Genomic DNA, 72,089 nt, shown 5'->3' on the forward strand with positions numbered 1-72,089 from the left:
TCTTCTAGGCTCGGTCCACTAGGGTCCTTAAGATTCGGTCCGGGTCTTAGGAGGGTCTGGTTGGGTTGGTTAAGGGCTAGGGCCAAAGGGTGCAAGGTTAGTCAAGCTAGGGTTTGGAAATATAAGTGCAGAAAAATTCAGTAGCTTCCTAGGCTTGTGCAAAGGTCTTGATTGGCTTTATTTGGGTTGAATATGGTTTATTTAGGGTTTATTAAGCTTTGGTGCAAATTTGGTAAAGTTTGGGAAAATTACGAGTCAATATGAGTCAAAATCGGGATGTACTTTTAAGTTTAAAAACGAGTCGAGGAATCCATTGAAAACCTAAATTTTAAGCCTAAGGAATATTTAAGGTAGTGTTTTAAGGTAATAGGTTAAGTTTGGAATGATTTAGGACGTCGTTTCAAGGTCTAAGAATAATTATGAGAAGTTATGCTTCTAGGGATAAAACAGTTATTTTACACCTGAAAAATAGTAGACGTCCTGGTAGTCCGATGAATTCTGTAAAATATGTTAAAATGTTTATCTTAAATGTTTATGAAATTATATGATGAAACGTTAATGCTAAAAGACATATTTCATGCTTGGTTTAAAAGAAAAATGATTTATATGTGAATTTTTATAAGTGATGAAAATATGAAAAGTTGAAGGAGGTGAAGTGATTGTGACTTATACGATGATACAATTATATGATTGGAGATATCGTGAGGGAAAAAGCCCCATAGGGAGCCCTGTAACGGGAGAAGGCACCAGAGGGAGCCCGCCGATTGTATTTCCATCGACATGATATGATGATATGTAAGGCCAAGACTCAGTTGACGGGTGAGAGTGTTGCTAATGTCCCTGCCGCCTAGTACTGTGGTTACATGTAGATGGATCCATCGACCTTCAGCTGATACGGAAGTGACAATTCATGATCCGAATTCAATAAAAGGAAATTGTATACGTGTTTGATGAAAAGGAAAATGTATATAATGAAATGAAAAATGTTTAATCTATGCATGTTCATCAAAGGCCATTTTAAGTAAAACTTTTTTCACGGCTGCATGTGATTGTATATATTTACTGGTTATCATGGTTAAGGTTAAAGGGGATTGGTTACGGTGCCCAGAAACGCAACGGAAGTTTCAAAAATCATATTTTCAAGTAAGAAAACCGAGCACCCCACTAATTGTGTAGCAAATAACAAATAAAAACACAACACATACATAAAGTGTTTTTAGACATTTATCTATCAATCACAAAGAATGATGATGACTCCAACTAAGTTGTTAAACAACTTAGCTATTGAATGGTAGACAAATCTACAAGCCCCCTTTGAGCACTCCTTGCTCAAAATCAAGATCACCACCAAAAACTAGAACCACCTTACATTTGCACTAGAAAATGTAAGGCATTTTCATTGAAAAGTTTGTTTACTATTCAAGAGATGAAGAAGCAAATTTTTTTTTTAAGAAAATGGGAAGGAGTTTCGGCCAAGTGTGTGAGAACCCGGAATTACCGAAGCAAATCATGTAAGAAATAAAAACTCAAAACTAAGCTTAAAATAAGCTCAAAACTTTCATTCTAACTATAAAACTCAAATATGAACTTAAATTTTCAGCTAACTTAACTCGAGGAAGTAGCTCCGAAGCTTGGGGATTAGCTCAACAGGAAGTTATGCTATAGGAAATCGCATCAATCGAAGAATCTTCATTGGAGAAGTAAAACCCCAGCTCAAGGACTCAAACTTTCAGCTCAATGAAGCTCAACCATGATTATCCTAAAAGGACCAAAAAGGGAGCTAAAGGATAAGCTAAGAGTTTGGACGAATTAAATATGTAATGTGTAACGCCCTAGATTCGACGACTGTCCTCACTACACCAATACGAGTCTTTCCAGTGTGCTTATGTCCTCACTCATACGCACCCTATGAAACTTCCCAGGAGGTCACCATCCCAGATTTGCCTCAAGTCAAGCACGCTTAACTTTGGAGTTCTTATTGATTGAGCTACCGAAAAAAAAAGATGCACCTTCTTCATATGAGTAGTACATATAAAATCTTTTAAGTCATCTTCAACTGTACAGTCCATTACATTGAACAGTCTCAGAATCCCTCTCATTCCGGTGTGGGATCGGTTCATTCATGTTCTCTCCACCTAGAAGCCTGTCAGAAGCCGATTATTGTCCGTGCAACCTCATGGCACCAGTGATCACCCACCGCCCTCTTTGGCCCCGGGCCTCACATATGGAATGTCCCTTGAGTTGATTCAAATGACCTTTGGTGCTTGAGTTAACCTTGACCACATTGATGGCTTGCATTGGCTTAAAGAATTCGGCCAAGGGGGCAAAGGAAAAGCCACATTTTCATCTATAAATAGCACTTCATGGCTGATGGAAAAACACACCCAAAATGCCTTTGAAAATCCGGCTACTACCCTCCACAAATCCTCTAAATTTCGGCCAAGGCAAGGAAGGGAGCTTCGTGCAGTCCGAGTGCTCAGGAGATACGTCGAAGTGTTTCTGGATTGAAGACATAATCTGCTAAAGTTTTACGTCGAAGTGCTGTCCAAATTTCGAGAGGAAACTTCGTTTTAGAATCTGCAAATTTCGAAGCTTACCTTTAAAATTCGATAAGTGGGTTTTTGTTATATATTTGTTTTAAATTTTAAACTTGGATATATATATATATATATCATGACATGCATGTATTTGTGTCTCCATGTTCGAAAATATGATGTATGTCTGTTTAAAATTTCGATCGATGTTATGTTCTTCCGATTTTTGATATTCTTTGGTTCCGCTACATTCGTTTGAAATTCTGATTATAAGTTTTGTTCGATAAAAATCTTAATTCTGTGATGCACTGTTAAAACTCGATTTGAAATGAGACGAGAATTTTAGTTCTGTCTGGCTCCCATGGGTGGGTATAAAACCATGTTCTGTCTGGCCCCCATCGGTGGGTATAAAACCGTGTTCTGGCCTCACCCTTTAGAGGACTAACATATTGGGGACAATTTGACCATAGAAATGAGATGAATAACGGTGTTGTGTTAGTTCTGAATTATTTTGATTTGTTTTCTGAACTTCTCTTATTCATCTGATAACTTTTGTCTCATATTTGATTCGATTATGTTATGATAAGTTAAAAGTAATAATTTTTGAAAGTCTGTTAAAAATATGTTTTAAGAAAATTAAGTTCTATATGTATCTTTGGAAATCGATCACCCTCACTTGCTGAGTGTTTCCCATAACACTCATCCCTTACAAATTTCTAATAAAAATGAAGAGCAACTGAATGAGGAGGAACAAGAAGCTTTCTATGGATGGTGAATCGATGAACAAGATCAAGAATCAAGATTTTTACTTTCCTTTTGTTTAGTTTCCGCTTCCGCAACTCTGATATAATTTTCATTTCATTGTCATTGTAAAGACAATATTTATTTATGAAAAAGACTGGTTTGTTTTGATACGAGGCTTATTGTTTTCAAGTAATTGCTAAACAATTCCGGATGTCACCAACGCTTCTGTCTCCAGGCGTGACATTTAAGTACTATCAGAGCCGCCAAGTTCATAATCCCGATGGGATTTTGACAGACAAAATTTGACGAAGGCAAAGGCCTAGTGCATTTTGACGAACCTTCATCCTTTTCTCTAAAATTTTCTTCCGAGACCGAATTCTATCTCCTTCAACCACTCCGTAAAATGTCCACGACAACTTTGTTTCTATTTTTGTGCCTTTCTATCCTTTGTAACTGTTCAACTATTCCACCTCGATTTATGTCAGGAAATGGCTGCTCTGCGCACTCGTGCTCAGGCTGCCCTTCATATGCACTAGCTCACAATAGACAATCAAGTTAGGGAAATTGCAACTTTGAAGGCGCAACTTGCCAGGGAGAAGTTAGAGAAGCGGGATCTTAGAGAGATGAAGAATATACTTGAGACAGACATACAGCGGCTCACTCACCATCTGGACTTTGCTGAGAGCCAACTTCTTCAGATACCTACTGATTCAGCTCACATTGCGCGTCTGGCTTCACAGAGTAGGGATTTACTAGAGAGAGTAGAGACAGAGAGAGGACGTGCTACCCGGGCTCGTCAGCGTCAAGAAGAGTTCAACACCAAGCAAGAACGGTACATTTACAAGCTCCACAGCACCATGGATAGACTTCAGGATCAGAATAACTACTTGCATCTAGTGATAGAAAACATGGAAGAAGATGAGGAAGCAGTGATGGAAGTGGTCGGCGACGACAACAATGGCGATGATGGAGAGATGATAGACTAGACTAGATTGATATTAAGATTGTAAGAAAAATATGATTGGAAAAGTATTAAGTGTATCAACTTATTTCTAAATAAAAAATTCTATTATCTTTAAATTATTGCATATTTTGAATTGGACGAGTATCTTATCAATATAAGTTTTTTTAACTTTATAGGAAACAAACATGGATCTTCAAAGCATTATAACTGAACTTCAAAAAAAGCTCCAGGAAAAGAATGCAGGGATTAAAACATTGAAAGATAAAAAAGAAAAACTCGAGAGGGATAAATTACAGTTAGATGGAAATAACGTATGATGGAGGATCTTCGTGAGGCCATAAAGAAGAGAAAAAACTGTGCGATGACGTCAGATGCTATGCTGCTTATCACCTAGAGTGGGAACAACAGCATGAGATCATAAAGCGAGAGTTGAACAAAGTGCAAGATAGGATTTTGAAGCTCCAAATCCAGAATGATAGCCTTCTCATAACACGATGCCTTGAAGAACGAATTAAAAAGCATGAAATCAATGAAGCAGTAAACCGATCAACAATACAAGAGTTTCAAGATCAAGTGAAAAACTGTAAGGCTCGAGAATTATCGATACTATTGATGTTGGAATTGTAGAGATAAGAATGCACAATTATGAGATTTTGAGCAGCAGGGCCGAAGCCACACCGCACCCGCGGTGCTAAGACTACCGCACCCGCGGTGTAGGTGACAGAAATTGGGGAATTTGTGCGAACAGACACCGCACCCGCGGTATTAGTGCAACCGCACCCGCGGTGTGAGACCGCACCCGCGGTCATGTAAGGACCGCACCCGCGGTCATTGAATTTCAGGAAATTAAATGTCGCCGTGAGCATAGCGCACCCGCGCTCTTGAGACACCGCATCTGCGGTCTGCATGCGAGATTGCCACTTTTGAATTTCGTGATGACACATGGCATGCTATATAAATACCTTGTATTGACACTTCATTTCATCAGTTTCAGAAAGCAAGAACCGAGAGCTTCCCTTTAAATTCCTCAAGTTATTCATGGCTTTAAATTAAGCTTGTGCAAGAATTGCTCATCCGATTTTAATTCCGAGTGTAGATTTATGCTCCTTGTATCGTTGGCTACGAAAGGACGTAAGTTTCGTACATTTCCAGCATGTTTCGAAAATTATGTGTTGGGGAAATTCAGATTGGAGTTAGAATATGTGTTCTTGGTATGTTGAGCTTGGTTTATTCGTTACCGGAATGATTTTCAGATATCGTATGAGCTTGTTTCGATTTTCAGCATGTGTTAAGTTACGGTTGTTCAGATTTCAGCCTATGTATTGAGGTGTGATGAGATTATGAGTTGATTATGATCGAGTATGATATTCTTGAGTTATCGGTATCGAAGAATTATGCCGTTACGCCGTCGAATTGCATTGAAACCGATGTTAGCTTTGCATATTGATTTATTTGAGATGTATATGATTGAAGTGCACATTGTTTATGCCATTTCAGATTTGTATTGGCTATTGTGAACTCGAGACTTCGACTACGACACCGACGATTCGACAAGAAAGGTATAATTCATGTGGTCTTGGGATTGCACAACTCGATTCAGATTTGATACGAGTTTCCCTAAATCACATACTAGATTGTTATTACATTGATTATGTAATGTTTTGTTTATTGATTTATATTCGAGTCCTGAGATAGAAGAGATTGGCAGACTTGCCAAAACTAGACGTTTCGGTGTATCGTCGCATAGGAGCAGATTTGCTATATGTGTAGACCCTCGATACAGAGTTGACCGAAGTCTAGGAATAAGACGTACCGTTGCCCCGAGTGGTTGGGTAGGTGACAGACCGTCTTATTCACACCGGGATCCCTAGATTAGAAAAGAGTCGAGTCAAGATTTAAATGTTGAATACAGATTTGTATTCTTATACATGTTTAGATTTACATTCATGTTACTTATTTATGCAACGCATTTGTACATGATTTATGACATTGCATGCATCTATGTTTTATACTGGGATATATTCTCACCGGATTTATCCGGCTGTTGTCGTGTCTGTATGTGTGCATGGCAACAGGTGGGGCAGGACCAGGGTCACGACGAGGATGAGAGAGTTGATAGCGTGGTGATGCCGGGTGTAGCAGAAGACTTTTTATGTTGTACTAGTAGTTTTATGTTGATACTAGAAATGTTATGTTGTTTTCGTAACATGTATAACAAGTAAGGCTACTAGATCACGACATGTAATGATTGTTGACTGATGTTTATGTTAAATAAAAATGAGACGCTTTATGTTAATATTGATTTAATGTTAGAAAGCGAAAATTTGACCCGTCATTTTTAATAAAGCTCCAGTTATTCCCAGATAGAATTGATTTAGAGCCCGGGTCCCCACAAAAACCTTGATGTAGAGGCCTGAAATTCGTGCTTGAAAATTTATGGAAAATTTTGAAATTTTCTTTTTAAAGTGAAATAACTTGAAATATTTGAAATTTTCTTTTTAAAGGTAAATAACTTGAAATACTTGAAATATTTGAAATATTTGAAATTTGAAAAATTTGAAAATTTCTTTTCATTCATAAAATAAACTGAATACAAGTTTTAATGTTTAATGTAACAGCGAAATAAAAGTTTTAAATGTCGAAATAGCAGCGGAAGTAAATATCTGTTTCAAAACAACAACTTAAAATAATTCATCGTGATAAAAATGAGTTTGCATAAAAATGAAAAATAAACTGATAAATGTGGTCCTCGGGTTCCTACTACTGCCGACCCAAGCTAGCTCACTGGTCCCCGCCCTCGGTCCCGACCTCATCAGTACCTACAACAATCAAGTCTAGTGAGTCTAAAGACTCAGCATGCATATATCGTGAATAACAAGTAAAATATATCATAAAGTTTCATGACATGTAAAGATATCATATCGTAAAGTGTAACGTGGAAATCGTGTCACGAATAATTATAAATACGTGCATAACTGAACTAAAAATCGTAAGTGAAATGTTTGCTCGATAGAGCCCTGTCATGAAATAGCATAAAATAATTTTCTGTTGAGAATATGTTCTACGCAAGTGGCCCATAATGTGAAATGAATCGTCTGATCAACTAAACCACAGTATACTGGGCGGTAGAGATCATCACAGCCCTTGGACTGGATATCCGTACCAATACATGAACATGAACAAGTCAGTGACTACCGGATGAAGTAATAATCCCATGAAAAGCTGAAATCCCATGAACGTGAGGTGGCCACAAGCAATATCGCATATATCTCAAAAATGAATATTTTATATTTTTATGCACGTAATATAATTAGATATCCTGTATTATTTTACCAAATGGGTTGGATCGTTCCCAGGCTCGCTGCGACCTAATTCTAACATGAGAAAAATGCAAATAATCTTAACTTGAGAATGACTTCGTAATTGAACCCAAAAACGGGGCCAACTAGACCAACAGCTTAAATTCTAACCATTACTCCGTACCAACCCGAACCAACATCGAAACATCATTTAGTCATGATTAAAATACACCTAAAATGATGAAATAATGCTCCTAAAAATTGTACAAGTCGAAATTTTGTAAATAGAGGCAAAAAACATTAAACGCTCTATCGAGAGTCACTTTGGCACATTGCACCGTAAATTCTCGTACGACCACTAAACTTAACCGAATCACTAACGGCCAAAAACATGACCTTCCTAACTTGATGAGGTACTGTTCAGTCCAAGGCCATAGGCTAAAAGCCAACTAAGAACTCAAACGAGTCTCTGAACCAAAGCACCAAGTTGCTGTCCAAAATTACAGCAGCAGTGCTTGCGCTTGCATTGCTTCGTTTGTGAGGCTAATGGCCATTGGTGCTTGAACCACCGACCAGAGCCTCTTAACAACATCCTAAGGTATGGTTTGAACCATGGCTAAGGGCCCTAGGCCAGCCAAGATTCAAGCAACACCAGAAACATCACCACGCTTCCAACCGATAACCAAACTGCACACGTGGGACGTATTGTTTGTTTTGCTGTCAAATGAAGGATCCATAGGTTATGAGGTTAACCATGGTCCATGCTAGACATGCTAAGGTACAGTATGAGTCATGGCTAAGGGCTAGAAGCCAACCACAACCCACTTGACACCTTAAAAACCGAAACTCAACACACACACCCGAAACCAGAATTTTAAAACCGAGGGACGCTGTTCTTGTTTGTTTTAAAAATCGAGGGGGACATGAACTAAGCCATGAAATGGCATCTTGGTCACGTCCTAAACATGTCAAAGGAAGGATTATAACCATGGCTATAGCCCCTAGGGCAGCCAAGATCAGAATCTTCACCTTAGACAAAAAACATGCAAATCGGGACACAAAAATGACATGACGGGGAGTTTCTGTCAAAACGTGTTGCAATGGGGGAAAGGGGCTGCAACTAATGGACTACCACCTTCCTAGCACAACCTATAACCTGACCATAAGCAGCCTTGAGCCCCTAGAAATAGAGCCAACCCTGAAACCGCAAAAACATACCAAACCGTGAAGGCATAGGAGAAACCGAAAAATTCTGCACATAAATTTTCGAAAGTTCTTGACATGATTTCGGTTTTTTCCTTCTTAATCATGCACATGAGATGTTTCAAAATAAATATAGGACTTGATTGAAGAGGAAGGAATAACATATACATGCCTTGGATTTTGTTTTGAAGAAAACAAAAATGATACGACGACACGGTGCGGTGGAGACGAAGTGTTCTTCTTTTGTTTCTACTTTTCTCTCTTGATTTTCCTTGGACTCTCACGATTTTTCTCTACTAATATGCTCTGAAATTTTCGAAATTATGGAGAGGGAAAATGGCTAGGAGAAATGAAAGGAAGACTACTGATTAAATGGGGATAGAATGGCAAGATCAAATCTTTCTATCCTAGAGTTTGAGAGATAAGAGAATTGATTTGATTTGAGGGAGATACAATGAGGTGGTGACCGATTTCTTGCTTACAAATATGGGTAGGAAAATTGCTTAATTAATAATTATTGAAGATTAAATGGTTAGGGAATTATCTCCCAAGAAAAGATAAGGAAATTAATTAAAGATGGAGAGTTTCCAAATATTTTAAATTCTATCCAAGGAGTGGCTACAAAAATATGAAGGGGAAATATTGCTTAAATCATTAATTATTGTTGATTAAAAATGAAGGGATTATCTACCAATGATGGATAAGGAAAGAATCAAAGTTTGTGAGTTGTCTACTAAATTCAAATCTTCTACAAAGGGGTGACCGAAAATATTTTAAATAAATGAGGTGAAATATTACTTAAATCTTGTATTTTAAATCTTTAAATTTTTATCTACCCATTAGGTATTTTAGTGAATCAATAAATTTGTTTAGGATGGTATTTATCTTGTATGAATGGCTAATTCTTTAAGTTAAATTACCAACATGTTAAGTTGAAATTTCTTAATTAAAATAAGCCTAGATTAACTTATGTCAATTGATCACATATTTTAATTTAGGCTTTTAAATTAAATTATTGGACATAAAGGAACTTATTTACTAATTATCTCAAGTTAATTAAATAAATCCTTAAACATTCTTTTATTTTAAAATGACTTATTATTTATCTTAAATAAATTCTAGGAATGTTTTCTTAATATTAAATTTTATCTCAATACTCCAACTCCAGTCCGACCTCGCTTATTTAACTGAAAAGATAAAACTAAACTTATGCGATTTAAAATAAATAATCATGACTAACAACTTTAAAAATGCTTTAAATAATAAAGAAATAATTTTTAATTTAAATACTAGAAATTATGCATGGCTTATACGGGTTCTACAACTCTCCTCCTTTAAAAGAAATTTCGTCCCCGAAATTCGTTTATCCTCGATAAACAAAAGTTTAGACAATTAATTCTAGAATCTTAATAATCCACGCTTCCGATACGCTACTCTGATAAGATAGATATTAAGATATCCTTCCGTCTCCTCAATCCTAAATAAATTTGTCTACCAAAATCCTCGTTTGTGAATCGCAACTTTAAACAACTTATGGTGACTTAGTTCTATTCAACTATAGCCCCGAATTTTGACTTATCCCGCAATTCCTCATACAAGAGATGGATGTCCAAATTTAACGCACCTTACTTTCCTTATAATATACCCAAGATGTTCATTGAACTATTATATTCCAATATTGAAATCTTAACAGCATCCCTTCTTAACTTTATTGACTTCTATCTTGGGGTAAAACACTTAAAAGTTAAACCTTATCTCAACCCCATAATAATATTAGACTAATATCCTTGAATCGAATCTTTATCTTACCGCACCAAACTTACATAACCTAACTATATAGAAGTACATCCCAAAATAACGTTGTTGCAAATCTTAAGTTCGAGTAGTCTTAATCCATAAAACCCAAATATACGATATCGATCTTCTACCTAAATAATAAAATTATTCTAACACCAATTACATGCTTAAACTATTCCCTTTTCAATTAGAATAAAGTTAAGACTTAAGACCCTTGGACTTTCCTTATTTAAGCGAATGTCGCATTTTTACGTATCCTTAATGCTTAATTAATTAATACTAGCGTATAAAACTTAATAAGTTCTCCTATGATAATGATGGACTAACTCTAATAAACCAACTTCACTTATAACCCATAAATTCTAGAATCCCCATATCAAGATTTTAGATTTCTTACTCGATAAAAATCTTAATATTCGTTCATTGATAACCTATGATGAACACAACTCGTTTCTTTTGGTTTTTATTTCACCCAAAATTTTCGTACGAACACTTATTTCATAAACTTAAAATTCAAGCTTACGCGACCCAAATAGTATTAGATAACAAAATCTCAACACACATATTCATTTATTCTCAAGTTTCTCAATGACTTTCAAAAATTTCTTAAACCAGGTGTCTACCTCAAATCTTATATGCGTCTATCAAGTAATCTAACCATCGATCGTACCCAATTTTTTTTTTTTGAAAAATTAAATTCCAACAAAGGTATAATTTTAACTCTTAAGATCATGATTAACAATTATGATTCATCAAACTTAAATTCCCAATTTTTTTTTGGTTAGCTCCATATCTATTATTATAACTTAACTAACTGATCAACTTTATCTCAAATTGTTATCACTTTAAATTCTTAATTTGTCACAGTATTATTTCACTAGAGCTTAAACTTTCAAGCTAAATGTTGATTCATCCTACAATGCCCTTGGTTACCATTCCTTATAACCTTATAACTCAATTGTTTCAAGGTTCTAGATATCCCTTCAAACCTAAATCATCAAATTTCATATCCTTTAAACCATTCTCTTCTCACTTACTGCTAACCAAGTCCCCGAATTTCTTAAAAATTGCAAAATTAGTTCTTACTTTCCTCAAATATTATCCGATTTGTCCTTAATCTCGAGAATCCAACAATTACCCATAATTTTTTTGCGTTCCTAATTCCATTCTATAGGTTTCCCGTAACATAAATGTGGGGACCCGGACGCTAATCAAGTTCTTAATCATCATTGGGACTAATTAATCAATTATAAAACAGGGTCTAAATTTTTTTTTCTTTTTAAACTGCGGAACGTAGTGAAATCAAACAAATATACGACTCAGTATAAAATAAAGTACATGTCCTGTACCGTCTACAAACCAGTAAAACTAAGGAACCACATCTATATATCAAGTGTCACACCCTATATACATCCAAGTCCGAAGTCTTCACTCTATCACGATCTCTCCTCATCTCCTGGACCCTAATCCTGTCCCACCTATTGTCATGTACACATACAGACAAGACAACAGCCGGATAACTCCGGTGAGAATAAATCTCAGTATAAATCAACGAAACATGCAATCATATAAACAAATATAAAGCATGTAATCAGGTAACAGATATATGTATCAAAATCTGAACATAATCAATCATGAACCTGTCTAACATATACGTGACTCCACGTCTCAGACTAGACTCGATCCTAGTCTAGGGATCCCGGTTTCTGTAGTAACCCGATTCCTAATTTGAGTTAATTATCGGATTAATTATATTTTCGGTGGGATCGGAAGGACCGAACAAGTTCGGATCGTCCGATGAGTTCAAGGACCGAACAAGTTCGGATCGTCCGATGAGTTCGGATCGTCCGATGAGTTCGGATCGTCCGAGCCAGTGTCGGACCGTCCGGGACAGGTGGCTGGACACGTGGAAGGGTTCTGGACACGTGGTAAGGTTCGGATCATCCGATTGGGGTTCGGATCGTCCGAGACAGGTGGCTGTACTCGTGGAAGTCATGCAAGGATCGGATCGTCCGATCAGAGTTCGGACCGTCCGAAGTGTGCCGGATCGGAGCTTCCGAAATGGTTCGGATCGTCCGAACATTAGCTATAAATAGAGGCGCGAGGCTTCATTTGTGACTCGCCAATTCAGAGAGTTCCATAGCATTTCAGTCGTTTCTGTGAGATTCTAGTCTTTTTCCGAGGTTCGGGCACTAGCGGGGAGCTGCTGGTCTTGTAGCGGAGCTGTGCTCTAGTTGGGAGCTAGCGGCATCAGTGGGCTAGCGACGGACGAAGGCTTGGACTAGACCTGTTGTCTGGTTATTCCAGTGGATTAGGATTGCTGTGATAGAGGTACGAAAGTACTATCCGAGATATCCTGGTTGAGTATACATTCTTATATGTGTTGCATGATTATGTAGTGCATTGATATATGTCATATGATGCATGCTATTATGTCACGTTTATTACTGCATGTTGCATTTCATGTTGAGCCGTATCTCCTTCGAGATAGCCTTTACTGTTGAGCTGTATCTCTTTCGAGATAAGCTATATATCTTGTGGGGCCGCTCAGCCCTGTCTTGTCTTGTGGACGCATGGACACCGAGAGTACACAGTGGCCGACGGGTCGGGAGGGCTTCGGTAATCCGGGACATTTTAGGTCCACGTCTGTTCTTGCAGTGGATGCAGTGACCCAGAGGTAGGACCGCGCGGCACTATCCACTTGGCGCCTCTAGACTGAGCATTTTGAGATCTTTTGTGATTCCTGTTTCTTGACTACCCTGGTATCATATCATAGCATGTGCATTTCATATAGGTTTGTATACTCATGCTTTTGTACTGGGCGTTCTTATCGCTCACGTCCTCGGTTTTGTTTATCTTGGACACCCCATTTCCACGGGGCAGGCCTCAGGTTGGATGGCTCAGGAGGAGGAGGAGGACGTTGAGTAGCCGGTGGAGTTATTTATTCAGTACTCTTTGATTCGATATGGTTGTACCGTATTCTTTCTTTTCATTCTGAGTTGTTATGGATTTTCGATGGGGTTGTATAACTATCATTTGTTGACCTTTTCCGCTATTATCTCTGATTGTTATTAATTAAGTTAAGTTGCATGCTTAGTTTCTTGATTAGTAGGTGATTCTGGAACGGGTCACTACATTTATGGTATCAGAGCATGCTTACGATTTTGGGATATAGATTCTGTTTTGGGATTTTCGTTGACCATTTTACCATTTTCCCCATTCTATCTTGTAGCGATGGCTGACCACTTTGGTGATGAGAGTAGTCAGGGGAGTGTAGGTCGTTGGGGCGACCAGGATGATCATAGGCGTCATCGTGAGCATCGTCATCGTCGGGATGGTCCTAGGCGTTTTGATTTGCATCGTTTTATTCAGATGGGGCCTAAGCCTCTAGTCGGTGGAGAGACTCCCGATGATGCTGAGGACTGGTTAGAGCGCATGGAGAGTTGTTTCCGTGCATTTCAGTGCACCGAGGAGCAGAAGATAGAGACCCTTAGCTTTCTTCTCGAGGGCCGTGCGCGCAAGTGGTGGCGATCGACTTCTGCGCCGATAGTCCAGTCCCAGGGTAGGGTGACTTGGGCCGATTTCCGTGCAGCTTTCATGCAGCTGTATTTTCCTCCAGCCCTTCGCCAGGCAAAGACGATTGAGCTCCTGAATCTTAAGCAGGGGAGTATGTCTGTTGATGAGTATCAGCAGAAATTCTTCGAGTTGTTACCCTTCGCTCCTCATATCAGTGGCAGTTCTGAGGCCAAGTATGACCATTTTCTCCAGGGTCTTAACCAGGAGATCTTTGACCGAGTCACTGTCTGTGATAATCCTACTTCTTATGATGGGTTAGTGAACCGGTGTCGCCAGGCAGAGATCAGTCTCCAGCGTGGTAGGGCTATTCTTTCTTCTAGACCTCCGAGTACTTTGAGGCCTCGATCTCAGTCGTTCAAGAAATCTGGTTCGTCTTCTTCTGGATCTGGATCTCGATCTAGCGGTGTTTTCCGTTTTGGTAAGAAGAAGGAATCTTGTGCGCATTGTGGGAAGAACCATCCATCGGAGCAATGCCGAGCAGCCGCAGGAGCTTGTTATCAGTGCGGAGAGATGGGGCATATTAAGAAGAATTGTCCTCAGCTGCGAGGTGGAGCAGGATCCAGTTCTGGATCTCAGACGACTGTTCAGCAGAGGAAGCAGGGTCAGGCAGTGGGTAGTTCGAATCTTCGACCTCGTGCCCAAGGTCAGGTGTTTGCGCTGAACCAGGATCAAGCGGCAGATGAGACCGAGAGAGTCATAGCAGGTACTTTTTGTTTATGCGGTATTCCTGCTTTTGTTCTTATAGATACCGGAGCATCTCATTCATTCATTTCTGCACGATTTGTTAAGCGTCATAAGTTACCGTATGTTTCTCTAGACGTTATTCTTTCTGTTTCTACCCCGATGGGTCATTCGCTTTTAGCCAAGCGTCTAGTGATGGGTTGTCCCTTAGATTTTGAGGGTAATGAATTGACTGCGAATCTTATGATTCTGGAGATGGAAGACTTTGATTGTATTTTGGGTATAGACATTTTGACTACCTACCGAGCTACTGTGGATTGTTATCAGAAGCTTGTTCAGTTCCGTACGACTGAGAGCTCTAGTTGGTTTTTCTATGGTGAGGGAGCGCGACCTCCGATGCCAGTAGTATCTGCTCTGAAAGCCTGTCGTGCTTTAGAGGCGGGCGGGGAAGGCTACCTCATCTATGTGATTGATACATCCACAGGTAGTGTTGGTATAGAGGATATTCCAGTGGTTTGTGAATTTCCTGATGTTTTTCCAGATGAGATTCCTGGTTTTCCTCCGGTTAGAGAGGTGGAATTTGGCATTGAGTTAATGCCAGGGACTGCACCGATTTCTCGTGCCCCCTATCGTCTTGCTCCGTCAGAGATGAGAGAATTGAAGCAGTAATTACAGGATCTTCTTGATAAAGGTTATATTCGTCCGAGTGTTTCACCTTGGGGAGCTCCAGTTTTGTTTGTCAAGAAGAAGGATGGATCGATGCGATTGTGTATTGATTATCGCCAACTGAATCGTGTGACGATCAAAAACAAGTATCCATTACCTCGTATCGATGACTTGTTCGATCAGCTTCAGGGTACCTCTGTTTACTCCAAGATTGACTTGCGATCGGGTTATCATCAGATGAGAGTCAGAGATGATGATATTTCCAAGACTGCATTTCGTACTCGTTACGGGCATTACGAGTTTCTAGTTATGCCATTCGGATTGACGAATGCGCCAGCGGTGTTCATGGATCTGATGAACCGAGTCTTTCGTGATTTTCTAGATCAGTTCGTTGTGGTTTTCATCGACGATATCTTGATTTATTCTCACAGTGTGGAGGAGCATGTCCAGCACTTGAGGATTGTGTTGCAGATTCTTCGCGAGAAGCAATTGTATGCTAAGCTGAGTAAGTGCGAGTTCTGGATTGATCGTGTAGTATTCCTTGGTCATGTGATTTCCAAGGAAGGAATTTCTGTGGATCCCAACAAGATTGAAGCAGTGCTGAATTGGTCACGTCCTACGACGGTGGCCGAGATCCGTAGTTTTCTAGGTCTGGCCGGGTATTATCGTCGCTTCATCGTGAATTTCTCCCAGGTAGCTAGACCTTTGACGCAACTTACTCGGAAGGATGTTCCATTTGAGTGGTCATCTGAGTGCGAAGATAGTTTCAGAGAGCTTCGTCGACTTCTGACTTCTGCACCTGTTTTGGCGTTACCGTCAGGATCTGATGGTTTCAGTGTTTTCACCGATGCCTCTTTCCAAGGCTTAGGGTGTGTGTTGACACAGAATGGTCATGTGATCGCTTACGCTTCCAGGCAGCTGAAATCTCACGAGGAGAAGTACCCTATTCATGATCTAGAGTTGGCAGCTATAGTGTTCGCACTGAAGATCTGGCGTCATTACTTGTACGGGGTTAAGTTTGAAATCTTTACTGATCACAAGAGTCTGAAGTATCTGTTCACTCAGGCTGAATTGAACATGAGACAACGTCGTTGGATGGATCTACTGAAAGATTATGACTGCGAGATCAAATACCATCCAGGTTCTGCAAATCTCACAGCCGATGCTCTTAGTCGTAAGGTGAGAGCCTCTGCACTTCAGACCAGTGCTATGATTAGTACTATTCAGGATTGTTGTTCGTTGGGATTTAACTTCAAACATCGGAAAGGTATGGAGAGCATTCGTGTTGCTACCATTTTATCTGAGCCAGTTTTGTTCGCTCAGATTCGAGATGCTCAGATGTCTGATCTGAAGACTCAGAGATTAGCTCGGTTAGCGGGTGGAGATAGCGGTTTCCATTATCAGTCTAATGGTCTTCTATGTTTGTCTAATCGGGTTGTAGTACCAGAGGATGATAATTTGAGGGAAAAGATCTTGTCTCAGGCTCATCGAAGCAAGTTGAGTGTCCATCCAGGAAGCAATAAGATGTATAAAGACTTGAGGACACGATTTTGGTGGAAAGGGATGAAGCGCAGTGTTTATCAGTTTGTTTCCAAGTGTCTTGTTTGTCAGCAGGTTAAGGCAGAGCACCGTCGACCGGGAGGATTATTGTTGAACTTACCTATTCCTGAATGGAAGTGGGAGCATATCACGATGGATTTCATTACTCACTTGCCATTGTCTTCGAGGAATAGTGATGCTATTTGGGTAGTGGTGGATCGACTCACCAAGTCTGCTCATTTTCTGCCTTATAACCGTGACTTCACTTTCGATCGGATGGCTCGCTTGTACATTCAAGAGATTGTACGTTTGCATGGAGTGCCAGTCAGTATTGTTAGTGACAGGGATCCTCGTTTTACCTCACGATTTTAGGGTAGTTTCCAGTCAGCATTGGGCACTTCACTAAGTTTGAGTACGGCTTATCATCCAGAGACCGACGGTCAAACAGAGAGGACTATCCGTACACTTGAGGATATGTTGCGAGCTTGTGTTATGGATTTCGGACCCGCTTGGCAGGATCAATTGCCTTTGATTGAGTTCGCGTACAACAACAGCTATCATCGTAGTATTGGTATGGCACCATTTGAGGCGTTGTATGGGCGACGTTGTCGTACTCCATTATTCTGGGACGAAGTTGGGGAACGACATGTTGAGGGACCGGAGTTAGTCCAGCAGGCTATTGATAAAGTTGCAGTAATCAAGAAACGGATTAAGATCGCTCAGGATCGACAGGCTAGTTATGCGAACACCAAGCGGCGACCTCTTTATTTTCAGCCAGGTGAGAAAGTGTTTCTCCGAGTTTCGCCTTTTCGCAGGATTTTGAGATTTGGTCTCAAGGGTAAGCTATCTCCGAGATTTATTGGTCCTTTTGAGATTCTGGAATGTGTGGGAGATTTGGCTTACAGGTTAGCATTACCTCCGTATCTGTCTGGGATTCATGACGTGTTTCACGTATCCCTTTTGCGACGATATGTGGCAGATGAATCACATATTTTACATCCATCTGAAGTTCAACTTGAATCGGATTTGTCTTACGTGGAGCGACCAGTTCAGATTCTCGATCGCAAAGATAAGGTGTTGCGGAATAAGATCATTCCTCTTGTCTTAGTTCAGTGGCAGCGTAGAGGCACTGAAGAAGCCACTTGGGAGCTAGAGAGTCGTATGCGTTCGGAGCATCCAGAGCTCTTTTGAGTTGTACTGTAGTTGTACTATGGATGTAAGCATGTTTTCCGTTGTAATCCAATTATCAGTTGTGTTTGGCAACAATTGAGATGTAATAACAATGTTGTTATTTCAATTTTGTTCATCCTATAAACTTGATTTCGAGGACGAAATCTTTTAAGGGGGGGAGAATGTAGTAACCCGATTCCTAATTTGAGTTAATTATCGGATTAATTATATTTTCGGTGGGATCGGAAGGACCGAACAAGTTCGGATCGTCCGATGAGTTCGGATCGTCCGATGAGTTCGGATCGTTCGAGCCAGTGTCGGACCGTCCGGGACAGGTGGCTGGACACGTGGAAGGGTTCTGGACACGTGGTAAGGTTCGGATCATCCGATTGGGGTTCGGATCGTCCGAGACAGGTGGCTGTACTCGTGGAAGTCATGCAAGGATCGGATCGTCCGATCAGAGTTCGGACCGTCCGAAGTGTGCCGGATCGGAGCTTCCGAAATGGTTCGGATCGTCCGAACATTAGCTATAAATAGAGGCGCGAGGCTTCATTTGTGACTCGCCAATTCAGAGAGTTCCATAGCATTTCAGTCGTTTCTGTGAGATTCTAGTCTTTTTCCGAGGTTCGGGCACTAGCGGGGAGCTGCTGGTCTTGTAGCGGAGCTGTGCTCTAGTTGGGAGCTAGCGGCATCAGTGGGCTAGCGACGGACGAAGGCTTGGACTAGACCTGTTGTCTGGTTATTCCAGTGGATTAGGATTGCTGTGATAGAGGTACGAAAGTACTATCCGAGATATCCTGGTTGAGTATACATTCTTATATGTGTTGCATGATTATGTGGTGCATTGATATATGTCATATGATGCATGCTATTATGTCACGTTTATTACTGCATGTTGCATTTCATGTTGAGCCGTATCTCCTTCGAGATAGCCTTTACTGTTGAGCTGTATCTCTTTCGAGATAAGCTATATATCTTGTGGGGCCGCTCAGCCCTGTCTTGTCTTGTGGACGCATGGACACCGAGAGTACACAGTGGCCGACGGGTCGGGAGGGCTTCGGTGATCCGGGACATTTTAGGTCCACGTCTGTTCTTGCAGTGGATGCAGTGACCCAGAGGTAGGACCGCGCGGCACTATCCACTTGGCGCCTCTAGACTGAGCATTTTGAGATCTTTTGTGATTCCTGTTTCTTGACTACCCTGGTATCATATCATAGCATGTGCATTTCATATAGGTTTGTATACTCATGCTTTTGTACTGGGCGTTCTTATCGCTCACGTCCTCGGTTTTGTTTATCTTGGACACCCCATTTCCACGGGGCAGGCCTCAGGTTGGATGGCTCAGGAGGAGGAGGAGGACGTTGAGTAGCCGGTGGAGTTATTTATTCAGTACTCTTTGATTCGATATGGTTGTACCGTATTCTTTCTTTTCATTCTGAGTTGTTATGGATTTTCGATGGGGTTGTATAACTATCATTTGTTGACCTTTTCCGCTATTATCTCTGATTGTTATTAATTAAGTTAAGTTGCATGCTTAGTTTCTTGATTAGTAGGTGATTCTGGAACGGGTCACTACAGTTTCCAAATGTGGTGTTCCAATATCGAATTCCGTAATAGAAAGAACTATGATCCTATTACTCGATATAACCAAATATGGTGTTCCTATATCGAATTCCGTAATAGAAAAACTCCAATCCTATTTACTCGATATAACCAACATCCGGTGTCCTGACCTAACCGTCATGGACTGTAGCTCTATCGCTAATATACCATCTTGAGACATCGTGCAATGTGCCCGTGGCGATCCCGCCACTGTCAGGCACTTCCGTTCCAAGATGTCTACACTATCCTGTGACATCGTGCAATGTGCCCGTGGCGATCCCACCAATATCAGGCACTTCTGTCACAAGATTTCTCGTCTGATACCTGCTATCTATAAATCAAGAGAACAAGTATATCAACCAAATCAATGCAATATCAATGCAATAAAGTAAAGTATGTGATTTAGGGAAACTCAAGTCTAAGCTGACTCAAGTCGATCTCCCAGTACCACATTGACTTATACATTTCTTTCGTCGGTTGCTGGCTCAGTCGTAGTCCTGAATTCACAGTCTGTCTGGCAATGACAATATCAATAATCACATGTCAATATACCTTTCAAATCAATAACAATCTGATCAATCTGGATTTAATTCAAAATCAACGGCATAACGGTACAATTTCAATATCCCCGTCAATACAATATCCTCAAATCACAGTTACAATCCATAACCCATATCCAATACAATCCGTGATTCAATCACTATTCAAATCTGTCTGGTATAAATCAATATACCCTAAAAATTCATAACAATTCCAAAATCAATATGTTCTTCAATCCGGTTTCGATTCTATGATGTGTAGTATTCCCAGAACACATAATAATGATCAACTAATAATTTCTTCAATATCATAATTTCAAATGATAACAGAACTCTATAAAACTTACGTCCAGTTGTAGCTGTCAATGAGAGGAGTACGGTACTGTGTTCGGAGCGAAAATCGGATAAACGGATCAACCAAAATCACAATTCTATTTTACGAAGGATTTTGACAAATCTCTATAGCTTTTCCTAGGTTCTTGCTGATATACAATGAAGGAAATGAATCTTATATATCTCTAGCAACATGGCAAAGACAAGTGTCATATTCAATTCCCATAATTGCACTTTAGCCCCTGAAGTCTTAACTATTTGCAATTTGGTCTTCAATAACTTTTTTTAATTCCATTTCAATCCTAATTAATTACAAAAACCATGGAATCTAATTCAACATTCCAAAATTCATAAATTAAATAATCTCGGATTAAAATGGTAATATTTCGGGCCTTACAATTCTCCCCCTCTAAGACATGATTTCGTCCTCGAAATCATAGGCAGTCAAATCATATCAGATAAGAAGATGTAACATAAGCTAAAATACAAGACTCACATCAGTGAAATAACTCTGGGAATTCCTGTCTCATATCTGATTCAGTTTCCCAAGTGGCTTCCTCAGTGCCATGACGAGTCCATTGAACTTTCAGAAGAGGAATCGTCTTTATTCTGATCTGTTTTTCTTTACGATCAATAATCTGGATCGGTTTCTCGACATAACTCAATGTCTCATCCAGCTCGGTCTCGTCTGGCTGAATAACATGAGAATCATCAGGAAGATATTTCCGCAGCATCGATACATGAAAGACATCATGTATTCCCGATAATGAAGGCGGCAATGCGAGTCGATAGGCACGATCTCCTATCTTTTCGAGAATCTCATAAGGACCTACATATCTTGGAGACAATTCCCTTTCTTGCCAAATCTGACAACACCTCCGAAAGGAGAAATCTTCAGGAATACTCGGTCTCCTACCTCAAATACCAACGGTCGTCGTCTGAGGTTGACATATTTGGCTTGTCGGTCTTGAGCTGCCTTCATTTTCTTTCGAATCAATTTCACTTTCTCGGTCATATCTCTAATCATATCAGGTCCAGTCTCAGGAACTTCAGAGATATCATCCCAGTAAAGAGGGGATCTGCATTTCTTTCCGTACAACGCTTCAAAAGGCGCCATTTCAATACTCGTTTGATAGCTATTGTTGTACGAAAACTCGCAAAGTGGCAATGCATCTTGCCAATTAGTGCTAAAATCAAGCACTACAGCTCTCAGCATATCCTCCAATGTCTGAATCGTCCGTTCTGACTGTCCATCAGTCTGAGGATGATATGCCGTACTCAAATGTAACTTCGTACCGAGAGCTTGCTGCAGACTCTGCCAGAAGTGCGAAGTAAACCGAGGATCACGGTCTGAAACAATCGACTTCGGCACTCCATGCAGTCTAACCACTTCCTTGACATAGAGCTCGGCCATCTGATCATATCTATAGGTCATTTTGTATGGAATAAAACATGCGGATTTGGTCAATCGATTAATCATGACCCAAATCGCATCACAACCTCTGGAGGATCTCGGTAACTGAGTCACAAAATCCATGGAAATGTGATCTCATTTCCATTCAGGAATGGACAAACTCTGCAACAACCCTCCTGGTTTCTTTCTTTCAGCCTTCACCTGTTGGCAATTCAGACACTTGGCTACAAATGTAGCAATATCAGCTTTCATTTGTTTCCACCAATGCTATGCCTTTAAATCATTGTACATTTTTCTGTCACCAGGATGAATGCTAAAACGACTGTTGTGCGCTTCTGTCAGTATTCGTTGTCTCAATTCTGAAACATTGGGCACAACCATACGATTATTCACATACAAAACACTATTCCGAACCTGATATTCCGATTGATGACCAGCTCTGACCATTGCAATCGAATTCTGTACGTTCTGATCAACTTTCTGTTCCTCTTTGATTCTCACTATCAATTCTGGTTCAGCTCGAATCGCACATAATCTCAGAGGTTAACAATCTGTTTCAAAAGCTAATCCAGACAAACAGCAGTCTTCTATCAAATTCGAAACACCTATCGTCGATAAGGATAGTGCACATACTTTTCGACTCAGCGCATCTGCTGCTGCGTTGGAATTCCCTGGATAGTATTTGATTTCACAATCAAAGTCTTTCAGTAAATTCAGCCATCTCCGTTGTCTCATATTCAGCTCTGATTGCGAAAACAGATATTTCAAGCTTTTATGATCAAAATATATCTCAAATTTCTTGCCGTACAGATAATGCCGCCATATCTTCAATGCAAAGACTATGGCTGCCAATTCAAGATCATGAATTGGATAACGAGATTCATGGGGTTTCAGTTGTCTCGAGGCATAAGCAATCACATGCCCCCGCTGCATCAAAACACAACCCAATCCGCGGTGAGATGCATTAAACAACAAAATCACCTGTACCTGACAGGATAGTCAACACTGGAGCACTGGTCAATCTCTTCTTCAATTCCAGAAAACTGGATTCACAGTCTTCTGACCATACAAATGGAGCATTCTTCTGAGTTAACTGTGTAATCGGTTTGGAAATACTCGAAAAATCTTTAATGAATCGGCGATAATATCCTGCCAAACCCATAAAGCTGCGTATCTTTGGTACAGATGTCGGTCTCGGCCAAGAAATCACTGCCTCAACCTTACTGGGATCAACTGATATACAGTCTGCCGACATAATGTGACCCAAAAACACAACCTGTTTCAACCAGAACTCGCATTTCGACAATTTAGCATACAGTTTCTCCGTCCTCAAAATTTTCAACACAGTCCCCAGATGATTAGCATGCTCAATCATATTCTTTGAATAAATAAAGATATCATCAATGAATATGATAACAAAATCATCCAGATATTTCTGAAAGATGCGATTCATCAATCCCATAAATACCGCCGGTGCATTCGTCAAACCAAATGGCATGACAATAAATTCATAGAGCCCATACCTGGTTCTGAATGTTGTCTTAGAGATATCAGAGTCCCTGACTCTCAGTTGATGGTATCCAGATCTCAGATCGATCTTGGAATATACAGATGAACCCTGCAACTGATCAAACAAATCATCAATACGAGGTAATGGATATTTATTCTTTACCGTTGCCTTGTTCAACTGCCGATAGTCGATACAAAGTCTCATCGACCCGTCTTTCTTCCTCACGAACAGTACTGGAGCACCCCAAGGAGATACACTCGGTCTGATATACCCCTTGGCCAATAAATCCTCCAACTGTTCTTTCAACTCGATAGGTGCCATCCTGTACGGAGCCTTCGAAATCGGAACTGTTTCTGGCATCAACTCAATGCTGAAGTCTATCTCTCGAATCGGAGGCAATCCAGGAATCTCATCTGGAAAGACATCAGCAAACTCACACACCACTAGCAAGTCCGCCAATGATGGGCTCGACTTCAGTAAATCAACTGAATATACCAGGAATCCATTCGCTCCTTTCTGCAATAATCGAGTCATATTTATTGCAGATATCAAAGGAATTCTAGCTCGAGAACCCTTACCGTAAAATTTCCACTCCTCAGCCATCTCAGGTCTGAATCTCACTATCTTGTGGAAACAATCAACTGTAGCTCGGTACTTGGTCAACATATCGATACCGATAATACAATCAAAATCAGATAAACTAAGTACAATACAATCTAACTCAATCGTATGCCCATCGTACTGCAGTATACAAGATTTCACAGACTTCACCGATATCAAACCTGTCCCTAACGGAGACGTGACAGATACTACAGTGGCTAATGACTCAACAGGCAATGTGTGCATTAATGCAAATCTCTCCGAAATAAAGGTATGAGATGCACCAGTATCAATCAATACATATGTAGGATAACCAGAAATAAAACAGTTACCTGCCACAACATCATCAGGTGCATCCTGTGCCTGCTCCTCGGTCAAAGCAAAAACTCAGGCCTGCTATCTCGGAGGCTGGCTCACTGGCTTGCTTCCCCCGGGCCTCTACTGTGACTGAGTAGACAGTGCTGGCTGAAAAGTATGAACAGCAGATGGTCGTCTGCCTGTCTGAGCCACTGATCCAGACTACTCAGCTGCCTGGGATCCCTGGGCACCTCTCTGTGAACACACTCGGGCAAAGTGTCCTTGTTGTTTGCAAATACGGCAGCTGCCAAACACTCCTCGGCACTGTTCAGTGGGATGTTTCCCTCCATAAGTATTGCAAATAGGTCCAGTATAGCTCTGGCTCTGTCGAGGACTCTCAGAGCTAGAAGAACTGCTTCCGGACTTCTTGAACTGCTTCCCTCTAGCCTTCAAGAAATCCTTCTTTCTGCTACTGCTGCTGCCACCTTCAAATCGAGGAGGGGGCTGTTGTGATCCCGGTGCTGGGAGCATAAACGAAGCTCCTCTCTGTCTCATCAGACCAGCTTCGGCTCCCTTGGCTCTGTTCAAGGCGTCGGTAAAATTGTTCGGTCTCCCATTATTTACCAACGTAAAGATTTCAGGATTTAGGCCATTTATGAACTGGTCCGCAACGGCCTCATCATGTTCAGCTACATGGGGAGCAAATCGGAGCAGTGTAGAGAATTTAGCCACATAATCTTCAATGTTTAACTGGCCTTGTCTCAAGTTTGCAAACTCGGCTCCCTTGTCCTTCCTATAAGATAATGGGAAGAACCGTAGATAAAATTCGGACTTAAACACATTCCAAGTAATGGCCGTACCTCGTTGTTCCAATGCCCGTTTCGTCGTGATCCACCAATGTTTAGCCACATCATGCAACTGATGTCCGATCAGTTTCACCCTCTTTTCCTCAGTATATTCCAAAGATTCGAACATCGCTTCAATATCGTCCAACCAACTTTCACATTCCACGGAATTCTCCGTACCTTTCAAAGTCGGTGGGCGGAATGACTGAAATCTTTTCAATAATTTCTCCATTGGTGTAGGAGTCACATCCATGGGAGGATTCGATGTACTCTCTTGTTCTGGTATTCTTCTCGGAGGCATATCTGAAATCAAAAGAATTAGCAACCCCAAACCAAAGTTCTATTTCAGTCCTCCTCCGATCATCTTACTGCTGATCCAGAATCGGCTCTGATTTGTTCTCAATAACACATGTCTTCAAATCAATTCAGATAAACAGATAAACATGTACTATAAAGCAGTAAATCATGTTAGCAATCAAAACAGGAAAGAAAACACATTCTACCCCGCTCACTAGCTCCTATCTCATTCTCAAGGATATATCGCTCTGATACCACCTGTTGTGGGGACCCGGACGCTAATCAAGTTCTTAATCATCATTGGGACTAATTAATCAATTATAAAACAGGGTCTAAATTTTTTTTCTTTTTAAACTGCGGAACGTAGTGAAATCAAACTAATATACGACTCAGTATAAAATAAAGTACATGTCATGTACCGTCTACAAACCAGTAAAACTAAGGTACAACATCTATATATCAAGTGTCACACCCTATATACATCCAAGTCCGAAGTCTCCACTCTATCACGATCTCTCCTCATCTCCTGGACCCTGATCCTGTCCCACCTATTGTCATGTACACATACAGACAAGACAACAGCCGGATAACTCCGGTGAGAATAAATCTCAGTATAAATCAACGAAACATGCAATCATATAAACAAATATAAAGCATGTAATCAGGTAACAGATATATGTATCAAAATCTGAACATAATCAATCATGAACCTGTCTAACATATACGTGACTCCACGTCTCAGACTAGACTCGATCCTAGTCTAGGGATCCCGGTTTCCAAATGTGGTGTTCCTATATCGAATTCCGTAATAGAAGGAACTCTGATCCTATTACTCGATATAACCAAATATGGTGTTCCTATATCGAATTCCGTAATAGAAAAACTCCAATCCTATTTACTCGATATAACCAACATCCGGTGTCCTGACCTAACCGTCATGGACTGTAGCTCTATCGCTTATATACCATCTTGAGACATCGTGCAATGTGCCCGTGGCGATCCCGCCACTGTCAGGCACTTCCGTCCCAAGATGTCTACACTATCCTGTGACATCGTGCAATGTGCCCGTGGCGATCCCACCACTATCAGGCACTTCTGTCACAAGATTTCTCGTCTGATACCTGCTATCTATAAATCAAGAGAACAAGTATATCAATCAAATCAATGCAATATCAATGCAATAAAGTAAAGTATGTGATTTAGGGAAACTCAAGTCTAAGCTGACTCAAGTCGATCTCCCAGTACCACATTGACTTATACCTTTCTTTCGTCGGTTGCTGGCTCAGTCGTAGTCCTGAATTCACAGTCTGTCTGGCAATGACAATATCAATAATCACATGTCAATATACCTTTCAAATCAATAACAATCTGATCAATCTGGATTTAATTCAAAATCAACGGCATAACGGTACAATTTCAATATCCCCGTCAATACAATATCCTCAGATCACAGTTACAATCCATAACCCATATCCAATACAATCCGTGATCCAATCACAATTCAAATCTGTCTGGTATAAATCAATATACCCTAAAAATTCATAACAATTCCAAAATCAATCTGTTCTTCAATCCGGTTTCGATTCTATGATGTGTAGTATTCCCAGAACACATAATAATAATCAACTAATAATTTCTTCAATATCATAATTTCAAATGATAACAGAACTTTATAAAACTTACGTCCAGTTGTAGCTGTCAATGAGAGGAGTACGGTACTGTGTTCGGAGCGAAAATCGGATAAACGGATCAACCAAAATCACAATTCTATTGTACGAAGGATTTTGACAAATCTCTGTAGCTTTTCCTCGGTTCTTGCTGATATACAATGAAGGAAATGAATCTTATATATCTCCAGCAACATGGCAAAGACAAGTGTCATATTCAATTCCCATAATTGCACTTTAGCCCCTGAAGTCTTAACTATTTGCAATTTGGTCCTCAATAACTCTTTTTAATTGCATTTCAATCCTAATTAATTACAAAAACATGGAATCTAATTCAACATTCCAAAATTCATAAATTAAATAATCTCGGATTAAAATGGTAATATTTCGGGCCTTACAATAAAGTTCAATGATCTTAAGCTTATTAAACCAAAATTCAATTCTCATAACCTCAAAAATTACTGATTTAACCCAATTGTTCCTCCAAAGTTTGAATTTAATCCTCAAAAATTTCAGAATTTGCAATTTGGCCCTTAAGGTTCTCGAAAATTATCATTTTGGCCCTACAACCCTACGAAATTTACATTTCTGGTCCCCATAAAATTTTCAATTTTAACCTCATTAAACCTTAAAATTCTCAAAACTCAGAATTTAATCCCAAAATTCGATAAACCCGAAAATAGTCTCTTAGAATTTTATTTTTGCACTTAGGTCCTCAATTATTAGTTATTAAAATTAGGTCCTTAAAATTATCAATCCATGCAATTCAAATTTAAATCCAACTGGGTAGAGCATGCATCCGAAATAAATTCTACGTTTTTATACTTCCAAATATAGTCGTAGTCCCGAATCATTAATCCTTACATGGAATTCTCAAAAACTAACTAAACTAGCAACCGCGAACCATCAGTAATTTCTTAGAAAATCTACAAGTCTCAAGAGCATTTATAATATTCAAGATTAACTTATGATCCCAAAAAGTAGAACATCGGTACTACTAGCCAAAAAATCAATATAAACAATCCATTATTTGTTTAAATTTAAGTAAGTACTGCATAAGTAAAGTCTTACACAAAACATTTTATGAAAACATGCTGTTAAAATATTTCATGCTTTAAACGAAATGCGTAAACGTAAAACTTACAGACCGAAGAAGTGAATTCGTGAGCTTCTCGAGATCAGTAATAGTACAACCCTTTACAAGAACATAGGCTCTGATACCAACTGTAGAGGCCCGAAATTCGTGCTTGAGAATTACGGAAAAATTTGAAATTTTCTTTTTAAAGGTAAATAAGTTGTCTCATTCATAAAATAAATTGAATAAAAGTTTTAATGTTTAATGTAACAGCGGAATAAAAGTTTTAAATGTCAAAATATCAGCGGAAGTAAATATCTGTTTCAAAACAACAACTTAAAATAATTCATCGTGACAAAAATGAGTTTGCATAAAAATGATAAATAAACTGATAAATGAAGTCCTCGGGTTCCTACTACTGCCGACCCAAGCTAGCTCACTGGTCCCCGCCCTCGGTCCCGACCTCGTCAATACCTACAACAATCAAGTCTAGTGAGTCTAAAGACTCAGCATGCATATATCGTGAATAACAAGTAAAATATATCATAAAGTTTCATGCCATGTAAAGATATCATATTGTAAAGTTTAACGTGGAAATCGTGTCATGAATAATTATAAACACGTGCATAGCTGAACTGAAAATCGTAAGTGAAATGTTTGCTCGATAGAGCCCTGTCATGAATATCATATAATAATTTTCTGTTGAGAATATGTTCTACGCAAGTGGCCCATAACATGAAGTGAATCGTCTGATCAGACTAAACCACAGTATACTGGGCGGTAGAGATCATCACAGCCCTTGGACTGGATATCCGTACCAATACATGAACATGAACCAGTCAGTGACAACCGGATGAAGTAATAATCCCATGACAAGCTGAAATCCCATGAACGTGAGGTGGCCACAAGCAATATCGCATATATCTAAAAAATGAACATTTTATATTTTTATGCACGTAATATAATTAGATGTCCTGTATTATTTACCGAATGGGTTGGATCATTCCCAGGCTCGCTGCGACCTAATTCTAACATGAGAAAAATGCAAACAATCTTAACTTCAGAATGACTTCGTAATTGAACCCAAAAACGGGGCCAACTAGACCCACAGCTTAAATTCTAACCATGACTCTGTACCAACCCGAACCAGCATCGAAACATCATTTAGTCATTATTAAAATACACATAAAATGATGAAATAATGCTCCTAAAAATTGTACAAGTCGAAATTTGGTAAATAGAGGCCAAACCATGAAACGCTCTTTCGAGAGTCACTTTGGCACATTGCACCGTGAATTCTCGTACGACCACTAAACTTAACCGAATCACAAACGGCCAAAAACATGACCTTCCTAACTTGATGAGGTACTGTCCAATCCAAAGTCATAGGCTAAAAGCCAACCAAGAACTTAAACGAGCCTCTGAACCAAAGCACCAAGTTGCTGTCCAAAATTACAGCAACAGCGCTTGCACTTGCATTGCTTTGTTGGTGAGGTTAATGGCCATTGGGGCTTGAACCACCGACCAGAGCCTCTTACCAACATCCTAAGGTATGGTTTGAACTATGGCTAAGGGCCCTAGGACAGCCACGATTCAAGCAACACCAGAAACATCACCACGCTTCCAACCGAGAACCAAACTACACACGTGGGACGTATTGTTTGTTTTGCTGTCAAATGAAGGATCCATAGGTTATGATGTCATGCCCCATGTCCACATTGTCGGTGACATCCGGCATTGTTTAACAATTATTTTGCAAACAATAAAGCCTCGTATCAAATCAAACCAGTCTTTTTCATAAATAAAGTATTGTCTTACAAAAACAATGAAGTAAAATACATCAGAGTTGCGAAATGCGGAAAACTTAAACAAAAGGGATTACTTGATTCTTGCTCTTGATCATCGATCACCAACCCCAGAAAGCTTCCTGCTCCTCCTCATTTATTTGTTCTTCATTTTTATCTGAAATTGTAAGGGGTGAGTGTTTTTGGGAAAACACTCAGCAAGTGGGGGTCAATCGATTCCAAAGATACATATAGAACTTAATTTTTTAAAACAGTTCTTTAACAATCTTTCAAATCTTATTACCTTTTAACTTATCATGAACAAATATAAGACAAATAATTCAGAACGAATCAGATTTTTCAGAACGGTTCAGAAACATATCAGATTATAACAAACGGAACACTGTTTCTCATCTCATTTCCATGGTCAAATTGTCCCCAATATGTTACTCCTCTAAGGGGTGAGGCCAGAACTCAGTTTTATACCCACCGGTGGGGGCCAGACATAAAAGGTTTTATACTCACCATTGGGGGCCAAACAGAAATGGTTTATACCCACAATTGGGGGCCAGACAGAATCACAATTCTCGTCACATTTAAAATTGAATCGTAACAGTGTAACAAAGAGATCAGAGGTAATAGACAGAACTTATCAAATTTCTCAAAGTTCAGAATTTTAGACATATACAACGGAATCAAAAGAATTCGAAGATCAAACAAAACATAACATCGATCAAATAGAACATTAGCATGTCATGATATTTTTATGCAAAGAGCAAAATACAATGAAATACTTAACAAAAGCCCACTTACAGAATTTGCAGATTTTTATACAACACGTCTTCTCAAAAATCGGGCAGCACATCGGCGTAACTTTAACGAATGCTATTGTTGTTCGAGCAGCACTTCGATGCAAGGTTCTTGTACTGGACTGCACGAACTTCCCTTCTTTCTTCCTTGCTTGCTTGGCCGAAATTTTGGAGAGTGAGGAGAAGAGAGAGCCGAATTTTCTCAAGGCTATTTGGTGCACTCATCTATCATCCTTGAGTTGGTATTTATAGAAAAAAAAAAAAGAAACCTTCCACCTTGCCTTGGGCGATTTCTTGGGCTCCAAGGTTGCCATCAATGTGGTTCAAAATCTCATGTATCCTCCAAGTCCAAGACTAGTCATTATTGTGATCCAAAATATCATGCATTCTTTAAATGTTAACTTGGTTTTTAAAAGGGTCATTTCCTGCATCATCAATATGTCCTAGCCCTTAGCTCCTCTCGCAGCTCCTTCATGGGTTAACGCAAAGGTTAGTTCTTGCACATTTAACCTTTCCAAACTCTTGGCTCAACTTATAGCTCCCTTTTTGGTCTTGTTAGGACAAGCTCGGTTGAGCTTCTTCGAGCTAAAGGATCGAGTCCTTGAGCTGGGGTCTCTTTGATGGATGCGGTTATTTGCAGTTCGGCCTCCTGTTGAACTAATCCCCGAGCTTTGAAACTACCTCCTCAAGTTATATTAGCTGAAAATCTAATTTCGTATTTTATAATTAGAATGAAAGTGTTCTGATCTTAGATTAAGCTAAATTTTAAGCTCGTAAATTTCTTACCTGATTTACTTTGGATCGGAAAATCCCGGGTTCTCACATCCCTCCCTCCTTATTGAAAGTTTCGTCCTCGAAACTTGCATTAGCTTGATCTTTCGAATAGGTGAGGGTATTACGATCGCATTTTCTCTTCGAGTTCCCATGTTGCCTCTCTTTCAGTATGATTTGACCGCTGTACCTTGACATAAGGTATTGTCCGATTTCTCAACACCTGATCTTTTGAGTCCACTATTCGGGTAGGGACTTCTTCGTATTTGAGTTCTTCATTTAGGTTTCCTTCAATCATCAGTGGTGAAACTTTGAGTACGTGAATAGGGTCCGGGAAATATTTTCTCAGCTGTGAGATGTGCAATACGTTATGTATTCTGGACATATCAGGCGGCAAATCTAGACGATAGGCTAAGATTCACACCTTCTACAGTATTTCGAATGGTCCCACATATATTGGGTTCAACTTTCCGGATTTATTGAACCGAACTACTCCTTTCATGGGGGAGACTTTGACGTAAGCTTTTTCACCAACCTCTAATTCTAACAGTCTTGTTTTCTTATCTGCCCAGTTCTTTTGTCTATCTTGGGTTGCTTTTGAGTCTTTTCTTGATTATGACTAATTTATTAACGGTTAACTGAATAAGTTCTGGTCCGGTAACAGCCTTTTCTCCGACCTCGTCCCAATATAGGGGCGACCTACACTTCCTTCCATACAAAGCTTCATACGGATCCATCTCGATACTACTGTGATAGCTGTTGTTGTAGGCGAATTCGATCAGGGGCAACTGTTCACTCCAATTTCCAGAAAAATACAGCGCACATGCTCTCAGCATATCTTCGAGGGTTTGAATTCTCCGTTCGGTTTGGCCATCAGTTTGAGGATGGTAGGCCGTGCTGAGAGCAATCTTGGTTCCCATAGCCTTTTGGAAACTTTTCCAAAATCTTGATACAAATCTTGTATCTCTGTCAGATAGAATACTTGCTGGAACTCCATGTAGCCTCACTATGTTGTCCATATACAAAGTGGCTAATTTATCTAAATTATAATTCATTCGTACTGGCAAGAAATGGGCAGACTTGGTCAATCTGTCAATGATCACCCAGATCCGATCGTGACCCTGTCTTGATCGTGGTAGTTCTACTACGATATCCATGGAGATTTTATCCCACTTCCACTCCGGTATCTCCAATGGCTGTAAAAGTCCTCCAGTCCTTTGATGTTCTGCCTTGACTTGTTGACAGACTAAACACTTAGCAACAAAGACAGATACATCTTTCTTCATACCGTTCCACCAGTAATTATTTTTCAAATCCCGGTACATCTTGGTGATTCCTGGACGCACAAAAAATCTTGATTTATGCGCCTCGGCCATTAATTCTATCGATGTTTGGTACATACAATCGTTCCTTCATTCAGAGTATTCCATTTTCATCAATTTGAAATTCTAGAGCTTTTTCTTCTTGGATTTGTTCTGTAATTTTGAGGATGGAGGTGTCTTGATTCTGCTTCAATTTGATGGTCTCTCGGAGGTTTGGTTGCACTGATAGAGAATTTAAGTTCACCTTCCCAGGGTTCCTTCGACTCAACGCATCTGCCACATTATTTGCTTTACCCGGATGGTAATTGATTGACAGGTCATAGTCCTTGAGAAGTTCCATCCACCTTCTTTGCCTCATGTTTAATTCTTTTTGAGTGAAAATGTACTTGAGGCTCTGGTGGTCAGTAAAAACTTCGCATTTTACTCCATAAAGATAGTGCCTCCATATTTTAAGCGCAAATACTACTGCGGCTAACTCCAAGTCATGAGTGGGGTAATTCTACTCATATGGTTTTAGTTGCCGTGAGGCATAAGCGATTACCTGACCCTCTTGCATGAGGCATAAGCGATTACCTGACCCTCTTGCATAAGCACACACCCTAATCCTTCCTTTGAAGCATCACTGTATACCGTGAAATTCTTACCATCCTCGGGAAGAACTAGTATTGGTGTGGATGCGAGTTTTGTCTTCAGAGTTTCAAAACTTCTTTCACACGCTTCATTTCAAATAAATTTCGAATTTTTCTGAGTAAGTTTGGTGAGTGGAATGGCTATCGAAGAAAATCCTTCCACAAATTTTCTATAGTAGCCTGCTAACCCAAGAAAACTCCTAACTTCAGTCATTGTCTTTGGTTGTGGCCAATCTTTGATTGCTTCCACCTTCTTAGGGTCTACTGACACCCCTAATTCAGAAATTATATGACCTAAGAACGCCACACTTTTTAACCAAAATTCACATTTCTTGAATTTGGCGTCTAGTTCTTTTTATCGAAGTGTCTGCAAAGTGAGACCCAGATGGTCTTTGTGTTCTTCTTCACTTTGTGAGTACACAAGGATATCATCTATGAAGACAACCACAAATTTGTCGAGGTATGATTTGAATACCCGATTCATCAGCTCCATGAATGCTGCAGGAGCATTTGTTAGCCCAAAAGACATTATTGTGAATTCGTAATGTCCGTATCTTGTCCTAAACGCAGTTTTAGGGATATCCTCCGCTTTTACCTTCAACTGATGGTAACCAGATCTCATATCTAGTTTTGAGAAGATTTTGGCTCCTTTTAGCTGATCATAAAGATCATCTATCCTCGGAAGTGGGTATTTATTCTTTATGGTGATCTTTTTCAATTCCCAGTAGTCAATTCATAGCATCATGCTTCCGTCCTTTTTCTTTACAAAAAACACTGGGGCTCCCCATGGGGATGCACTGGGGTGAATCTGTTTCTTGTCTAATAATTCCTGCAGTTGCTCCTTTAGCTCCTTTAATTCAGCTGGAGCCATTCAGTATGGTGCCTTTGATATTGGTGCAGCACCAGGGACCAAATTGATTTCAAATTCAACTTCCCTATCTGGTATCTCTCCCGGTAGTTCCTCGGGGAAAACGTCTGGAAATTGTTGAACAATTGGAATGTGGGGACCCGGGCTCTAACTCAATTCTTTTGGGATTTAATTGGATCTTTGTTCAAAAATGTGGGTCAAAAATTTGCTTTTAACATTAATTCAAATGTATAATTAAAGCAAAACATGTCTTTAACTGAAATAAACAACATAATGTACATACACGTCTGTCTAGTACAACCATACACTAGTGTTTAGATACCAACTACAAACATAAGTAGTACAAGTCTCATAAGAAAACACTAGGACTCTGCAACGCCCGAGATCTCCACGCTATCAACAATCTCTCATCTGCCTCGTGACCCAGATCCTGCCCCACCTGTTGCCATGCACACATACAGACACGACAACAGCCGGATAACTCCGGTGAGAACATATCCCAGTATAAAACATGGATGCATGCAATGTAATAATCATATACAAAAGCATAGCATATATCAATTAACATGAATGTAAAATCTACAACAGGTAAAAGAATACAAGTCTATACTCAACATATAGTTCTTGACTCGATTCGTTTCTAATCTAGGGATCCCGGTGTGAATAAGACGGTCTGTCACCTACCCAACCACTCGGGGTGACGGTACGTCTTATTCCTAGACTTCGGTCAACTCTGTATCGAGGGTCTACACATATAGCAAATCTACTCCTATGCGTCGATACACCGAAACGTCTAGTTTTGACAAATCTGCCAATATCTTCTATCTCAGGACTCGAATATAAATCAATAAACAAGACATTACATAATCAAATGTAATAACAATCTAGTATGTGATTTAGGGAAACTTGTATCAAATCTGAATCGAGTTGTGCAATCCCGTGACCACATGAATTATACCTTTCTTGTCGCACTGTCTGTGTCGAGATCTTGAAGTCGGAATGTCACTCTGTCAAGACTAATCTGAAATGACCATATACAAATGTTCTATATCAAAACACAACTCAAGCAAGTCTTGGAATAATCAATAATCAGTCTCGGTACAAGTTGACGGCATAACGGCGTACTTCTTCGATACCGATAATCTCACAACAATATACTCACTCACAATCACCTCATAATCTCATCAACACTTCAATACACAAGCTGAAATCTATACAATCTTAACATAATACATGCTGAAAGTTCGAATAATAGCATACGGTTTCCGAAAATCAATCCGGTAACGAATATACCAAGCTCAAGATATCAAGAACACATATTCTAACTCAAATCTGAATTCCCCCAAAACATATATTTCGAAACATGGTGCAAGTGAGTAAAAAGTATACCCTTATGAAGCTTGTGATACCAGGAGCAAGAATCTTCACTCGGATTCCAAATCAGATGTGTAAATCTCTCACAATTCCAAGTGTGCTATGAAGAAAGCTTGAAAGCATTCCATGGAGAGGGGTCTCGGTTCTTGTTCTGAATGCAAGGGAAATGAAGACACCTATCATATATTGCATGCAAAGGGACGAGTGTTTATGCTTTTCAAATGACACGCACTACCGCGGGTGCGGTATCTCAAGAGCGCGGGTGCGCTGTGCTCACGACAGCCCTTGTATTTTCTGAAATTCTCGGACCGCGGGTGCGGTCCTTGCAAGACCGCGGGTGCGGTCGCACCACCGCGGGTGCGGTCTTGCTTCGCACAAATTCACCAAATTTTCTGTCAATGCACCGCGGGTGCGGTGTGGCTTCGGCCCAAACCTCACAATTCTGATTTAAATGTCATGCATTCTTACCTTTACAAGTCTAACATCAATGCCAGTTGATAATTCTCGAGCCTTACATTTCTCCCCCTCTTGGACAGGAGTTCGTCCTCGAACTCGTAAAGAAGTAATCATGCAAGTATATATGAAACAGTCTAATCAAAATTGCAAGGAAGACTTACATCATATGAGTAGCTCTGGATGTTTTTGTCTCATATCAGACTCTGTCTCCCAAGTCGCTTCCTCGATGCCATGACGACTCCACTGAACCTTCACCAGCGGAATGGACTTCGTTCTGAGCTGTTTTTCTTTCCGATCAAGAATCTGTATCGGTCTTTCAACATAGCTCAAAGTCTGATCCAGCTCGGCTTCGTCAGGTTGAATGACATGAGAATCATCCGGCATGTACTTGAGCAACATCGATACATGAAAAACGTCATGTATACCGGACAGTGAAGGAGGAAGAGTAAGTCTATAAGCTCGATCGCCAATCTTCTCAAGGATCTCATATGGACCGACGTATCTAGGAGACAACTTCCCACGTTTGCCAAATCTGACAACGCCTCTGAAAGGTGAAATCTTCAAAAATACTCTGTCTCCTTGTTCAAACACTAACGGTCTGCGTCTGACATTGGCGTATTTCGCTTGCCTATCCTGTGCCCTCTTCATTCTGTTCTGAATGATCTTCACTTTCTCGGTCATCTCACGAATCATATCAGGCCCCAACTCTGGTACCTCAGAGATATCATCCCAGTACAATGGAGATCTGCACTTCTTTCCGTATAAAGCTTCGAACGGTGCCATCTCGATGCTAGTCTGATAGCTGTTGTTGTATGAAAACTCACACAACGGCAATGAATCTTGCCAACTAGTACCAAAGTCTAGTACTACAGCTCTCAGCATGTCCTCTAAAGTCTGGATAGTCCGCTCTGAAGTCTGGATAGTCCGCTCTGACTGTCCGTCCGTCTGAGGATGATAAGCAGTGCTCAGGTGTAAGTTCGTACCTAGAGCATGCTGCAGGCTGTGCCAAAAGTGAGAAGTGAATCGTGGATCACGATCTGATACGATCGACTTCGGCACACCGTGCAATCTGACGACCCCTCTGACATATAACTCTGCCATCTGATCATGTCGATATGTCATTCTGTACGGGATGAAATTGGCAGATTTGGTCAGTCTGTCAATGACAACCCAAATCGAATCACAGCCCTTCGAAGATCGAGGTAGCCTCGTCACGAAATCCATGGAAATGTGATCCCATTTCCATTCATGAATAGACAAACTCTGAAGTAAACCTCCGGGTTTCTTTCTTTCTGCCTTCACCTGCTGGCAATTCAAACATTTAGACACAAATTCTGCAATATCGGTTTTCATTTGCTTCCACCAGAATTGTGTCTTCAAGTCATTGTACATTTTCCTGCCACCCGGATGAATGCTGAACCGACTACAATGTGCCTCTGACATAATCTGTCGTCTCAAATCTGAAACATCTGGCACCACTAGACGGTTATTCACATACAGAACAGAATTTCTGACCTGATATTCTGAGATATGTCCAGCTCTGACCATATCAATCGACCTCTGAATGTTCGGATCAGTTCTTTGTGCTTCTTTGATCCTCAAAATCAGATCTGGCTCAATCTGAATCGCAGCAAGTCGCAACGGTCTACTCTCTGTATCAAATGTCAACCCAGACAAGCAACAATCTTCTACTAAATTCGATACACCTACAGTCGACAAAGAAAGAGCACATACCTTTCGACTCAAGGCGTCTGCCGCTGCATTCGACTTCCCTGGATGGTACTTGATCTCGCAATCAAAATCTTTCAGCAGATCAAGCCATCGTCGCTGCCTCATGTTCAACTCTGACTGAGAAAAGAGGTACTTCAGGCTCTTATGATCAGAATAGACCTCAAATTTCTCTCCATACAGATAATGACGCCAGATCTTCAAGGCAAAGACAATCGCCGCCAATTCAAGATCATGAATCGGATAGCGGGTCTCGTGTGGCTTCAGCTGTCTAGAGGCGTACACTATCACGTGCCCTCGCTGCATAAGAACACATCCTAGCCCTCTGTGAGATGCGTCACAGTATACAACGAACTCACCTGTACCTGAAGGAATCGTCAAGACAGGCGCACTAGTCAGCCTCTTCTTCAACTCTACAAAACTGGCTTCACAAGCTTCAGACCACACAAATGGCATGTTCTTCTGTGTCAACTGAGTGATAGGCTTCGCTATACTGGAGAAATCTCGTATAAAACGACGATAATACCCGGCTAGACCCATGAAACTGCGTATGTCAGGCACAGAAGTCGGTCTCGGCTAACTGATAACAGCCTCAACTTTACTCGGATCTACTGCAATACCCTCTCCAGATATAATATGCCCCAAGAAGACAACCTGTCTCAGCCAGAATTCACACTTGGACAGTTTGGCATACAACTGCTCTTTTCTCAAGGTCTGCAATACAACTTTCAAATGATCTGCATGCTCAGTCAGACTCTTCGAATATACCAAAATGTCGTCAATGAAAACAATAACAAAATCATCTAAATATCTCTGAAAAATGCGGTTCATCAAACTCATAAACACCGCAGGTGCATTCGTCAAACCAAAAGGCATAACAATAAACTCGTAGTGCCCATACCTGGTTCGAAATGCAGTCTTCGGAATATCAACATCTCTAACTCTGAGCTGATGATACCGTGATCTCAAATCAATCTTCGAGTATACCGAAGATCCCTGTAACTGATCAAACAAATCGTCGATGTGCGGCAAAGGATACTTGTTCTTTACTGTTGCCTTGTTTAACTGTCTGTAATCAATACACAGTCGCATCGAACCATCTTTCTTTCGAACGAAAAGCACCGGAGCACCCCAAGGAGACACGCTTGGTCTAATGTATCCCTTGGACAAAAGATCTTCCAACTGTGCTTTCAGCTCTTTCAGTTCTATCGGTACCATCCTATACGGAGCTCTCGAAATAGGAACAGAACCGGGCATAAGATCTATGCTGAAATCAACCTCTCGAGCTGGAGGTAACCCTGGAATCTCATCTGGGAACACATCTGCAAACTCGCAAACCACTGGCAGATCTGCCAATGCTGGGCTCGACTTCAGTAGATCTACTGAATATACGAGAAAGCCCTCTGCTCCTCTCTGAAGCAATCTACTCATAGTCAGAGCAGATACTAAGGGAATCCGAGATCTGGACCCTTGCCGTAGAATTTCCACTCATCTGTCATGTCGGGTCTGAATCCGACAATCTTGTGGAAACAGTCTACAGTGGCCCTGTACTTGGTCAACATGTCAATACCAACTATACAATCAAAATCAGCTAAACCAAGTACTACACAATCAAGATCGATCTCATGCCCTTCAAACTGAAGCATACAGTGTCTGACAGTAGTCACAGATATCAAACCACTTCCCAACGGAGAAGCTATAGACACTACCGTAGACATCGACTCAACAGGCAATGAATGTCTCAATGCAAAATGTTCAGATATAAATGTATGAGATGCACCTGTGTCTATCAACACAGATGCAGGATAACCGCAAAGAAAACAGCTACCTGCAATGACGTCATCTGGCGCCTCCTGCGCCTGCTCCTCTGTCAGGGCAAAGACACGTGCCTGCTGTCTGGGAGGCTGACTCACAGTCTGACTACCTCCTGGTCTCTGCCGGGTCTGTGTGGAGGGTGGCTGAAAGGAGTGTACAGAAGATGCCTGTCTCTCCATCTGTGGCACTGGTGCTGATGACCCGGTACTCTGGAATCGTTGTGCACCTCTCTGGGGACAAACTCTGGCGAAGTGTCCCTGTTGCCTACAGACGTTGCAGCGTCCCATAACTCCTTGACACTGCTCCGTGGCATGTCGCCCTCCGCACGAACTGCAGTACGCGCCACTGTAATCTGACCCCTGACCTCTCTGTCGAGATCCACTCGAACTCGATGAACTGCTCCCGGATTTCTTAAACTGTTTGCCCTTAGCCTTCAGAAATTCCTTCTTGCCACTACCACTAGCTCCACTGTCAAAACGAGGAGGAGGTGGTGGAAACTGAACGGCGGTAGGCTGTGGCTGTCTCTGCCCCTGAACACCATAAGAAGCGCCTCGCTGCCTGATCAAGCCAGCCTCTGCTCCCTTAGCTCTGTTCAGTGCCTCTGAAAAGGTATTAGGCCGTCCCGTGTTCACCAAGGTAAAGACATCCGGATTCAATCCGTTGATGAACTGATTGGCCACTGCCTCATCGTTCCCTGCCACATGAGGTGCAAATCGTAGCAATGCAGAAAATTTAGCCACATACTCCTCGATGTTCCACTGTCCCTACCTCAGATTCGCAAATTCAGCTCCTTTATCTTTTCGGTAGGAGACGGGGAAGAAGAGCTGATAGAACTCATCCTTGAAGACTTTCCACGTAATGTCAATGCCTCGGTGCTCCAAGGCTCTCTTCGTAGTCAACCACCAGCTCTTGGCAACCTCCTGCATCTGATGCCCTATCAGTTTCACACGTCGCTCATCAGTATATGCCAAAGACTCAAACAACATCTCGATATCATTAAGCCAGCTCTCACACTCTACTGCACTCTCTGTGCCTTTCAGCGTAGGAGGATGGAAAGACTGAAACCTCTTTAGCAAGGTCTCCATCGGAGTAGCGGTAACATCCATCTGTGCACCGGATGTACTACCCTGCTCTGGCTGTGGTATACGTCTAGGCGGCATAAATCTGATTATCAAACTGATTATTACACAAATTATGCAATCTGTCTCAGCCCTCCTCTGATAATATACCTCTGATTGAGAATCGGTTCTGATTCAGGCTTGAAATGCTGTAAATCAATTCAGATAATACAACAACATATAATAGGGAAAGCAATAAAGCATGCTAGCATCCCAAAAGCAAGGAAGATGACTCGATCTACCCCGCTCATTCTATTCTATCTCAGTTTACAGAACCTACGGCTCTGATACCACCTGTTGTGGGGACCCGGGCTCTAACTCAATTCTTTTGGGATTTAATTGGATCTTTGTTCAAAAATGTGGGTCAAAAATTTGCTTTTAACATTAATTCAAATGTATAATTAAAGCAAAACATGTCTTTAACTGAAATAAACAACATAATGTACATACACGTCTGTCTAGTACAACCATACACTAGTGTTTAGATACCAACTACAAACATAAGTAGTACAAGTCTCATAAGAAAACACTAGGACTCTGCAACGCCCGAGATCTCCACGCTATCAACAATCTCTCATCTGCCTCGTGACCCAGATCCTGCCCCACCTGTTGCCATGCACACATACAGACACGACAACTGCCGGATAACTCCGGTGAGAACATATCCCAGTATAAAACATGGATGCATGCAATGTAATAATCATATACAAAAGCATAGCATATATCAAGTAACATGAATGTAAAATCTACAACAGGTAAAAGAATACAAGTCTGTACTCAACATATAGTTCTTGACTCGATTCGTTTCTAATCTAGGGATCCCGGTGTGAATAAGATGGTCTGTCACCTACCCAACCACTCGGGGTGACGGTACGTCTTATTCCTAGACTTCGGTCAACTCTGTATCGAGGGTCTACGCATATAGCAAATCTGCTCCTATGCGTCGATACACCGAAACGTCTAGTTTTGACAAATCTGCCAATATCTCCTATCTCAGGACTCGAATATAAATCAAAAAACAAGACATTACATAATCAAATGTAATAACAATCTAGTATGTCATTTAGGGAAACTCGTATCAAATCTGAATCGAGTTGTGCAATCCCGTGACCACATGAATTATACATTTCTTGTCGCACTGTCTGTGTCGAGATCTTGAAGTCGGAATGTCACTCTGTCAAGACTAATCTGAAATGACCATATACAAATGTTCTATATCAAAACACAACTCAAGCAAGTCTTGGAATAATCAATAATCAGTCTCGGTACAAGTTGACGGCATAACGGCGTACTTCTTCGATACCGATAATCTCACAACAATATACTCACTCACAATCACCTCATAATCTCATCAACACTTAAATACACAAGCTGAAATCTATACAATCTTAACATAATACATGCTGAAAGTTCGAATAATAGCATACGGTTTCCGAAAATCAATCCGGTAACGAACATACCAAGCTCAAGATATCAAGAACACATATTCTAACTCAAATCTGAATTCCCCCAACACATATATTTCGAAACATGGTGCAAGTGAGTAAACAGTATACCCTTATGAAGCTTGTGATACCAGGAGCAAGAATCTTCACTCGGATTCCAAATCAGATGTGTAAATCTATCACAATTCCAAGTGTGCTATGAAGAAAGCTTGAAAGCATTCCATGGAGAGGGGTCTCGGTTCTTGTTCTGAATGCAAGGGAAATGAAGACACCTATCATATATTGCATGCAAAGGGACGAGTGTTTATGCTTTTCAAATGACACGCACTACCGCGGGTGCGGTATCTCAAGAGCGCGGGTGCGCTGTGCTCACGGCAGCCCTTGTATTTTCTGAAATTCTCGGACCGCGGGTGCGGTCCTTGCATGACCGCGGGTGCGGTCGCACCACCGCGGGTGCGGTCTTGCTTCGCACAAATTCACCAAATTTTCTGTCAATGCACCGCGGGTTCGGTCCTTCCTGTACCGCGGGTGCGGTGTGGCTTCGGCCCAAACCTCACAATTCAGATTTAAATGTCATGCATTCTTACCTTTACAAGTCTAACATCAATGCCAGTTGATAATTCTCGAGCCTTACAAAATCTTCCAACTTTGGGACTTCTTCTTCTTTGGTTTCATTGATCACTGCCAGGTAAATTTCTTCTCCCTTTATAGCTTTCCAGGCTTGTGAATCCGATAGTAGAGATTTTCTTTCTTTGGATTTCCCGTGATATACGACTTCCCCTTTTGTCGAAGTTTGAAGTCTAATATCTTTCTTTTGACAGTCTACTATGACATGGTTTTTGGCTAACCAGTCCATTCCAAGGATGATGTCAAACTCAACCATATTGAGTTGAATTAATTCCACTTCAATAGTTTGATTGCTAATACAAATTTTACAGTTTCGATACACTTTGTGTGTTTCAATTATTTTGCTGGCAGGTGTTGCTATTCTTAACGGTTCACTGAGAATATCATGTTCAAGTTTAAGCTTCTTAGCAAATCTTCTAGACACTAATGAATGTGTGGCACCACAATCAAACAAAGTATATGCAGGTATGCCATGGAGTAGTATAGTACCTGCTACCACCTCGTTGGTGTTATCAGCTTCCTCTTGGGTGATTGCATACACCCTAGCATTGGTCTTGTTCTCATTTTGCTTTCTGGGTCCCGCCCCTTTTTCTTTGTTTTCCGGACATTCTTTAATTCGATGACCCACCTGTCCACACTTAAAACATGCACCTGACTTTCGATAACATTCCCCGTTATCATACTGTTTACAGGTGTCGCACCACTTCCTTTCCCTGTTGCCAGTATTACCAAAACTTCTTTGGGAAGGCCCACCTGAATAATTTGGTTTCTTAAACTTGGGACCATTCTGAGTAGGTTGATTGACCATTGGTCTTTTGTTCTTGTTCTCTTCCTCGCGTCGCTTTATATCAGTTTCTGCACTCATTGCAGCGCCCATCAAATCCACAAAGCTGTTTGGCTTGAATACTGCCAATGCCGACTGAATTCGACTGTTGAGTACCTTCTTGAATCGATGCATTTTTAACATTTCATCTGGCATGATCGTTGGGACATAGGTTCCCAGATCGTTGAACTGTGAAGTGTATTACATCACTGACATGTCCGGAGCCTGTTTGTAGTTTTCGAATTCACCCAACTTCTGTAGTCGAAATTTAGCGGATAGTATTGTTTCAAAAATTTTCTCTTAAAAATCTGCATGTGATCTCTTCCACTTCTGCCAAAGATGGCGACACAGTTTCCCACCATTTCCTAGCTCGGTCTTCCAAAAACGGTGTTACAACCTCCACTCTCAGTTCTTCAGGTATATCCAGTAAATGTAGTTGTGTTTCGACGTTCTTGAGCCAGTTGTGGCTGACTTCTGGGTCTGGGTTCCCATCGAAAGTTGGAACTCGATTCCTTCTGAGAGATTCGTAATGGTACTTAATCCCACGCGGTTGCGGTTCAGGTGGTGGTTGGATGGCGTTAGCCAATGGGTTCAAGAAATCCTTGTAACGTTGCAGCTACGATAGTAGCTATTGCCGTCATATCCTCTTGACTGAGATTCACTCTGGGTGATGGTGGATTTTCGTTTTGGTTGGCACCACGGGGGTTACGGTTGTTTCGGGGTGGTCTGCCTGCCATTTCCTATAAACATGTATTTTATTAATTCACTTGCCACAATATTTAATCAAAGGAGTAATTTCATTAAATTGTAAAAAAATTTCATACAACCAAATATTTTTCAAAACAAATGATTAATCAAATATACAATCGAAGCCTATTCTAGAACTCTCTCTCCCTACTCTTCTATTACTTCTCCATCCCATACTGCTTCATTAATTTCTTCCTCCACAGGATTCTCCTCCAGTTGTTCTATGAGTTCTTCCATATTGACCATCTCATTTTGTAGGTGCTCAACGTAATTCTGCAGTTGTGTGTTGTGGTGATGAAGGTTGTTTACTTGATCCTGAAGTTCTTGTATTGTTGATTGGCTTATTTTTTCATCGATTTCTTGCTCCTCAATTCGTTCTTCAAGACGGCGCTGCGTTTTGAGGAGACTATTATCGCGGATTTCGAGCGTAAAATTCTATCTTGCGCTTTCTTCAACTCTTGCTTGGTGGTCTCGTGTTGACGCTCCGACTGTAGTGCCTAAATTCAATACGCATATAACCTATACATTTTTTTTAAATTATTAAATCATTATTTTAAGTTTAAATGAGTAGTATCCATGCATGATTTATTTAAATGCATTATTTTAAATTATTCAGGATTATGTGATGCACGTTAAAATATGTTTCGAGTTTCATGTTTCAAGCGTTTATTCGAGGAGGGATTGAGGAAAAGACCCGGTGACGATTTTGGCAAATAAAATGCGGTATTTTATTTTTAAAGCTAGGATGGGGCATTTTAAATAATTTATTTAGTTTTAGAATTTTTAAAACCTTTAAAGGTCTAGTGCATGTGTATTTTTATTTTTCTTGGGGGATTTTAATAAGTTTAATATTTGATTTATGTTTAATTAGCAAGTTAATTATTTTATCAAACCAATATTTATTTCCCCTTAATTTCCTTCTAAACGCACACACACACATGTTTACACACACTAAAACTCACGCTAACACACATCACACACACACATTCAGCTTTCATAATTTTAAAAGAATAGAACTAGGGTTCTTGAGGTAGACGGCAGCCGCCCCTTCCCTTGTCAATTTCCAGCAAGTTTGATCGATTTTATTTCAAGAAACCGTGCCACGTTCGTCCCGGATCAACCTCGATTCTATCTCCGCTTTGGTGACGTCGTTTCGGTAAAGTTTGATATCAAAAGGCACGTATAATCTCCCTTTTGCTGCGTCGATCATGTCATATTATGAGTTGCGTTATTTTATTCTTAAAATTCATGTATGATGTTCATAGTTTGAGCGGATAATTGACTGGATCGATTTTAAAGGAAATTTTTAGATCTAAATCACATTTTACTGTTCTTCTTAAAACTGTGAATTTTGGTCGAGATTTTGAGAAATCTTTCACTACAAAAGATTTATAACTTTTTGATACCTTCGATTTGATATAAAATTCGAGTTATTTGGACAAAAATTGAGTGAGTTATGTCGTTTTTCGTGGGACTGCTCAAACTGCGACTTTTATGTAAATTTTGTTCTGGAAGTTATTTGTTGCAGGCTTCGTTGGGGATCGACGGGTGATCGTTGTTGCGTATAGGTATATTGGTAATGATGTTTGGAGTGTTTTTGAGGTTTCATTTCATGTCGTTAGGCAATCCAACTAGTTGGAAGTCGTAGGAAATCGATTTGATGTCAATTGCCGTATTTTGTGTCGTACATGTTGTCGGGTGAACGTTGTGCTTTGGGCGTTTGCACAAGTTTGGTTCGATGTTATGGAATGCTAGGATGGGTCTCGAGGTGTCGGTTCACGGTCCGTATAATCGAGTCTAGAATGACAAACATTGTGTGTTAAAAATTTTCGTGAGTTTCAGAGTTGCGCAGGTACACGGACCGAGACACGAACCCGGGCACGGGGTCCGTGCCTTTGATTTCTTCTTGGTGCCATTTTTGCGTGCAGACACGGATCCCCACATGGACCAGGGCACGAGGTCAGTGTCCTTGTTTCTTCTCGGAGTCAGAATTTGCGAAGCTACCCGGACCTCTACACGGATCCTACCACGGGGTCCGTGTCTTTCCTTCTTCTCGGTAAGTCTTTTAGCGAACCTACACGGACCCGGGCACGGGGTTTGTGTACTCACGTTTTTGGGAAAAGCTTAATGTTTTCTTTGGAGTTTGATGTCATGGTTTAGTGCAAGGATTATCAAGGTCGAGTAATGGGAAATTTTAGAATGTTCTAAGAATCGATTGAGCTTGAGAGTAAGCATGAAAATTACGTCTAAGTTATGCAAGTTAAGCTTTTGATGTCATGTAGTACGTACAGCAGCGGCCCCGATCGAAGTCCAACGAATCCCTCAACGCCAAGTATGTATGACGTGCAAGAAAATATTTTAAGTTTTTGAGGTATGCTAAATGTCTTGTGACCAAATTATGTTTAGGATTGGAAAGCGTTAAATTATGAACGGGGACCAATCCGACCGTTAAATTATGAACGGGTTTGGATCGTGATTGGAAAGCGTTAAATTATGAACGGGGACCAATCAGTCCGTTAAATTATGAACGGGGATCTCATGTATGTGGCAGTGGATACGTCCCTGTCAGCCCAATAGTGTGGTTTAGTCTGATCAGGCGTTTATTACGTATGGGTTACTTGCTTTGAAACATGCCTCTACGCAAAGAAAATTATGAAGTATGTATGTTTAAGTATGTTTAAGTATGCAAGCATGTTTATAAATGTTTCACGTTATGTCACGTCTAAGATATGTACGTATGTTCAAGTTTATTTCAAGTTCAAGTTTAAGTACTCTATTTTGAAATTGCATGTGGTTTTATTACGTATTATTCGTTACTTCCAGTTTATACGTGTTGAGTCTTTAGACTCACTAGACTTGATCGATGCAGGTGAGGATGATCATGATGAGACGAGGGGTGGGGACCAAGGAGCAAGCTTGGAACAGAAGGCTAGACCCGAGGACCGCCCACGTTATTTTAAGATTTTAAGCATGAAAATATTAATACTCTGATTTTATGTTTTGATGCTAGATGTTTTAAGCCAGCTTTTCTTTTAGCAAAATTTTTATTGGTGATGGATGATTTCAAAGATATAATTTTTATGAACGATGAGTTGACGACCGTATGGATGTTTTTATTTAAGAAAATTTTTAATTTTTCCTCAAATTTTAAGTAGTAAAAGTACGGTACATTACAGTTGGTATCAGAGCGGTGTTCTTGTAAAGGGTTATGCTTACTGCCAGTCACAAGAAGCTCACGAAGTCACACCTCAAGTCTGTAAGTTTTAAAGTTTTCAAATTTATGTTATGTAGTAAGCATTAAGTTCTGATTTCAGCATGTGCATATTTTAAAGTTGTAGTACGTGCATCTTATGTTATTGATATCATGTTCATGCATATCGGGTTTACGTGTTGGGTAAATTATTGGAACAGAATGCCTCCTAGACATGTGGTTGACCGCGAAGCAAGGGAAGAGGACAGAGAGGTCAGTAATGAGGAGAGGGCCAATCCTCCACCTCCACCTCCAGACATGCAGGCTCAGATGCTTGCTGGTATGACGCAGCTCTTCGCGCAGTTTGCGGGGAACCAGGCTACAGCGAATGCAGGGGCAAGGCCTTGACCAGAGGCGGTGTATGAGAGGTTCCAGAGGATGAATCCTAAGGATTTTTTGGGATCTACTGACCCGATGGTGGCAGAGGGATGGATTAAGTCCATCGAGATAATCTTCGACTTCATCGAACTGGCTGATGCAGACAGGGTCAGATGTGCCACGTTCCTTCTGACAGGGGATGCCAGACATTGGTGGGACAGTGCGTCGGTGGCAATTAATTTGCCGACCTTGTCTTGGACTGGATTCAAGGAAGTGTTCTTCGCCAAGTACTTCACTGAGGAAGTACGCTCCCGCCTGACCAGGGAGTTTATGACACTGAGGCAGGGGGACAGCAGCGTCGCAGAATTCGTCCGGAAGTTTGAGTGGGGGTGTTATTTCGTACCCCTCATTGCGAATGATGTCCAAGCAAAGATGAGACATTTCATGGATGGATTGCGGCCAATATTGCGCCGTGACGTGAGGGTAGCTGGCCCCACTTCTTATGCGGTCGCCGTATCTAGGGCTTTGGCGGCAGAACAAGACCAGCGGGATATTGAGGCTGACAGGTTGGGCAAGAGGCCCTACCAGGCACCACCGCTCCAACAGCCGCAGCATCAGCATCAGCGACCCCCACACAAGAGGCCTTACCAGGGGCCACCAGGAAAGAAACCTTATCAAGGACCGCCAAAGGGCAAGGGTCCAATTCAGCAGCAAGGGGCGCCTCAAAAGCCCGGTAATTTTCCAGTGTGCCCTAAATGCAACCGCCAGCATCCGGGAGAGTGCTTATACAGATCAGGCTAGTGTTTCAAATGTGGAGCCAGTGACCACATGCTGAAAGAGTGCCCATAGTGGAAGCAGCCAACTCAAGGGAGAGTTTTCGCCATGCATGCTCAGGAGGCGAACCCAGATACTACACTACTGACCGGTAACCTTTTCTACCTAAGCTCAGTATCATTTTGCCTTGTATGTGGAATTTTTATTTGGGATTATTAAGGTGTTAGTATTATTTTATTTTGGGTGACATGGGATAGTAATTTTTCTGCTATGTTTGATGTTAATGTTAGTAATTTGGGATGTAAGTTATGTGTTGTGCTAACGTCTCTCAGAGAATATTTTCATTAAGATATTAGCCACAACGGCAGTGATAGATTCAGGAGCCACTCACTCCTTTATCTCGGATACTTTCGCTAATCATCTGGACATCAAGTCCATTGTCCTAGATATAAATTTTTCGGTGACAGTCCCATCCGGGGAAGAACTGTTAGTGACTAGCGTGATCAGAGACATTGATCTGGAATTGCAGGGCCATCTAGTATATGCGGATTTGATTTAGAGGTTTATCGTAAGGACAGAGCCCTTAGACTGTCTAATCTGACAATCAAGTCTGATTTACTAGACCGTATTCGGGCAGGTCAGTCTTCTGATGAGCAATTACTGAAATGGAGACTGAAAGACGAAGCCATGGGCAGTGTTCTTTACAGAGTGGCAGATGGAATTGTGAGATATAGAGGCAGAATGTGGGTGCCTAGTGTTGATTCAATCAGACAGGATATTCTGACAGAAACACATGCATCTCCCTATTCTATTCATCCAGGAGGTACCAAGATGTACAAGGACTTGCAGATTCTGTATTGGTGGCTGGGGATGAAGAGAGACATCCGCAAATTCGTATTAGAATGTCTTACTTGTCAGCAAGTGAAAGCTGAACATCAGAGGCCAGCAGGGATGCTGAAGCCACTCCCAATCCCAGAGTGGAAATGGGAGAACATCACGATGGACTTCGTCGTTGGATTGCCTAGATCAGTCAGAGGCTTTAATGCCATTTGGGTTATTGTGGATCGACTCACGAAGTCAGCTCACTTTTGGCCAGTGAAGACGACTTTCTCCATGACACAGTATGCGGAGCTTTATATCAAGGAGATAGTCCGTTTACATGGGTTCCCAGTTTTGATTGTGTCTGACAGGGACCCGAGGTTTACGTCGTCCTTCTGGAAGAGCTTACATGCAGCCATGGGGACAAAGTTGCTGTTCAGTACAGCTTTTCACCCGCAGACAGATGGCCAGTCTGAGCGAGTGATTCAGATTTTGGAGGATTTGCTAAGAGCCTGTATGATGGATTTTCAGGGGACTTGGGAGTCTAAGATACTGCTAGTGGAGTTTACCTACAACAACAGCTTCCAATCATCTATAGGTATGGCTCCCTACGAGGCTTTGTATGGAAGAAAGTGCAGGTCACCAGTTCATTGGGACGAAGTTGGTGAGAGAGCAGATCTTGGCCCAGAGATAGTTCAGCAGACTGCAGATGTGGTGGTCAAGATTAGAGATAGAATGAAGACCGCCCAGAGTCGCCAAAAGAGTTATGCTGATAAGAGAAGGAGAGATCTCGAGTTTGCCGTTGGTGATCACGTTTTTGTAAAGATATCACCCATGAAGGGTGTTATGAGATTGGGGAAGAGAGGCAAGCTGAGTCCGAGGTTTATTGGACCTTTCGAGATTCTTTACAGAGTTGGGACACTAGCTTATCGTGTTGCCCTTCCGCCGAATCTGACCGGGGTACACAATGTGTTCCACGTCTCGATGTTAAGGAAGTATCTAGCTAATCCTTCGCATGTTTTGAGCTACGAGACATTGCAGTTGACTCCAGACCTGTCGTATGAGGAAAGACCTATCCAAATCCTAGACAGATAGGAGCGGAGGCTATGAAACAAAGTGACCAAGTTGGTCAAATTCCGGTGGCTAAATCAATCAATGAAGGAAGCCACTTGGGAAGCCGAAGCAGATATGAGACTTCGCTACCCGGAGTTGTTCGGTAAGATTTAATTTCGAGGACGAAATTTTTTATAAGTGGGGGAGGAACTGTAGTGCCCAATTCAGTACGCGTATAACCTATGCATTTATTTTAAATTATTAAATCATTATTTTAAGTTTAAATGAGTAGTAGCCATGTATTATTTATTTAAATGCATTATTTTAAATTATTCAGGATTATGTGATGCACGTTAAAATATGTTTCGAGTTTTAATGTTTCAGGCATTTATTTGAGACGGGATTGAGGAAAAGACCCGGTGACGATTTTGGCAAATAAAATGAGGTATTTTATTTTTAAAGCTAGGATGGGGTATTTTAAATAATTTATTTAGATTTAGAATTTTTAAAACCTTTAAAGGTCTAGTGCATGTGTATTCTTATTTTTATTGGGGGATTTTAATAAGTTTAATATTTGATTTATGTTTAATTAGTAAGTTAATTAGTTTATTAAACCAAGATTTATTTCCCCTTAATTTCCTTCTAAACGCTCACACACACACATGTTTACACACACTAAAACTCACGCTAACACACATCACACACACACATTCAGCTTTCATAATTTTAAAAGAATAGAACTAGGGTTCTTGAGGTAGACGGCAGCCGCCCCTTCCCCTGTCAATTTCCAGAAAGTTTTGATCGATTTTATTTCAAGAAAACGTGCCACGTTCGTCCCGGTCAACCTCGCTTCTATCTCCGCTTCGGTGAAGTCGTTTCGGTAAAGTTTGATATCTAAAGGCACGTATAATCTCCCTTTTGTTGCGTCGATCATGTCATATTATGCGTTGCGTAATTTTATGCGTAAAATTCATGTTCATAATTTGAGCGGATAATTGACTGGATCGATTTTGAAGGAAATTTTTAGATCTAAATCACGTTTTTACTGTTCTTCTTAAAACTGCGAATTTTCGGTCGAGCTTTTGAGAAACCTTTCAATACTAAATATGTAGAACTTTTTGATACCTACAATTGATATAAAAATTCGAGTTTTTTGGACAAAGATTGAGTGATTTATGGTGTTTTTCGTGGGACTGCTCAAACTGCGACTTTTACGTAAATTGTGTTCTTGAAGTTATTTGTTGCAGGCTTCGTTGGGGATCGACGGGTGATCGTTGCTGCGTATAAGTATATTGGTAATGATGTTTTGAGTGTTTTTGAGGTTTCACTTCATGTCGTTAGGCAATCGAACTAGTTGGAAGTCGTAAAAAATCGATTTGATGTCAATTGCCGTATTTTGTGTCGTACGTGTTTTAGGGTGAACGTCGTGCTTTGGGGCGTTTGCACAAGTTTGGTTCGATGTTATGGAATCCTAGGATGGGTCTCGAGGTGTCGGTTCATGGTCCGTATAATCGAGTCTTGAATGATAAACATTGTGTGTTCAGAATTTTCGTGAATTTCAGAGTTGCGCAGGTACACGGACCCAGACACGGACCCGGGCACGGGGTCTGTGCCTTTGATTCCATCTTGGTGCAATTTTTGCGTGCAGACACGGACCAGGGCACGGGGTCTGTGTCCTTGTTTCTTCTCGGAGTCAGAATTTGCGAAGCTACCCGGACCTCTACATGGATCCTAGCACGGGGTTCGTGTCCTTCCTTCTTCTCGGTAAATCTTTTATCGAACCTACACAGACCCATACACGGACCCGGGCACAGGGTCCGTGTACTCACGTTTTTGGGAAAAGCTTAGTGTTTTCTTTGGGGTTTGATGTCATAGTTTAGTGCAAGGATTATCAAGGTCGAGTCATGGGAAATTTAGAATGTTCTAAGAATCGATTGAGCTTGAGAGTAAGCATGAAAATTACGTCTAAGTTATGCAAGTTAAGCTTTTGATGTCATGTAGTACGTACAGCAGCAGCCCCGATCGAAGTCCAACGAATCCCTCAACGCCAAGTAAGTATGTATGACGTGCAAGAAAATATTTTAATTTTTTGAGGTATGCTAAATGTCTTGTTACCAAATTATTTTTAGGAATGGAAAGCGTTAAATTATGAACGGGGATCAATCCGCCCGTTAAATTATGAACAGTTTTAGATCGTGATTGGAAAGGGTTAAATTATGAACGGGGACCAATCAGCCCGTTAAATTATGAACGGGGATCTCATGTATGTGGCAGTGGATACGTCCTTGTCAGCTCAGTACTGTGGTTTAGTCTGATCAGGCGTTTATTACGTATAGGTCACTTGCTTTGAAACATGCCTCTACGCAAAGAAAATTATGAAGTATGTATGCTTAAGTATGTTCAAGTATGGAAGCATGTTTATGAAAGTTTCACGTTATGTCACGTCTAAGATATATACGTATGTTCAAGTTTATTTCAAGTTCAAGTTCAAGTTTAAGTAAGTACGCTCTATTTTGAAATTGCATGTGGTTTATTACGTATTATTCGTTACTTCCAGTTTATACGTGTTGAGTCTTTAGACTCACTAGACTTGATCGATGCTGGTGAGGATGATCATGATAAGACGAGGGGTGGGGACCAAGGAGCAAGCTTGGACTGAGCAGAAGGCTAGACCCGAGGACCGCCCACGTTATTTTAAGATTTTAAACATGAAAATATTAATTTCTCTGATTTTATGTTTTGATGCGAGATGTTTTGAGCCAACTTTTCTTTTAGCAAAATTTTTATTGGTGATGGATGATTTCAAAGATATAATTTTTATGAACGATGAGTTGACGACCGTATGGATGTTTTTATTTAAGAAAATTTTTAATTTTTCCGCAAATTTTAAGTAGTAAAAGTACAGTACGTTACACCAACTCTAGATGATAAGCAGCATAACGTCTAACGTCTTCGCGTACTTTCTTCTCTTCCACTCGGGCTTCACGAAGATCCTCCATCATGCATACGTTATTCCATCCAACTGGTAGTTATCTCTCTCGAGTTTTTCATTTTTTTCTTTCAGTGTTTTAATTTCTGACTCCTTTTCCTTAATTTGTTTTTGAAGTTCATTTATAATTCTTTGGAGATCCATACTGGTTTCCTATAAAGATAAAACAAACATTTTTATAGATACTCGTCAAATTTTAGATATGCAATAATAGAAAGTTCCAAAATAATTTGGTACACATAATATTTTCTTGGTCACAAATTTATTACAATCCAGATATTTTATTATAATGCTAATCTAATCGAACATCTCTCTGTCATCGCTGTCACTGGCGCTGTCGTCTTCGGCCACCTCCATCGGTGCTACCTCCTCTTCTTCCATGTTCTCTATCTCCAAATGTAGGTAGTTATTTTGATCCTGAAGTCTGTCCATAGTGACGTGGAGCTTCGAAATGTACCGATCCTGCCTGGCGTTGTACTCCTCCTGGCGCTGACGGGCCTGAGCAGCACGTCCTCGCTCTATCTCCACTCTCTCTAATAAATCCATGTTTAGTGCAACTAAGCGCGCGATGCGAACGGAATCGGTCGCTATCTGCAGTAGCTGGCTCTCCACCAAGCCCAGATGATGAGTCAATCGTTGTACATCAGTTTCAAGTATGTTTCTAACCTCACTAAGCTCTTGTTTCTCCAATCTTTCCTTGGCTAAATAGTAGAAACAAAGTTGTCTTGGAAAATTTCAGAGTTTGTGGAATGATCGAAGGGATAGATTTTTTAAGTTTATTCAAAATTTAGGAAACAGATGAAAGTTAGACTATAAGAACGGATGAAAGTTGGACTCAAATTGGGATCACTAGGCTTTTGTCAAAATTTGACTTCGCCAAATTTTGTCTATCAAAATCCCAGCGGGATTATGAACCTGGCAGCTCTGATACAACTTAAATGTCACGCCCCATGTCCGCAGCGTCGGTGACATCCGGCATTGTTTAACAATTATATTTTGCAAACAATAAAGCCTCGTATCAAATCAAACCAGTCTTTTTCATAAATAAAGTATTGTCTTACAATGACAATGAAGTAAAATACATCAGAGTTGCGAAATGCGGAAAACTTAAACAAAAGGGATAACTTGATTCTTGCTCTTGATCATCGATCACCAACCCCAGAAAGCTTCCTGCTCCTCCTCATTTATTTGTTCTTCATTTTTATCTGAAATTGTAAGGGGGTGAGTGTTTTTGGGAAAACACTCAGCAAGTGGGGTTCGATCGATTCCAAGATACATATAAAACTTAATTCTTTAAAACAGTTCTTTAACAATCTTTCAAATCTTATTACCTTTTAACTTATCATGAACAAATATAAGACAAATAATTCAGAACGAATCAGATTTTTCAGAACGGTTCAGAAACAGATCAGATTATAACAAACGGAACACTGTTACACATCTCATTTCCATGGTCAAATTGTCCCCAATATGTTACTCCTCTAAGGGGTGAGGCCAGAACTCAGTTTTATACCCACCGGTGGGGGCCTGCCAGAAATGGTTTTATACCCACCATTGGGGGCCAGACAGAATCACAATTCTCATCCCATTTCAAATTGAATCGTAACAGTTTAACAAAGAGTCAGAGGTAACAGAAAGAACTTATCAAATTTCTCAGAGTTCAGACTTTTAGACATATACAGCGGAATCAAAAGAATTCGAAGATCAAACAGAACATATCATCGATCGAAATTTTAAACGTAGTGCAAAGTAATTTTCGAAAATAATGACATACATTATCATGTCATGATATTTTTATGCAAAGAGAAAAATACAATGAAATACTTAACAAAAGCACACTTATAGAATTTGCAGATTTTTATACAACACGTCTTCTCAAAAATTGGGCAGCACTTCGGCGTAACTTTAATGAATGCTATTGTTCTTCGAGCAGCACTTCGACACAAGGTTCTTGTACTGGACTGCACGAACTTCCCTTCTTTCTTCCTTTCTTGCTTGACCGAATTTTGGAGAGTGAGGGGAAGAGGGAGCCGAATTTTCTCAAGGATTTTTTGTGCACTCATTTATCATCCTTGAGTTGGTATTTATAGAAAAAAAAAAAAAAAAAAAAAAAGAAACCTTCAACCTTGCCTTGGCTGATTTCTTGGGCTCCAAGGTTGCCATCAATGTGGTTCATAATCTCACGTATCCTCCAAGTCCAAGACTAGTCATTATTGTGATCCAAAATACCATGAATTCTTTAAATGTTAACTTGGTTTTCTAAAGGTTCATTTCCTGCATCATCAATATGTCCTAGCCCTTAGCTCCTACCGCAGCTCCTTCATAGGTTAACACAAAGGTTAGTTCTTGCACATTTAACCTAACTTATAGCTCCCTTTTTGGTCTTGTTAGGACAAGCTCGGTTGAGCTTCTTCGAGCTAAAGGATCGAGTCCTTGAGCTGGGGTTTTACTCCTCCCGTGACAACTCTTTGATGGATGCGGTTATTTGCAGTTCGGCCTCCTGTTGAGCTTATCCCCGAGCTTTGAAACTACCTCCTCAAGTTATATTAGCTGAAAATCTAATTTCGTATTTTATAATTAGAATGAAAGTGTTCTGATCTTAGATTAAGCTAAATTTTAAGCTCGTATATTTCTTACCTGATTTACTTTGGATCGGAAAATCCCGGGTTCTCACATATAAGGTTAACCATGGTCCTTGCTAGACATGCTAAGGTATTGTATGAGTCATGGCTAGGGCTAGAAGCCAACCACAACCCACTTGACACCTTAAAAACTGAAACTCAACACACACACCCGAAACCAGAATTTTAAAACCAAGGGGCGCTGTTCTTGTTTGTTTTAAAAATCGAGGAGGACATGAACCAAGCCATGAAAGGGAATCTTGGTCACGTCCTAAACATGTCAAGGAAGGATTCTAACCATGGCTACAGCCCCTAGGGCAGCCAAGATCAGAATCTTCACCTTAGACAAGAAACATGCAAATCGGGACACAAAAATGACATGACGGGGAGTTTCTGTCAAAACGTGTTGTAAGGGGGGAAAGGGGCTGCAACTAATGGACTACCACCTTCCTAGCACAACCTATAACATGACCATAAGCAGCCTTGAGCCCCTGGAAATCGAGCCAACCCTGAAACCGCAAAAACATACCAAACCGTGAAGGCATAGGAGAAACCGAAAAATTCTGCACATAAATTTTCGAAAGTTCTTGACATGATTTTGGTTTTTGCCTTCTTAATCAAGCACATGAAATGTTTCAAAATAAATATAGGACTTGATTGAAGAGGAAGTAATAACATATACATGCCTTGGATTTTGTTTTGAAGAAAACAAAAATGATACGACGACACGGCGCGGCGGAGATGGAGTTATCTTCTTTTGTTTCTACTTTCCTCTCTTGATTTTCCTTGGACTCTCACGATTTTTCTCTACTGAAATGCTCAGAAATTTTCGAAATTATGGAGAGGGAAAATGGCTAGGAGAAATGAAGGGAAGTCTACTAATTAAATGGGGATAGAATGGCAAGATCAAATCTTTCTATCCTAGAGTTTGAGAGATAAGGGAATTGATTTGATTTGAGGGAGATACAATGAGGTGGTGACCGATTTCTTGCTTACAAATATGGGTAGGAAAATTGCTTAATTAATAATTATTGAAGTTTAAATGGTTAGGGAATTATCTCCCAAGAAAAGATAAGGAAATGAATTAAAGATGGAGAGTTGCCAAATATTTTAAATTCTATCCAAGGAGTGGCCGATTTCTACAAAAATATGAAGGGAAAATATTGCTTAAATCATTAATTATTGTGATTAAAAATGAAGGGATTATCTACCAAGGATGGATAAGGAAAGAATCAAAGTTTGTGAGTTGTCAACTAAATTCAAATCTTTTACAAAGGGGTGACCGAAAATCTTTTAAATAAATGAGGTGAAATATTACTTAAATCTTGTATTTTAAATCTTTAAAGTTTTATCTATCCATTAGGTATTTTAGTGAATTAATAAATTAGGTTAGGATGGTAATTATCATGCATGATGGCTAATTCTTTAAGTTAGATTACTAACATGTTAAGTTTAAATTCTTTAATTAAAATAAGCCTAGATTAACTTATCTTAATTGGTCACATATTTTAATTTAGGCTTTTAAATTAAATTATTGGACATAAAGGAACTTATTTACTACTTATCTCAAGTTAATTAAATAAATCCTTAAACATTCTTTTATTTAAAAAATGACTTATTATTTATCTTAAATAAATTCTAGGAATGTTTTCTTAATATTAAATTTTATCTCAATACTCCAACTCCAGTCCGATCTCGCTTATTTAACTGAAAAGATAAAACTAAATTTATGCGATTGAAAATAAATAATCATGACTAACAACTTTAAAAATGCTTTAAATAATAAAGAAATAATTTTTAATTTAAATACTAAAAATTATGCATAGCTTATACGTAGTCTGATTTAACGGGTTCTACACTTGATGGCCACAACACACAGTTGCAGAATCACATTGATCAACTACAAAATGAAATGATCAACATGGAAGAAATTGAAGAAAAACCTATTGAACAAGAAGAAATTAACGAAGCAGTAGGAGACGTGTAATGCCCAGAAATTTCATCTTAGTAATCTATAATTATTGATATATAATTTGATATGATTATGAAAGGATTAATCGGGACACGAAAATAAGATTACATGTGAAATTCGAGAAATTTGGGCAGAGAGTGTGGCGCCCGAGCGGTGGTGTTTGACCGCCCGAGCGCCAATGTTCAATAGGAATATGTTTCGGGCAGAAGATGTGGCGTCCGGGCGGTAGTTTTTGACCGCCCGAGCGCCAGTGCGTGACAAGCCGAGTGTTTGGGCAGAGGATGCCGCGCTCGAGCGGTAATCTTTCACCGCCCGAGCGCGAGCCATGCAGAAGGAAAATTGGACATTTGTATTGATGCATGTACGTGAGAATCTTCAGAAACAAAAGGAAAAAGAGTTCCTATCGACGTAGGCTACAACTTGATTTTGAATCCGACTTCGGTATTGAGTTCCTATCGACGTAGGCTACAACTTGACGTAAGTTTTGATACGTTTTGACATACTTTGAAATTATGATATTGTCAGAAATGAATAGGATTCATATATGATGTTGTTGACATATTAGACATCGTAGAATCGAAGTCAGATTAAGAAAAGGATTGATTTTGGAAGTGTTATGAATTTTTAGGATATATTGAGTTATACCAAACAGATTTAAATTACGGTTGGATTACAGATTGTATTGAATATGAGTTATGGATTGTAACTGTTATCTGATGATGGGGTATTGACGGGGAGATTGAAATTGTACCGTTATGCCGTTGATTTTGAATTAAATCCAGATTAATCAGATTATTAGTAATTCGAAAGGTATATTGATATGAGATTATTGGTATTGCCATTGTCAGATTGATGGATTGACAGAGTTTGGATTCCAGACCGAAACTGCAACGAAAGGTATAAGTCAATGTGGTATTGGGAGATCGACTTGAGTCGGTTTAGACTTGAGTTTCCCTAAATCACATACTTTACTTTATTGCATTGATATTTGCATTGATTTGAGTGAGGTACTTGTTCTTTTGAATTATAGATAACATGTAGTAGATGAGGAATCTTGTGACAGAAGTCCCTGATAGTGGTGGAATCGCCACGGGAACATTGCACGATGTCTCAAGATAATGATATTAGCGATAGAGCTACAGTCCATGATGGATAGGTCAGGACACCGGATGTTGGTTATATCGAGTAATTAGGATTGGAATTCTTCTATTGCGGAATTCGATATAGGAACACCATATTTGGTTATATCGAGTAATAGGAACAGAGTTCCTTCTATTACGAAATTCGATATAGGAATAACACATTTGGAAACCGGGATCCCTAGGCTAGGATTGAGTCTAGTCTGAATCGTGGAGTCACGAGTATTGTCGACAGATTGATATTGTTTACATTTCTGATTTTGATATGTATTACTGTTATCTGTTTCATGCTTTGTATTGAACATATGACTGCATGTTCTTTGATTTATACTGGGATTTATTCTCACCGGAGTTATCCGACTGTTGTCTTGTTTGTATGTGTACATGACAACAGGTGGGACAGGTTCAGGGTCCAGGAGATGAGGAGAGATCGTGATTAGAGTGGAGGCTCCGGACTTGGATTAGATATAGGGTCGAACACTTGATATTAGATGTTTAAACCTTGGTTAAATAAATGTTTGAGGTACAGGACTTGTACTTTTATTTTATACTGAGTTGTATCTTAGTTTGATTCACTACGTTCCGCATTTTAAAAAAAAAATTTAGACCCTGTTTTACAATTGATTAATTAGTCCCAATGACGATTATGATTTTGATTAGCGTCCGGGTCCCCACAACAGGTGGTATCAGAGCCATAGATCCTTGAGATTGAGATAGAAGCTAGTGAGCGGGGTAGAATGTGTTTTCTTTCCTGCTTTTGATTGCTAGCATGATTTACTGCTTTATAATACATTTTTATCTGTTTATCTGATTTGATTTGAAAACATGTGTTATTGAATATGAATTGGAGCTAATTCTGGATCAGCAGTAAGATGATCAGAAGAGGATTGAAACCTGATTTTGTTTGGGGTTACTAATCCTTTTGAGTTTCAGATATGCCTCCGAGAAGAGTACCGGAACAGGGTAGTACATTGAACCCTCCCATAGATGTGACAGCGACACCCATGGAGACACTTTTGAAAAGATTTCAGTCTTTCCATCCACCTACTTTGAAAGGAACCGAAAATTCAGTGGATTGTGAAAGTTGGCTGGATGATATTGAAATGATGTTTGATTCGTTGGAATATGCTGATGAGAAGAGGGTAAAACTGATAGGACACCAATTGCATGACATTGCCAAGAATTGGTGGATCAACACAAAAAGGGCATTGGAACACCGAGGTACGATTATTACCTGGAGTGTATTTAGAACTGAATTCTATCAGAGGTTCTTTCCAGTGTCATACAGGAAGGACAAGGGAGCCGAGTTTGCGAACTTGAGACAGGGCCAACTTAACATCGAGGAATACGTGGCCCAGTTTTCTTCACTGTTGCGCTTTGCTCCACATGTGGCGGATCATGATGAGGCTGTGGCGGATCAGTTCATTAACGGCCTGAATCCGGAAATATTTACGTTGGTGAACATGGGAAGACCGAACAACTTTACCAATGCTTTGAATAGAGCCAAAGGAGCCAAAGCCGGTCTGATGAGACAGAGAGGAGCTTCGTTTATGCTTCCAGCACCGGGATCACAGCAACCACCTCATCGATTTGAAGGTGGCAGCGGTAGTGGTGGAAAGAGGGACTTCTTGAAGACGAGAGGAAAGCAGTTCAAGAAGTCAGGGAGCAGTTCTTCTAGTTCTGGGAGTCCTCGACAGAGCCAGAGCTATACCAGACCTATTTGCAATACTTGTGGAGGGAAGCATCCCACTGAGCAGTGCCGAGGAGTGTTTGGCAGCTGCCGTATTTGCAAGCAACAAGGACACTTTGCTCGAGTGTGTCCCCAGAGAGGTGCCCAGGGATTCCAGGCAGCTGAGTCATCTGGATCAGCGGCTCAGGCAGGTAAACGACCATCTGCTGTTCATTATTTTCAGACAGCACCGTCTACCCAATCACAGCAGAGGCCTGGAGGAAGCCAGACAGTGAGCCAGCCTCCGAGACAGCAGGCCCGAGTGTTTGCTCTGACCGAGGAGCAGGCACAAGATGCACCTGATGACGTTGTAGCAGGTAACTGTTTTATTTCTGGTTATCCTGCGTACGTATTGATTGATACTGGTGCATCACATACATTTATTTTTGAGAGGTTTGCATTGAGTCATGCGTTACCTATTGAGTCGTTGTCTGCAGTAGTGTCTGTCTCTTCCCCGTTAGGACAGGTTTGATATCAGTGAAGTCTGTGAAATCTTGTACACTGCAGTATGATGGGCATAAGATTGAGTTGGACTGTATTGTGTTTGGGATATTTGACTTTGATTGTATTATCGGTATTGATACATTGACCAAGTACAGGGCTACAGTCGATTGTTTCCACAAGATAGTGAGATTCAGACCTCAGATGGCTGAGGAGTGGAAATTTTACGGTAAGGATTCTCGAGCCAGAATTCCTTTGATATCTGCAATGAATATGACACGATTATTGCAGAAAGGAGCGGATAGATTCCTGGTATATTCAGTTGATTTACTGAAATCGAGCCCATCATTGGCGGACTTGCCGGTGGTGTGTGAGTTTGCTAATGTCTTTCCGGATGAGATTCCTGGATTACCACCGATTCGAGAAATAGACTTCAGCATTGAGTTGATGCCAGGAACAGTTCCGATCTCGAGTGCTCCTTACAGGATGGCACCGATCGAATTGAAAGAACTGAAAGAACAGTTGGAGGATTTACTGGCCAAGGGGTATATCAGACCGAGTGTATCTCCTTGGGGTGCTCCAGTACTGTTCGTGAGAAAGAAGCATGGGTCGATGAGACTTTGTATCGATTACCGGCAACTGAATAAGGCGACGGTAAAGAATAAATATCCATTGCCTCGGATTGATGATTTATTTGATCAGTTGCAGGGTTCATCTGTATATTCCAAGATCGATCTGAGATCTGGATACCATCAACTGAGAGTCAGGGACTCTGATATCTCAAAGACAGCATTCAGAACCAGGTATGGACACTATGAGTTTATTGTCATGCCTTTTGGTTTGACGAATGCACCAGCGGTATTTATGGGATTGATGAACCGCGTCTTTCAGAAATATTTGGATGATTTTGTTATCATATTCATTGATGATATATTGATTTATTCAAAGAATATGATTGAACATGCTAATCATCTGAGGATTGTGTTGCGAACTTTAAGGACGGAGAAACTGTATGCTAAACTGTCGAAATGCGAGTTCTGGTTGAAACAGGTGATATTTCTGGGACATATTATATCAGGAGACGGGATATCTGTTGATCCCAGCAAGGTTGAGGCAGTGATTTCTTGGCCAAGACCGACATCTGTACCAGAGATTCGCAGCTTTATGGGTTTGGCAGGATATTATCGCCGATTTATTAAAGATTTCTCGAGTATTGCCAAACCGATTACGCAGTTGACTCAGAAAAATGCTCCGTTTATTTGGTCTGAGGAATGTGAGACCAGTTTCCTCGAATTGAAAAAGAGATTAACCAGTGCACCGGTGTTGACTATCCCGTCAGGTACTGGTGATTTTGTTGTTTATTGTGATGCATCTCACTGAGGATTGGGTTGTGTTTTAATGCAGCGAGGGCATGTGATCGCTTATGCCTCAAGACAACTGAAACCCCATGAATCTCGATATTCAATTCATGATCTTGAATTGGCAGCCATAGTCTTTGCGTTGAAAATATGGCGACACTATCTGTATGGTGAGAAGTTCGAGATTTATTCTGATCATAAAAGTTTGAAATATCTCTTTTCACAGTCAGAATTGAATATGAGACAGCGGAGATGGCTGGATTTATTGAAAGATTTTGATTGTGAAATCAAATACTATCCGGGGAAATCTAATGCGGCAGCAGATGCACTAAGTCGAAAGGTATGTTCTTTATCCTTATCGACTATGGGAGTCTCGAATTTGATTGAGGACTGCTGTTTGTCTGGACTAGTATTTGAGACAGATAAGAGACCAATGAGATTATATACTATTCAAGCGGAACCGGAGCTGATTGTGAGAATTAAAGCGGCTCAGAAAGGTGATCAGAATATACAGAAGTCGATTGCTATGGTTAGAGCTGGACATCGATCGGAATATCAGGTTCAAAATGGTATTTTGTATGTGAATAATCATCTTGTGGTGCCGAATGTTTCGAATTTGAGACAGCAGATACTGACAGAAGCGCACAACAGTCGATTTAGCATTCATCCTGGTGGCAGGAAAATGTATAATGATTTAAAGACACAGTATTGGTGGAAACAAATGAAAGCGGACATTGCTACATTTGTATCAAAGTGTCTCAATTGCCAACAGGTGAAAGCTGAGAGGAAGAAACCAGGAGGATTGTTACAGAGTTTGTCTATTCCTGAATGGAAATGGGATCACATTTCCATGGATTTTGTGACACAATTACCGAGATCCTCCGGAGGTTATGATGCGATTTAGGTCGTGATTGATCGATTGACCAAATCCGCATGTTTTGTTCCATACAAGATGACATATAGATATGATCAGATGGTCGATATCTATGTTAAGGAAGTGGTTAGACTGCACGGAGTGCCGAAGTCAATTGTTTCAGACCGTGATCCTCGGTTGCAGCAAAGTTTGCAGCAAGCTCTAGGTACGAAATTGCATCTTAGTACCGCATATCATCCATAGACTGACGGACAGTCAGAACGGACGATTCATACATTGGAAGATATGCTGAGAGCAGTAGAGCTTGATTTTAGCATTAATTAGCAAGATGCATTACCTCTTTGTGAATTCTCGTACAACAACAGCTATCAGACGAGTATTGAAATGACACCATTTGAAGCGTTGTACGGAAAGAAGTTTCGATCCCCTCTTTACTGGGATGATATCTCTGAAGTTCCTGAGACTGGACCTGATATGATCAGAGATATGACTGAAAAGGTGAAACTCATTCAGAAGAAAATGAAGGCAGCCCAGGACAGACAAGCCAAATATGCCAACCTTCGACGTAGACCGTTGGTATTTGAGGCAGGAGACCGAGTATTCCTGAAGATTTCACCTTTCAGGGGTGTTGTCCGATTTGGAAAGAAAGGGAAGTTGTCTCCACGATACGTCGGTCCTTATGAGATTCTCGAGAAGATAGGAGATCGTGCCTATCGACTAGCATTGCCGCCTTCTTTATCAGGAATACATGATGTTTTTCATGTATCAATGCTGCGGAAATATCTCCCCGATGATTCTCATGTTATTCAACCAGACATGATCGAACTGGACGAGACATTGAGTTATGTCGAGAAACCGATTCGGATTATCGATCGTAAAGAAAAACAGCTCAGAACAAAGACGATTCCTCTTGTGAAAGTTCAATGGACTCGTCATGGTATCGAAGAAGCTACTTGGGAGACTGAGTCTGATATGAGACAAGAATTCCCAGCATTATTTCCCTGATGTAAATTTTCTTATACAGTTCTTGTATATATACTCCTTGTTAATAAGAATAAAATGCCTGTGATTTCGAGGACGAAATCGTATCTTAGGGGGGGAGAAATGTAATGCCCGGAAATTTCATCTTAGTAATCTATAATTATTGATATATAATTTGATATGATTATGAAATGATTAATCGGGACACGAAAATAAGACTACATGTGAAATTCGAGAAAGTTGGGCAGAGAGTGTGGCGCCCGAGCGGTGGTGTTTGACCGCCCGAGCGCCAATGTTCAATAGGAATATGTTTCGGGCACAAGATGTGGCGCCCGGGCGGTAGTTTTTGACCGCCCGAGCGCCAGTGCGTGACAAGCCGAGTGTTTGGGCAGAGGATGCCGCGCTCGAGCGGTAATCTTTCACCGCCCGAGCGCGAGCCATGCAGAAGAAAAATTGGACATTTGTATGGATGCATGTACGTGAGTATATATACATATATATATATATATATATACAAGTAACGAAAATCTTCAGAAACAAAAGGAAAAAGAGAAATTGAGAAAAGCTTCTGTGAAGTTGTGAAAAATCCTTACGCCTTTTGTACGAAATCCGTCCGTCTGATTTTGAATCCGACTTCGGTATTGAGTTCCTATCGACGTAGGCTACAACTTGACGTAAGTTTTGATACGTTTTGACATACTTTGAAATTATAATATTGTCAGAATTGAATATGATTCATATATGATGTTCTTGACATGTTAGACAACGTAGAATCGAATTCAGATTAAGAAAAGGATTGATTTTGGAATTGTTATGAATTTTTAGGATATATTGAGTTATACCAAACAGATTTGAATTACGGTTGGATTACAGATTGTATTGAATATGAGTTATGGATTGTAACTGTTATCTGATGATGGGGTATTGACGGGGAGATTGAAATTGTACCGTTATGCCGTTGATTTTGAATTAAATCCAGATTAATCAGATTGTTAGTAATTCGAAAGGTATATTGATATGAGATTATTGGTATTGCCATTGTCAGATTGAGGGATTGACAGAGTTTGGATTCCAGACCGAAACTGCAACGAAAGGTATAAGTCAATGTGTATTGGGACATCGACTCAAGTAGGATGTACTTGAGTTTCTCTAAATCACATACTTATTATTTTTTTATCATTGTATTTAATTATTTGATTTAAATGCTTGTTCTATGGAGTTATAGGAGCATGCATTAGACGAGTAATCTTGTGACAGAAGTACCTGATAGTGGCAGGTAACCACGGGTACATTGCACGATGTCACAAGAAATGGTGATAGACCATAGTCTATGACGGATGCGTCTGGACACTGGATGTTTGGTTATATCGACTTGGATAGAACTGGAGTCTTTTCTATTACTGTTTGTCGATATAGGAATGCCACATCTGGACACCGGGATCCCTAGGCTAGGATTGAGTCTAGTCTGAATCGTGGAGTCACGAGTATTGTCGACAGATTGATATTGTTTACATTTCTGATTTTGATATGTATTACTGTTATCTGTTTCATGCTTTGTATTGAACATATGACTGCATGTTCTTTGATTTATACTGTGATTTATTCTCACCGGAGTTATCCGGCTGTTGTCTTGTTTGTATGTGTACATGACAACAGGTGGGACAGGTTCAGGGTCCAGGAGGATGAGGAGAGATCGTGATTAGAGTGGAGGCTCCGGACTTGGATTAGATATAGGGTCGAACACTTGATATTAGATGTTTAAACCTTGGTTAAATAAATGTTTGAGGTACAGGACTTGTACTTTTATTTTATACTGAGTTGTATCTTAGTTTGATTCACTACGTTCCGCATTTAAAAAAAAAATTTAGACCCTGTTTTACAATTGATTAATTAGTCCCAATGACGATTATGGTTTTGATAAGCGTCCGGGTCCCCACAAGACGGCGAAGTAATCGACGAGTAGAGAAATCCCTAGTTTAGGCACTGATTGTATCTAGAACAATTAGACTAATCATGTTCTTTTAAAAGATTGATTGTATAAATTTCAAAAATTAATGAAATTATTTCTTTGATTATGCATGGTCTCAAACAAATTAATAAAATATATGTTTATAGGAAATAGCCGACAGACCACCCAGACACAATCGAAATCCTCGAGGAGTTAAACAAAACGAGAATGAAAATTCCCCATCACCACCAAGGGTGAATCTCCGCAGGGAAGACATGATGGCAATAGCTACCATAGTAGCCGCCACATTGCAAGAAATTGTGAATCCCCTTGCCAACGGCATCCAGCCGCCACCGGGACCACAACCCCGTGGAATCAAATATCATTATGAATCCCTCAGGAAGAATCGAGTCCCAAGTTTTGATGGAAAACCACATCCAGAAGTCGGTAATAACTGGCTTAAGAATGTTGAAACTTAGCTACCTTTATTGGAAGTACCTGAAGAACTTACAGTGGAGGTTGTGACAGCGTTTTTGGAACATCGAGCAACAAAGTGGTGAGAAACTGTGTCACCATCGTTGGCTAAGGCGGAACAAATCACATGGCAAAAATTGGGTTTTTTTAAAATTAATTAAAAATAAAAAAATATTTCAAAAATAATTAAAAAAATTATTTTGCAAAAGAACTTTAATATGCGCTTTATAAGCGCGGACGCTCCACGTGGACGAGCGCGGACACTCATCCACATAAGCATGGATATAAATATATTATTATTATTATTTATTATAATTTTTAATAATTAATTTAATTTGAATGAAAAACATAAAATATAAATATTTATAATATATGTTAATTATTAAATATTTGTATTATTTGGTTGCGTGATTGAAAAATCAGAGATATGAGAGGACTGAAATCAGAAAATTAAAGAGATATGGGAGGATTGAAGGGAGATAATTAAGGAGATTAAAAATAATAGTCTTTCGCTAATACACGAATAAAAATTTTAACTTTAGCATATAGTATCGATAAAACTTACGTTGTATTATAATATTTTCATTCTATTATTAAATTTACATTGTTTATTTTCTATTTAAGCTATTATTATTAATTTAATTTCAATCGCAACATAAAAACTCACACGGCGTGAAAGTATTATTATTATTATTATTATTATTATTATTATTATTATTATTGGGTGATTGAAAAATTAGAGATATGAGAGGATTGAAAGGAGAATTAAGATGAATAAAAATAGTAGTCTTTCATCAATATATCAATAAGATGTTTAACTTTATATATATTATCGATAAAACTTACATTGAATCACAATATTTTCATTCTATTCCTAAAAAAACATTGTTTATTTTCTATTTAAGATATTATTATTAATTGAATTTCAATCACAACATTAAAATAAAATATTAATCACAACATAAAAATACAATATTAATATATTATACAAGTAATTATTAATGCTTGCTTGTTTCCTTCAATGTTGGCATTCTCATTTTTATAGATTGATTTATTTAGTAAATCTATTAATAATAATAAACCCATTATATATAATTATATTTTTTACAATTAATTTTTTTTATGAAATATGTTTTATATAATTTTAAGAGAATTCGAAAAGAAAAATATCCTTTTGAGCCATTGATTTTATGTAAGTTTCTTCAAACAATAATATAAAAATGAAAAAAAATTCAATCTCATCATATCTCTCATATTTTTAATCTTCTCATATTTTTAAAATGGAACAATAAATATTTTTAAAATCCTCTCATATTTTTCAAATGTTGATTTTATGTATGTTTTCCCTTCAATCCTCTCATATCTCTAATTTTTCAATCACCTAACCAAATAATGAAAAATATTTAATAATTAACATATATTATAAATATTTATATTTTATATTTTTCATTCGAATTAAATTAAATATTAAAAATTATAATAAATAATAATAATGATAATATTATATTTATATCCATGCTTATGAAGAGGAGCAAAGTACTTCTGCGCCAAAAAAAAAATGAATTATTTTTGAAATATTTTTATTTTTAAATTAATTATTACAAAAACCCGACAAACATTCAGGAGATAATTTTTTAAACAGTATTACCCAGCAGAATTTCGTCTGCAAAAGTTAAGCGAGTTTGAAAAACTTCAAACAGACACCGGACATGACAATGATAGAATATACCTCAAGGTTGAATGACCTGGGAACGTATGTTCCAACGATCATGTCTGATGAAACAATGAAAATGCACCGTTTTACGAAAGGACTGAACAGCCGGATTCAATTGGCTTTGGCGGTATTCAGGCCAAGCAATTTTGTGGATTTGTGGGCACGGAAATGAGCGCGGAAACTTATATCAAACGCCGTGAAGAAGAAAACAAGAACAAGAGACCGTTTGTCAATCAATCTACTCAGAGTGTCCCCAAATTCAAAAGGGCAAACTATTCAAGCGGCCCCCCAAAATGAACCTTTAGCAATACTGGCAATAAAGAAAGGAAGTGATGCGCTACGCGTAAAAAAAATCACATCGGGGAATGTTATAGAAAAATGGGCGCTTGTTTCAGATGTGGAAAGGTGGGTCATCGGATTAAAGATTTCCCAGACAACAAAGATAAAGAGATTGGACCCATCAAACAAAATGAAAACAAGACTAATGCTCGGGTCTATGCAATAACCCAGGAAGAAGCTGATAACACCAACAAGGTGGTGGCAGGTACTGTTTTACTCAATGAAATACCTGCATATACTTTGTTTGATTGCGGTGCCACACATTCTTTTGTGTCTAGAAGATTTGCTAAGAAACTAAAACTTGAGCATGAAATTCTTAGTGAACCGTTAAGAGTGGCAACACCTGCAAGTAAAACAATTGAAACCCACGAGGTGTATCAAGACTGTAAAATTTGTATAAGTAAACAGATTTTTGAGGCAGAATTTATTCAACTCAATATGATTGAGTTTTACATCAATCTTAGAATGGACTGGTTATATAACACCATGCCATAGTAGACTGCCAAAAGAAAAATGTTAGACTTCAGACTCCGACTAAAGAGGAAGTCATATATCACGGAAAATCCAAGGAATGAAAATATCTTCTATCTATCTCACAGGCCTGGAAGGCCATAAAAGGAGGCGAAGTATTCACTGATCACCAGAGCCTCAAGTACATATTCACCCAAAAAAGAATTAAACATGAGGCAAAGAAGGTGGATGGAACTGCTGAAGGATTATGATTTATCAATCAATTACCATCCACGGAGGGCAAATAAGGTGGCAGATGCTTTGAGCCGAAGGAACCTTGGGAAAGTGAGCTTATCTTCTCTATCAATGAAACCATGCCTTCAAGAAGAAATGAAATTGAAGCAATGCCAAGATTCCTCTACCCTCAAAATTAAAGAACAAAAATCCAAGGAACAAAAATCTCTTCTAGCTATCTCACAGGCCTGGAAGGCCATAAAAGGAGGCGAAGAAATTTATATGGCAATGATCAATGTAGTCAAAGAAGAAAATGTCCCAAAGATGGAAGATATTCGAGTAGTTCAATAATTTCTAGATGTTTTTCCTGACGAATTACCGAGAGCGTTACCAGATAGAGAAGTAGAATTCGAAATTAAATTGGTCCCTGGTGAATCACCAATTTCAAAGACATTATACCGAATGACTCCAGCTGAATTAAAGGAATTAAAGGAGCAACTTTAGGAATTATTGGACAAGAGACAAATTCGACCCAGTGCATCCCCGTGGGGAGCCCAATTGCTTTTCATAAAGAAAAAGGATGGAAGCAATAGGCTATGTATTGATTATAGAGAGCTAAACAATATCACCATAAAGAATAAATACCCGCTCCCGAGAATAGATGATCTTTTCGATCAGCTAAAAGAAGCCAAGGTTTTCTCAAAGCTTGATTTAAGATCAGGTTACCATCAACTGAAAGTCAAAGCAGAGGATATCCCTAAAACCTCTTTTAGGACGAGATATGGACACTACGAATTCACATTAATGCCTTTTTGTCTAACAAATGCTCTTGCAGCATTCATAGACCTTATGAACAGAGTATTCAAACCATATCTTGACAAGTTTGTGGTTGTTTTCATAGATGATATCCTTGTGTACTCACCAAGTGAGGAAGAACATAGAGAATATATGCGTCTCACTTTGTAGAAACTACGAGAAGAAAAACTTTATGCCAAATTCAAGAAGTGTGAGTTTTGACTAAAGTGTGGCGTTTTTAGGCCATATAATCTCTGAATTAGGGATGTTAGTGGACCTTAAGAAAGTAGAGGCAATCAAGGACTGGCCTCAACCGAAAACAATAACTAAGGCAAGAAGTTTTCTGGGTTTAGCTGGCTACTATATGAAATTTGTTGAAGGATTTTCTTCGATAGACATTCTTCTCAACAAACTCACTCAGAATAATTCAAATTTTATTTGGAATGAAGCATGTGAGAGAATTTTTGAAATCCTGAAGAAGAATCTCGCATCTACACAGTACTAATTCTTCTTGAGGACGGCAAGAACTTCACTTTATATAGTGATGCTTCAAAGGGAGGGTTAGGGTGTGTGCTTATGCAAGAAGGTCAGGTAATTGCCTATGCCTCACGGCAATGAAAACGGTATGAGCAGAATTACCCAACTCATGACCTTGAGTTATCTGCAGTCGTATTTGCGCTCAAAATCTGGAGGCACTACCTTTATGGAGTAAAATGCGAGTATTCACCGATCACCAAAGCCTCAAGTACATATTCACCCAAAAAAAATTAAACATAAGGCAAAGAAGGTGGATGGAACTACTGAAGGATTATGATTTATCAATCAGTTACTATCCAGGGAGGTCAAATAAGGTTGCAGATGCTTTGAGCCGAAGGAACCTTGGGAAAGTGAGCTTATCTTCTCTATCAGTGCAACCATGCCTTCAAGAAGAAATCAAATTGAAGCAAATCCAAGATTCCTCTACCCTCAAAATTAAAGAACAAATTCTAGAAGGAAAGGCCCCAGAATTTTAGCTTGATGAAAATTGTATCTATGGATGAAAGGATGGTTGTGTGCGCCAGACCTTGATGGGATTTAGGAAGAAGTAATGGCCGAGGAATTTAAATCGAAATTTTCAGTGCATCCTGGAAGCACCAAGATGTACCGAGA

This window comes from Primulina eburnea, chromosome 9 (assembly GCF_022965805.1).
Source record: "Primulina eburnea isolate SZY01 chromosome 9, ASM2296580v1, whole genome shotgun sequence".
NCBI classification, from domain to species: domain Eukaryota; kingdom Viridiplantae; phylum Streptophyta; class Magnoliopsida; order Lamiales; family Gesneriaceae; genus Primulina; species Primulina eburnea.